This window comes from Hippoglossus stenolepis, chromosome 15, assembly GCF_022539355.2.
Source record: "Hippoglossus stenolepis isolate QCI-W04-F060 chromosome 15, HSTE1.2, whole genome shotgun sequence".
NCBI classification, from domain to species: Eukaryota; Metazoa; Chordata; class Actinopteri; order Pleuronectiformes; family Pleuronectidae; genus Hippoglossus; species Hippoglossus stenolepis.
This window is the reverse complement of record NC_061497.1, coordinates 18,284,772-18,356,860: the sequence shown is the minus strand read 5'-3', so window position 1 is coordinate 18,356,860 and position 72,089 is coordinate 18,284,772. Positions and strand designations below refer to the sequence as shown.

The 72,089-nt window shown below is 40.6% G+C and overlaps 1 protein-coding gene and 1 non-coding gene across 2 annotated transcripts; both read right to left on the bottom strand.

Annotated features, from left to right (window-relative positions):
* Nucleotides 1-29,166: 29,166 nt before the first annotated feature.
* On the bottom strand, nt 29,167-63,889 carry ubl3a (ubiquitin-like 3a). The gene is made up of 5 exons (XM_035178407.2): nt 63,170-63,889; nt 35,751-35,859; nt 34,309-34,395; nt 32,326-32,403; nt 29,167-31,108 (listed from the first exon to the last, which is right to left on the bottom strand). The coding sequence occupies exons 1-5, from the start codon at nt 63,194-63,196 to the stop codon at nt 31,056-31,058; spliced, it is 354 nt and encodes a 117-aa protein (XP_035034298.1). The 5' UTR covers nt 63,197-63,889; the 3' UTR covers nt 29,167-31,055.
* On the bottom strand, nt 42,327-42,399 carry trnat-agu. Its single transcript has one exon. It is a non-coding gene; the product is annotated as a tRNA-Thr (tRNA).
* Nucleotides 63,890-72,089: the final 8,200 nt, after the last annotated feature.

Here is a 72,089-nt window from a genome sequence, read left to right as displayed (position 1 = left end):
CTTTGCTTTATTGAATTTCTTTCTGATCTTTAATAATTTTCTCACAGATTCTTTGATTTCTTGCGTCTGCCCGACATAGATATCGGAGGTTCAAGCGTGGAGAAGCGAGCTCAGGAGACAGGGTTAATGATCGCCCAGGCGTTGAATGAATGTTAACTAACACAATGTTGAAAGCTATGTCAGGATGAAATGTAGATATTTTACTATTGTGGAGATGGGCTGTACACAAGTCTTTAGGCCTTCGCCACAGACGTCAATCCCCACTTTTAACTCAAGCATAGCTGATGAACAGTCGTAGCACAAGATAGACCATCAGAGACAGAGGGAATAAACTCAAATGCTGAATGGACATAAATAAGAGGAATCCAAGTCATGAAATAACATTTGCAAACCAAGCTCAATCCCAACTGCGTAATCCCACAAAATAAACTCCTGAAAATCTCTGAGGCCCAACTAGAAATCTGGTGGAAACAGTCAATCAATACCATGTGAAGAAATGTGAAGCAACAACAAGCATAAAACCTGCTAGTGATTTTCCTGCAGTATTATGTGAGTAACAAATCTGCTATAAGTCTATCGCGGAAAACCACTGGATTGAGAGAACTGCATGGAAAGTGGGTGCTTAACTTAGAAGAACAGGAAGTCGGAATGATCGTTTGTAGAGGATCATTGATAGTTGAACAGAAGACGTCCAGACACTTAACAAACAGAGATTGCAATTTAAGACCGTAAAACCGGAATTAAAGCTTCTGATATACTGAGTTCTCAATTAGAATCAAACATATGCGTCCATAACTGCATTATTTTACAACACACAAGATATACAACACGAAAAGATGTATCCTGCCGCAAGTATTTGATCGTCGCTTATTACGAATAACCAGGCTGACTCAAGTGATGTTCTTCGAGAGCGAGTTGAAAAACTCCATTACAACGAAAATCGAATTGAAGTGAAAAAATCTAAGCTTAGATTCTGTTAATATGTAGATAGAAAAGTAAGCTTAACATCTCCTCTTAAATAGTTGAAAATCAGAACAAGTTTATTTGTGATCATGTTATATCATAGATATTAATCTGAGATCCACAGAGTCTAACATGTACAACAAGCAATAATACTAACTCTTCTCTACTGCTGGCCTATATATCATTCTCCTATTATTATATAACCAATATACAATCAAGCTTATCTATTTTTATATGTACACTCTTCATTTCAATTATTAACTATTCAATTAGTTGCTGTGACATTCATTTTGTTTTCTATATAGATGCAAATAACCATAATAACACACAAGACACAATTACACACAGTTAAGAAACTTATGTAAATGATTAAGGATCTTAAAAGTTGTGAAATCACTCTAACCCTGAACTCTACTAAACCTAATGGAAGCCTCCATATTGTACACGCCACACACCCAAATGGATAATGTGGCATATATTCTCTTGTCAAAAAAATAGATAGGACGGATGAAGTGGAAAAGAGGAAAGAATAATTCAAGGAAAGAAATAGTCTGACAGATTAAAACCAGATGCTCTGGCTCGCTACTATCTCTTCAAATCAAGTTCTTAATACTGAAATGTACAGCACTATATATAATATAGAACTAAAAGTTTAATGAAAATATGAGTCTGTACACATAAGCCTGCAGACATAAAAGATGTATCAATCCTCACTACGCTAAAAACACTGTGGCTAAAATATCCAAGCTGGCACCCTGTTTCCCAGCCCTTGATAATCGGCTGCTTTAAATCTTTCTCGAAATCATCACACAAATCTTAAATTCTATATGCAGAATGCGCCGCGAGAGTATCACTGGTAAATTCAACAAGAGAAGTCATGATGTCAGCAGGCGTGGCGGAGAGGTTTTGGCCATGAACTGGCTTGTTTCAGGAAGTGAAAGTGCTGCGAAAACGCCTATAAAGGCAAACTCTCATTCTATTTTTACTTCTATAAATCAGCCAATGAAGCTAAAATTTTGATCAGAAATTATCTTTATTCTTTAATCATTGATGTAAAAATACATGCATTGAAATCATCCTTCCATCTTAAATGTTCATAAATACTCTCATCCAAACAACACGATATATATATATATAAGAAGAAACAATATGCTAATACTTATTCATAGCCATCTTTAAAAACAAATTTAAGATCGCATGCTCAGAAATCAATGTAAAAAGTCATGCTCGTAATACAATAAAACAAAACGAATGGAAGACAGAATGAAACAATAAAGAACAACATTAAAACTATTAAAAAATAAAATAAGAACTATGAATTACATGTTTTAGAATAATTTGAATTTGTCACTGAATACGGCGGTCAATAAATAAATACAGTTGGCGAAGACTGCGTCTTGGGGGTAGGTTATTTTATTTCTAGCATTCTTTTAAAAATATCACTTGGTCAGAGAGATGAGTATAATAGTATTACAAATTCATGTCACCTTGTTTCTTTCAATTCTCACTCGTGAGCCCAACTATGTCGACAAATGGAACAGGCAGCAATTGTGCACAATGTGCTTTCTTCACTGTCGAGATTTTCTTGAATCTCTCATCCAGTCTGGGAGGCGCATCACACGAGCACTGCGATCTCGGAGTTCAACAACGGAAGGCGTGAACCGGGAACAAGATGTAATCTGTGTTGGGATATTCTCTGAGCATCAAATAGCATTCTTCTCGGAAATGAAAAGTGAATACTTCAAGCGGCTCGATATTTAGAATCTCAGGCGGCCACTTGCCTGAACCGTGGTCAAGCGCAGCTCAGAAGCGCTAACCTATCGACAAGTATCTAAGATAGATATCCAACTCAGAGACAAAGCTGGTAACAATTCGAAACATAATCGCGTGTCTGCATTACAGCCGAACAACCACGCTTGCGTGACAATCACAAAATAACCGCAGTCACTCTGGACCTTGAAATCATTAAAAAAAAGCAATTCTATCAAGTACCCCCAATGCTGACAGAAAACCATCAGCGCTGCTGCTTTCTCGTTACCTGTGGTTACTATGCTCAAGTGTTGCCAGTGGTGGCACAGTCGCTGTGGAAGTCTGGCGTGGTAAGAGAAGCCTGGGATTGAAGGCTGCATGGAGAACAGGTGGCAGAGAACAGAAAGTCAGGGTCGTTATGAAAGGATGTGGTGATGGTTGAATCATTGTCCGGATTATTACAGCGCAGAGCAAGTTACTAAATTCGAATCTGCTCATCGTCGCTATAATGCATGTCACTTCGATTCTCAATTTGAATCCATCTCATCTGCTTCTGATGTTTGCAACGAAGCTTGTCTCTAAACCTGAAAAGTGTGACGCCATTGGCAACTGCCAATATTGATAAATCCACAGCTCATTCTCAGGCTCACTCAGAGACTGCTCTGGTGTCATTCTTCAAAGCAATTAAAACTCAATAGCAAGATGGAAAATAATTGAAAAGTCTATAGATTCTGACCCAGTGTGGATGAAGGAGAGGTGAGCCCGTCTCTGCTCTCCTTCTGATAGCTCAAATAATTTTGTTCATGAGTCCTCTAATTTTACATATCATCAGGTCGTCGCGTCTGAATCTGGAGTCTGCTGTGTGCAGGCTACTCATACAACTATTATACTGCATTTATTATAGTATATAATTCATATATTGTATATTATATTACATTAATGCAGTCAGAGCATCTATTTTTATGTATTTTCACTGTATTTTAGTTTGTGACTGTTTGGTTAGTTTGCTGTGTTTAATTCATTTGTTTTCTATATAGATAATCACAGATATACAATAAACACTAAAGGCACAATTTACACAGTTAAGAGGAAACTTGTATAAATGATTAAGGATCTTAAAAGGAGTTATAAGGTCAACCCGCTGAACACTACCATCTGGCGGGCTCTGCTTATTTATTGCTTTGGTGGATAATGTGCTGCACCTGTTCTCTTGTCAAAGTGAGATGAACTGGATGGGTGAGAGAAGAAGAATGAAATTCCAGAAAAATAGGCGAGCAGGTTCAAACAGGACCTACTAGCTCAAAGCACATGTACACCTACGGGTAAGGATTTCGCAGCGATATACTGAAGTCTTTGCTTTTATATATAATATGGAACACAAAAGTTTAATGAAAGATATGATCTGTACACATCGGCCTCACAGACATGAAGATGTGCATCAAATCCTCCTGCAGCTAAAAAAAGACACTGTCGGCTAAAATATCCCAGAAACTGACTTTGTTCCACGACGACGATGATGAACAGCTTTTGAAGATCTTTCTAATCATCTTGAAATCTCCCATTCCTATATCTAAGTGCACTTCCTGAAGATGCCTCTTTGATACAAATTCCACAATGAAAGAATCATGATGTCGCCGAGGCGGCATAGTTTCATATGAACCTGTATTCAGGAAGAAGAAATTAAATACCCTCTACAAAGAAAGAAAAAAAACTACCTCGAACAGCTCTCATTCTATTTTATACTTTATGAGAATCAGCCAATGCGGAAGCTAAAATTTTGATCAGAAATTATCTTTATTCTTTAATCATTGATGTAAAAAATACATATGTGAAAATCATCTTTTTTTTTCCATCTTAAGTGTTTCATGAAATATTATAAAAAAATTTAAAAGTATGCGATTATATGTATATGTATACAGAGGCAGTAATAACAACAATAAACTTTATTTTCTATGGCGCATTAAGCGAAACGAAGTAAAGTAAATCAAAAAAATCAAATATAAGAGATCATACTCAGCAATACAATAAAACAAAACGATGAGAGGACAGATGAGAACAATAAAAGAACAGCATTTAAAACATTAAGGCTGAGAAATGAAGAACTTCACACGCTACCAGTACATATTTTTTTAGAATAAAACTTGCAGTTGTCACTGTTGTGATATAAATAAGTACAATTTGGCAAGAACTTCTGTCTTTAAATTAGTTATTATTCACTTATTCTTTAAAAATGTCATGATTTTGAAGATAAATAGCAATAGTGTATTCAAATTAACTAGATAAGTCATCATCCAAAACATTAGCCAAGTTTGCTCACTCATTGATTTGACTGTGTGAATATGTGCAGACGGAACTGGCAATTGCGCAGTAAATACTCTGCCTCCCAATTTCTTTCAATCCTATAGGCCTACTCTAGTGCAAATTTCATCTCTAGCTCTTAAAATAAATAAGATTGATTCATGTCTCAAGGAAAACAGAGCTAAGACAATTAGCCAATCTCCACTAGGCCAAGAAAACTCATCTTCTACACAAATGTGACTATCGAATAAAAATGAAATAGCCACTAGCCAACAGAGTAGCTGTCACAGGTCTTCAGCCTCCACTGCCCTGAACAGCAATCACTATAAGGCATAGCTGATGTGCTGGGATCAGTACATAGGAAGAAATGAATATCGAAGAGAACAGAGATGGCTGTTTGGCTCAGATTGGACATGTGGTAAAACTGGAGTGTGCTGTGGGTTATTCAAGCGATACAACCCGCCTGGCGTGAAATACAAATGCTCCTGATCCTCTGTTGGACTGACAGAAGAAGTCTGGTAGAAGGCGATTGCGAATCAAATATCATGTGAACAAGGAAACCATAAGCGCTCTCAACTTTTCTGTTTGTAAGTAAATTTCCCTCAATATGCGCAAATAGCTGATGCTGTAGTGTACTTCGTGAAACCACCAGGTTGAAGACTGCAGAGAAACAGAGTGCACTTGAAAGAACAGGAAGAATCGAGCGGTCATTATGCAGGGATGTGGTGATGGCTTGAACAGGAAGAGCGTCAGGACCCGGCACCAAGCAGAAATTTACTAGACAAGTCATAAAGCCAGAAGTCAAAAACTAAGTATGCTGAAATTCTCGGTGAGATCCCTATGTGCAGCCGCGGCTGCATGCTCCTATGGCGATATCTAAAACACAGAAGATATGCTCTCGCCGGCTGCAGTATTCAATAATCACTTTCATTATGAAATAACAGACGCTCAGGTGATGTTCTCCCAAACAAGATGAAAACTCCATTGTGAAATGGAGATGGTAGAAATGTAGCAGGTTCCTGTTGTGTGAGATGAAGAAGTAAGCTATCTCTCTGCTCTGATAAACTCTCTGAATTTATTCAATCCTCTGTTTATATCATAAGTGATCAGCGTCTAGTACACAAATCTATATATCAACGCTTTAACTAACTGTCATGCTGCATTGTTTGGGCCTGTATTCCATATGGCCTTATATTATATTACATTAATGAGAAATCAGACATCTATCTTGTATTTCACTATATATTTAGATTTATGACTGTTTAGTTAGTTCTTTATATTGAATTATTTGTTTTCTCTGGGCCATCCACAGATGTGCAGCCAGCCTAAAGGCACAATTCCTGAGTTAAGAAACTTGTATAAATGATTAAGGATCTTCTAAAAATTATCGTCAATCTGCCTGAATACAGCAAATACAATGAGGCTCTGTATTTATTTACTTTTACACCCAAATGAATGATATTAACATATATTCTCTTGTCAAAAAATGAATAGACGGGGTGGTGAAAAAAATGAATTCAGGAAAATAGGTGAGCAGGGTCAACAAGACCTAACTCAAAGCACATGCCTAAATCAAATTTCTCTGTGTCTCTAAGTCACCAGCTTATATAATGGAACCTCAGTTAATAAAAGCTCAAATCTTTTACCAGCCTCTGACGCGAGAAAGGTGTACCCATCCAATCCTCCTGCAGCTAAAAACCTATTACAGTAAATATCAAACCACCAGCTTTGTTCACGTGCGATGATAAGGCATGCTTTTTGAAAAATCTTTATCCATTATCTGCAAATCTTGAGATTCCATGCCAGAATCTGCCACTTCCTGAAGTGCCTGCAATAAGTCACAATAAAAGAAAATGTAATTAATAAGCCAAACTGGCAGCGGAGGTTTAATATGAACTTGTGTTCAAGAAAGTGAAGTGCTGAAAAACATAGAACAAAAGCTCATATTCTGCTCCCTTTATGAGAATCCCAATAATCACGAAGAGCTAAAAAGTTGATCAGAAATTATCTTTCTTCTTTAATCATTGATGTAAAAAATACATATGTGAAAATCATCTTTTTCATCTTAAATTTATAAATATAAAATGAAAAATATCTGATATATATAATATATATGGGATGATGATAGAACTTAAACTTTATTTATAACATAACACAAAAGCAAAATTACAAGTGCGTCACAAAATCTAATCTAGTGCAAGAGTTGAAAGAAGATCATACTCAGCAATACAATAAAACAAAACAGATGAAAGAACTAGAATGAAACAATAAAATGAAAATAAGAACTATAGTTACATGTTTTTAGAATAAACTTGCAGTTGTCCACAGTATAAGTATAGCTTCGAAGCTATATTAACAAAAAACTACAATATTCAAATTAGTTATTACAGCTACACTTATTCTTTAAATGTCGCTTGATTTGAAATAAAATATAATAGTATGTTTGAATTCTTATAGAATAATTCATATCCAAAACATTTGTGGATTATGCCACTCATTGATTGTTATGTCAGACATAATGTCCTGAACAGAACAGCAATTATTACTTGATAATCTCTTTCTTTACTTTAATCCCAGATTTCTTTCTGATGTATGAGTACCTCTACAAAGATTCTTTGGTTCTTGCGTCTGAAACATGATGTCGGAGTTCAACGTGGAAAAGCGGAGCTCAGAGACAGTTAATGATCTGGCGTTGGATGAATATTCTTCCGGCTGCCATAAATGTGACTGTTATCGGGATAAGTAGAATGCCTTTGGCCCGGCAGATGAAGGCTGTGCGGGTCTTTAGGCCTTCCTGCATCTGAGCTCACAATGTGATCACTTTGTAAAGCATGGCTGATGGATAGATGCGTGCTGGAGTGAATATCCAGAGGAACCCAGAGGATGAGAGCTGGTAACAGATAGGACATGATAAAACTGGGTGTGCTGTGGGTTTTGCAGGCTTAGGCGTACAACTGGCGTGGTCTAAAGCAAAGCACAGTCACTGCGGACTGACCAGAGATGGTGAGAGGCGGTTGCGTCAGTATCACAAGTGACGACAGAGGAGGCAAACAAAGGCGTGTGAAAAACGCTTGAACCTGTGCTGGTAGTGCCTTTCGATATTGCAGCGGGTAACTGATCGCTATGAGTCTCATATGTTGGAGAAGAACCTGGAGTTGAGAGACTGTGCGAGGGACAAGTGTATGAAAAGAACAGAAGGTCAAGACTGATGCCGTTTGTAGGGGATGTGGTGATGGTTGGAACAGGAAGGGCGTCCGGGACTGGCTTCAGACAGGTTACTGAACAGGTCCGTCAAGGCCAGGTTAAAACTATACTATTATGCTAGGTTCTCAGGTCAGGATCCATAAGCATATTGCAACCATGACTGCAGTGTTTGCCAGCACGGAAAAGATATACACAAAACACAGAAAGATGTAATAATACTTAACATGAGGTATTCCGATAAATCCGCTTATTATGAAATAAGCAGAGGCCTTTAAAAGATGATATTCTTCCCAAAGAGCAGTTGAAAAACTCCATTGTGAAGATGAAGTAGTGAAAAGTACAGCAGGATTTCTGTTGTGAATGAAGGAGGTGAAAACTTGTCTCACTCTTTCTCTGATAAAAGAAAGAAAGCTCAGACAAGTTTTATTCACTGATCCTCTGTTTATATCATAGATGGTCAGCGTCTGGTCCCTGGAGTCTGCTGTATGCAAGCAGGAAAAAACTTCTCAATACAACTATTATACTGCATTTATTATAAAATACTATTATAATTCCTATATTTATATTATATTTGTCTCTAAAATGTTTATCTATTTTTATGTATTTCACTGCTGTTTTGGATTTATGCCGACAGATTTTGGTGTTTAGTTCTGTATTTAATTCATTTTGTTGCCTGTAGATAATCCTTTAGGTATCTAATAACATTAAAAGCTATTCTAGTTAAGAGGAAACTTGTGTAAATGATTACAGAATGCAAAGTTGTAAGTCCCTCACAGCACCTAAAATACCTATAGTAAGACTCTCATATTATTACATACTAAATGAATAATATAACATATTCTCTTACATCCAAAAAATGAATAGATGAGATCGGTGAGAAGAAGAGAAAGAAGACCAATTCAGGGAAAAAGGTGGAGATAGGAATCGCTCAAGGACCTGGCTCAAAAGCACATGTGCCCTAAAATCAAGTTCTGCCATGATATCACCTGAAAGTCTTTAGCACACAGCATATAATATAAGTGATTAACAAAAGAATTATAGTCTCTTACCTTAACCTCCTGGGCTGTAAGTGTGCGTCATCCTCTCCCAGCTAAAAAAGGCTGCTATCATCCATCCCTCCCAAAAACATTTTTATTCCACAGCAGCGGTGATCAGACAGCTTTGAAAAGATCTTTGCTCATCATCTTACCGTCTCGAAGTTTCACATATGGATCTTAACACTTCCTGAAGGTGCCTCGATAAAATTCGCTAAAAAAGAAGTCGCGAAGTGTAATGAAGAACGGCGCTTGGAGGTTTATGCGAACCTATCAGGCTGAGGAGAAAAGTAGAAGATGCTGAGAAAACTGCTATGAACAAAAGCTCGTTCTGTTTGCTTTATGAGAATCAGTAATCGAAAGCCAAGATTGATCAAATTATCTTTGACTAACATCGTGTGTCTCACATCATATGTGAAAATCATCTTTTTCATCGCAAGTATTTCTGTAAATAACTCTCAAAATAATCTCTGATGTAGGAAACGTGTCATGTGCTTTTATATTTCTCTACTTCACATCAAATTACAAGTACGTCAAAATCAAATATAAGAGATCAAGCTCAGCAGCTAATAAAACAAACAGAATGAAGGAACAAGAATGAGCAATAAAGGAAGCACTATATTAACATTAAATAGAAATAAGAACTATGAATTTATCTTTTAAATCAAACTTACAGTTAATACGAAGTACATGAAGTATCAATAATGCAATTAAGCTTTCTGTCTTTGGAAAATGAGTTATTTTCAGCTTACTGCACCTTCTTTCCAAATATCCGCAATTGAAAAATGGCTCCTGTAATTTATATTCGTCTTTCAAAGGCTCCGTCTCTCAAAGCATTTGAGAATTTATCCTCATTTGATTACGGCTAACCAGACATATGTCAGAACAGAACAACAAATTTATTTGCCGATAAGTCTCTTTCTTTAGCACAATCAGTTCTTTCTGATCTTTGTTTTCTCACAGTCTTTGATTTCAGCCTTTGCGTCTTGCAGAACATGAATAATGGATTTCAACACTTAGAAGGAAAAAGAGCTCGGGACAAGTTAATAGTCGGCGTTGGGATGAATATTCCTCCCAAACGTAAATGTGACTAATATCGGGATGAAGTAGATGGCCACTAGTGACAGATGAGCTGTGCAGGTCTTTCGACATACCGCCCCTGAGCCGTGGTACACTACTCTTTTTTATATAGTGGACAGATACGTGCACAAGATAACAAATATCAAAAGAAACAAGAATAAAGAAACAAGTAACGCAAATAGGAACACCCAATAAAACACAAATTATCGATGTCGTTGCAGGCGGAAGCATTACGCTAACCGTGGTCTACAAACGCTCCCTGATCGCCTGGACTGACAGAAGGAGAGTCTGGTGAGAAGGCCGATTACGATCAGTACCACAGTGACGACAGAGAGCCATAAAGAGGCGACAACACAAAGCATCAACCTGTGAGTGATTTTCACTCGGTATTGCAGCGGGTAACTGATCGCTATGAGTCTGTCGTAGGAGAGAGCCACCAGGTTGAGAGACTGCATGGAGAGACAGGTGTAGCAGAGGGCAGGAAGGTGGGCGATCGTTGTGGGGATGTGGTGATGGTTGAACGGAAGAAGAGCGTCCAGGACCTTGACACCCAGAGCAGGGATTGCTGAACGAGTCCGTAAGGCCAGGTTAAACCATGATATGCTGGGTTCTCAATTAGGATCTAAACCTCTTCAATACTTGACTTCACGTGTTTCACTCTGAAAAAACCTCTACTCCTGAAAAAAATGTCGCCCGCGCTTAAGTATCCGATAATCCGCTTATTATAGAAGCAACAGGACCGCTAAAAGTGATGTTCTTCTGAGGCCGGTTGAGAAACTCCAGCTGTGAAAAATGAAGTGAGATGAAAGTGCAACAGGTTCTGTTGTATTGAATGAAAGGAAGTGAGCTTGTCTCCTCTGTCTGATGAAGAAGCCGACAGATTTTATTCGCTGTCCTGTTTTATATCATAGGTAAATCAGCGTCTGGTCCCTGGAGTCTACTTGTGCAAGCAGGAAAAAAACTATAATCTAGCTATTATATGTTTATTATAGTATATCATTCATATATTATATTATATTACAAGTATTTGATCAAACATCTATTTTATGTATTGCTGTATTTTTGGTTTGTGACTGTTGGTTGGTTTGCTGTGTTTAATTCCATTGTTTCATGAATGTCACAGATATATAATAAGCAACAAAGACTGTTACCCACAGTTAAAAGGAAACTTGTAGCAAATGATTGAGATGTGGAATTTATAGAATCCCTCACAACCTGGAATGCTCATAAAATGCAATGAAATATGTTTATTGCCACACACCAAATGGAATAATGTGCTATATATTCTCTTGTCAAAATGAATAGACAGATGGACCAAAAAAGAAGAAAGAGATGATTCTAGGAAGGAGAAAATAGGTGACAGTTCTCAAACCAAATTCTGGCTCAAGCATGTGTGCCTAAATCAGGTTCTGTGATATGCTGAAGTCTTGCTTTGCCTTGTAATGTACAAAGTTTAATAAGAAAAAACTAAATCCTGTGCCATGCGACCCTCAGATATGAAAGATGTGCATCAAATCCTCCTGCTGGCTAAAAGACACTTTGTCATTAAAATATCCCAGAAATGACTTTGTTCACAGCCATGATAATGGTAAGCTTTTGAAGAATCTTAATCATCTTACAAATCTTGAGTTCCACATAACAAAAATCTCACTTATAGATGCCTCTGTCTAAAATTCACAATAAAGAGAATCATGATATGAACAACAGCGAGGTTTATGTAGACTTGTGTTTTAAGAAGGTGAAAGTGTGAAAAACTTTTTCATGGAAAAGACTCATTATTTTTATAGAGAATCAACAATATAAGCATCTAAGATTTAATCTTAAGTGTCTTCTATTTTGATACATTGATTTTACGACCTTTTAGTTATGAAAATCATCTTTTCCAATCTTAAGTGTTTACATGAAAATATATAAAAATTAAAAATACTCTGTGTGTATATATGTATATATATATGCAGGAAGCAGTATTAACGGCAATAAACTTTTGTTTCCTATAGCACATTTAACAGGCAAAGTTGCAGGTAAATCCATAAAAATCGAAATGTAAAAGTCGTAACTCAGCAGCCTAATAAGAACCCAAACAGTCAAAAGAAACTACAAAATGAGCAATAGGGGCTAAGCATTGAAGCATTAAATGGCAATAAGGAACTATGATTACATGTTTGTAAAGATAAGCTTTAAATCTCTATCTTTTAATTACATAAGTATAATCAATCTAGTGACGTGAACCATATCTTTAGTGATTATTTTATTCACAGCATTTCTTACTAAAAAATGTCCCACTCAATTTAGAATAAACTGCCGTGGTATTAAAATTCTGTCTACAGCATTACATGGAGATTCTCAGTCCATTATTTGGCTATATAACAAAACTATAATGTCATGATAAAATATGGTGTGCCCAATGTGCTTTCTTCACTTGTCCAGTTGCTCTGATCTTTAGTAATTTTCTCTGAATTCTTGCGATTTCTTGGCGTCTGGGAACACCAGATAATGGAGTTCAACATAGGGAGAAGAAGCAGGCTCAGGACAATTAATGATCTGGCGTTGAATGATCTTCTTCAAGCTGCATGTATTGTATCAGGATGAAATAGATGGCCCACCTGGCCAATAAGAAAAAATAGACTGCCGAAAGTCTTCAGCCTTCTTTCCCTGAAGGCGCCGTGTTCCCCACCTGCGCCTGTAATGTCTCTAAATGTCCTAAAATGAAATATCGGAGAACCAGGGATGAGCTTGTAGCAGCAGCATGATAGATGGGTGTGATGTCGTTGCAAGTGACATTACTGACTGACACGTGGTCAAAGCAACTCTGCAATCACGGACTGTGGAAAGGAGGTCACGGTAGGAAGACCAGGTTAATCCAATTACCACAGTCGGCGACAAAGAGAGAGAGAGCCATAAAGAGAAGGCGACAACACAACATCAACCTGTAGTAAATTTTCTTCCAGTATTGCAGCTGAGTAACCTGATCGCGATAGGTCTGTCATAGGAAAACCACAATTAAGCTTATGTCGGTACAGGTGCAAGCAGAAGAACAGGTGAGGCAGTCGTTGTAGGGGATATCATTCGTTGGGCAGAAGGCGTCCGGGATTATGGCGCTAAGCAGAGTTACGAACTAGTCGTAAAATAGATTAAAAAGCATGATATACTTTACAGAGTTCTCGAATTCGGATCAAAGCATGTACGGCCATGACACGGTGTTTGCCAGCACGGGAAAGATATGCACCGAAACGCAGAAGGATATAATAATGCTTAACAGGGAGGTATTCGATAAATCAGCATTGTAGAATCAAACTGGGCAGCAAGGTGATGTTCTTCCCGAGAGCCGGTTGAAGCTCATTGTGAGAGGATGGTGAGGTGAAGAGAAGTGCAGCGGTTTATATTGTGTGGATGAAGGAGAAGTAAGCTTGTCTCTCACCTTGATGGAGGCTCAGACCGGTTTATTCTTTGATTATCTGTTTCACTCTCATCGATAGTGCGTCAGGTCCCTGGAGTCACCTCAGCTGTAAGCAGAAGCATGGCTCTATATGCAGCTGTTATGCCATTTGTCCACTCAAATCTCTTAATTCGCCTGTTTGTGCCATATTGCATTGTGCCGGTCAAACATCTATTTTATATCATTCTTATATATTTTAATTTTAACAGCTATTTGGTTGGTTGCTGTATTAAAATTCATTTATTTTCTATATAGATAATCACAGATATGCGAAAATAACTAAAAACACAATTCACCTGGGATAAGAAAAACTTAATAAATGATTAAGGATCTTAGAAGTTATAAGATCCATACAGCATAGATCACTGCCACAAATCTGTGAGGCTCTGTGTTGTTGCTTCCCTGGGTAGGTAATGTGCTATATATTCTCTTAATCCAAGCAAATAATGGGCGGATCAGTGAAAGAAAGAAAGATGATTCAGGGAAAAGTGGTCGAGGCAAGGTTAAGAAACCAGGGACGCACGGCTCAAAGCACGTATCTTTCAATCAAGGTTCTGTGATATAAAGTCTTTAACATATATAATATGGAGACACACAAAGTTTAATGAAAGATATGAGTCTGTCTCCCATCGCCACTCCACAGGCACTTGAAAGATGTTATCAGATCCCTCACAAAAAGCTAAAAAAAAGAACATATCAACTCAAGCCTCAAACAACTTTGTTCTGACGACGATGAACGGCAGAAGAAGATCTTTCTTTCAGTCGTCTTTACCCAAGTCTTGAAGTTTGCATATACCAGAATCTGCGCTGGTGCCTCACGGTAAAATTTGCAATAAAGAAGAAAGTCTTGGTCATTAAACAGACAGCCGGAGGTTTAATATGAACAATGGTGCTGGAAGTGATGCAGAAGGAAAAGCATAAAAGACAGAAGGCTTTCTCGTTCGCTGTTTTCTTTATGAGAATCTAATATGTCTGAGAAGCCAAAGTTTGATCTTAAATTATCTTTCTTCTTTAATCATTGATTTAAATAATACAATTGTGAAAATCATCTTTTTTTTCCATCTTAAGTGTTGCATGAAATATATGAAAAATGAAAAATACTCTGATATATATATATGCGAAGGCGATAATATTTCAATAGCAACTTTATTTCTAGCACGGCACAACAGAACCAGAAGGATTTGCAGATTAACGTCACAAAATCAAATATAAGAGATCATACTCAGCAATACAATGAAACAAAACAGATGAAAGAACTAGAATGAAACAATAAAAGAACAACATTAAAACATTAAAATGAAAATAAGAACTATAGTTACATGTTTGTAGAATAAACTTGCAGTTATCACACAGTACATGAGTATAAATAAATGCAATTTACAACGAACTTCTGTCTTTAAATTAGTTATTTTATTTCACACTTGTTCTTTTAAAAATGTCACTTGATTTGAAGATGAAATATAATAATTATTATAAATTCATATCAAAACATTTGTGGGATTCTCACTCATTGATTTGACTGTAATAGACATATGTCACCGAACAGAACAGCGAGATTTGTTGTAACGATAACACTGCTTGCTGTCAATTCTTTCTGATCTTTGTAGTGCCTGTCACGGATTCTTTTTGATTTCTTGCGTCTGCAGAACATAGATAATCGGGATTTTTGGCTGGGAAAAGATGGAGTCGAGACAAGTGTGAGTCACCTGGTTGAAGGATGAATATTCTGCATAACGTAAATGTGACAATATCTGAGATGAAGTAGATGTACCTGGTGATGATGAGCTGTGCAGGTCTTTAAGGCCTTCACCCGCCCCTGAACCGTGGTCACTTTGCTCAAAGCATAGCTGATGTACAGAATGCGTGCACTCTAGATGAATATCAGAAGAGCTCAAAGGATGAAGCGAACGCTCGAATACCATGTTGGCAATCGGTGTGATGTGGTTGCGGGCAAACTAATGCCTAACTAACCGTGGTCAAAAATAACTCTAATCTGCAGACTGACAGAAGGAGAAGTCTGGTGAGAAAATAGGTACGATCCCGGTACCACAATGACAGAAACCATAAAAGGAGCAACAGAAAAACATGAACTATGGAAGGTAATTTCCACACCAATGTGGCGAATAGCACTGAAGATGCTTTACCAAGGTCTGTCATGAGAGGAGGAAGCCACCCAGAGTTGAAGGCTACAGGTGCTTAGTGTGGCAGAAGAGCAGAAGGTCCAGGCAGTCGTTGTGCAAGAGATGGTGAGTGATTTGGAACAGAAGACGTCCGAACCTTCAGCCTGGGAACTGGGGATACTGAGCAGGTCACGTAAAAGGCCGAGTTAAAAACATGATATACTTTGGAGTTCTCAGATTGGGATCCAAACATATTACGGCCATGACTGCCAGTGTTGCCCTTCCCGGAAAGATATCCTACACAAAACACGAAAGATGTAATGTGCCAACATGAGGTATTCGATAAATCGCTTATTATGAGAATGGCAGGACGCTCAAGGTAATGTTTCTTCAGAGCCGGGTTGGAAAAGCTCCATTGTGAAAGAAGATGGTGGTGAAGAGTGCATGAGTTCTGTTGTGTGGATGAAGGAGGTGAGCTTGTCTCACTCTGCTCTGATGAAGAAGCTCCGACAAGTTTTATTCACTGATCCTCTGTTTATATCATAGATGGTCAGCGTCTGGTCACCAGGTCTGCACAATACAGCAGAAAAACTTCTCAATACAACTATTATGCCAAATTTATTATATTATATAGTCCTACTATATTGTATATTATATTACATTAGTACGGTCAGAGGCATCTATTTACATGTATTTTCTGCTGTTTTTTAGTTGTGACTGTTTTGGTTGATTTTGCTTGTATTTCATTCATTATTTCTATATAGATGATAAAAAGATAACCAACAGCACTAAAGGCACGAATTTGCACAGTTAGAGACTTATTTTTTTATAAATGATTCAGTCTTAAAAGGTTATAAGGTCACCTCTATCTAAATACTACAACATGAAACTCTGTGTTACCTTACTTTACAAATAGATGTCATATATATTCTCTTGTCAAAAAATGAATGGACGGATGGGTGAGAGAGAGAGAAGAGGAATGATTCAGGAAAAGGTAGGCGATTCAAACCAAGAGACCACTGCGGCTCCAAAGCTTGCATGTACCTAGGAAATCAGGTTCACAATATACTGGTCTTTACTTTTATATGTGCTTGGAACACAAGAAATTTAATGAAGATGTAGTCTGCTTACTGTATCAACCTCTGAACGTGAAGATGTGCATCAATCTCCCTCTGCAGCTAAAGACACAGCCGGCTAAAATATCCCAAAACTGACTTTTATTCCCTGACCTTGATGAACAGCTTTTGAAGAATCTTTTCTCAATCAATCACCCACAATCTCTAAACTTCACATATACAGAATCTGCACTTCCTGAAGATGCCTCACAATAAAATTCACAATAAAAGAAATCGCGGTGTCTACGCTTGAAGCGGCGGCAGAGAGTTTCAGCACTGACGTGTTTCCGGGAGAGAAAGTGAAGTGCAGAAGAAAAACACACATAAAGACGGTAGAGCTCTTAGTTTCTGTTTTACTTTGTGAGAATCTAGTAATCTGAGGAAGCCCAAAGTTTAGTCTTAGGTGTTATCTTTTCAAACTTCTTCAATCATTGATTTAAATAATACAATTGTGAAAATCATCTTTTATCTCCAAGTGTGCACCAGGTATAAAATGAAATATCTGATATATATATATGGAAACTGATGTGCTGACCAATAAACTTTATTTCTCAGCACTAACTATAAAGAAGCCAAAGTACAAAGGTGTCACCAGATCCCAGATATAAGAGGTCGTACTCAACAATGTGCAATAAACAAAACAGATGGAAGAACTGGAATGAACAATAGAAAAGAACAAGAACATTAAAATGAAAATAAGAACTATAGTTACATGTTTGTAGAATAGCTTTGCGTTATCACGGTACATGAAAAGTATAAATAAATACAATTTATGTTCTATGTAAATTGAATTATTTTATTTCACCTTGTTCTTTAAAAAGTAATATGATTTGAAGATGAAATAATTATTATAAATTCATATCCAGCACATTAAAATCTCACTCATTGATTTGACTGTAATAGACATAATGTCCGGAACAGAACAGCAATTGTTACTTGATAATAACTTTCTTTACTTTAATCCCAGATTTCTTTCTGATCTTTAATAATTTCTCTGAATTCTTTGATTTTCTGCGTCTTGGGAGGCTGAATGACCGGGGTTTCAACGCTTGGGAGGAAAGGGCGGAGCTCAGAACAAGTTAGCCAATCCTGGCGTAGGATGAATATTCCTCCCAGCGTAAACTCTGTGACTAATATCAGAGTGAAGTAGATGGCCACTGGCGCAGATGGCTTACCTTGCGGGTCTTCAAGCCTTCACCAGCACGAACCGTAGGTCACTTTGCATCATGCTTCAGTGGACGGAGCGTACTGAATGAATATCAGAAGGCAGAGGATGAGAGTTGTGACAGGTGGACGCAGTGAACTGGAGTGTGATATTATTTTCAGGCAGGCATTCCACCCACTGGCGTGTTGCAAACCAGCTCCTGATCTGCGGACTGACAGAGGAGGAAGTCTAAGTCAAAAAGGCGATTCGATCAGTACCACAGTAATGACAGGGAAAGCCATAAAAGGCGACAACAGAAAGCATGAACACAGTGGTGCTGCTGATATGCGGAGTAACCCAGTGGAAACATAGGAGTCTGTCGTGAGAAGGGAGCCACTCGTTGAGGAGACTGCATGGAGGGGCAGGTGCTTGAAGAACAGGAAGTCAGGCAGTCGTTGGGAATGTGGTGATATAAATTGAACTGGAAAGGCGATCCAGGATGCTTGGCGCCACCAAACGGGGTTGCTGAACTTAGATCCGTGAGGCCAGGTTAAAGCTTCTGTAATCTCTTGAGTTCTCAGATTGGGATCCGACATGTCAAACCGACAGCAGTGTTTACTTAGCACTGAAGATATACATAAAGCACCGGAAAGATGTATGTGTAACGCTTAGGGTATTCCATGCACAGATCGTCAAACATTATGAATAAGCGGGAGCGCTCCAAAAGGTGATATTCTTCCCGGCGGGTTAACTCATTATGAAAAGATGGAAAATAAGTGAAGAAGAGTGCAGCGAGTTCTGTTTATTGACCCGGGATGAAGGAGGGCAGGCATATACTCTGTAACTCTGATGAAAAACTCAAACAAGTTTTATTCACTGATCATCTTGTTTAGCCTCATAGATGGTCGCGTCTGAACTGGGTCACCTTTGTATGCAGAAGCGGGAAAAAACTTCTCAATAACCTAAATATACTATATTTATTGGCAGTATATAATTTATATATTGCATGTTATATTCACATTATTACAAATACAGGCACTCTAACACATATGTTTTCTGTATTTAGATTCATAAACTATTCAAGTTAGATTTTATAATACTAATTCGACTTTATTTCTATATAGATAATCACAGATATACAATAAACATTAAAGGCACAATTTACACAGTTAAGAAGAAAATACAATGAGGCTCTGTATTGATGACAGACGGATGGATGGATGAATGGATGGACAGATGGATGGATGGAAGGATATATGGACAAATGGACAAATAGACAAATGGACAAATGGACAAATGGACGAAGGGATGGACGGACAGATGGATGGATGGATGGATGGATGGATGAATGGATGGACGGAAAGATGGATGAATGGACGAATGGACGAATGGACTGATGGATTGACAGATGGATGGACGGACGGAGGGGCGGATGGATGGATCGATGAATGGACGGACAGATGGATGGATGGACGGTTGGGGGGCGGATGGATGGATGGATGGATGGACGGATGGACGGATGGACAGATGGACAGATGGATGGATGGATGGATGGATGGATGGATGGATGGATGGATGGATGGATGGATGGATGGATGGATGGATGGATGCAGTCCTGAAGTCTAAAACTGCCCAGAATAATAACATCTAATGAATGTCAGTCGTGAGGTTAACACAGAGTTTTCAGTCTTCAGACTTCTTCTCTCTGATAGTTTGTGTTGTTTCGTCCTCGTGAGTCAAAAGTTCACTTGACTTTATTCCCTGGTTGGAAGCTGGAGCGTTCCGGCCTAATGAGGCTGTTAATGAGTTGTTTGTCGACTGTGCTGCTGCAGGATGATGACACATCAGAGCAGTGAGGTAAACACTTTGTCCCAAACTGCAGGAGACAGGCAGGAGGGAGCTGAGGGGATTGGGTCAGCTACTTTAGAAAGATGCAAGAATTACACACTGAAGTGAGAAACTTTCCAGCGCCTGACATCTGGATTTCTGCCACAGGAATAAAAATAACAGGACAACTCCTTGTGTTCGATGTTGTTTCTGCAGAAAATATTTCACAAATAAAAATACGTATTCTCGTTTCACAACACAACTGAATTCTGTGCATGAACATATGTGGCAAAGGAGAGAATCATACAATAATTTAACTACTCATGTTCTATGATTCACAACACACAAATACAAACAGAATCACTTTCTGTAACTGGACCGATTCTCAGACAGCGGATTCCTCCGTCAAGGCCCGACAGTCGTCTAATGGAACCACATTTAAATTCACTAGATCCAGATTTTACTTGGATCTGCACCACAAACTCATAGATATTAGTCCCTTTAACATTCCTGATTCTTTATATCTAGGTCCATGAACTATTCCATGAGGAATCAACGGATCTGGATGGCCACCAAACTTCCACCAGGTTTCATGATAAACCGTCCTTTCATTTTTTGTGTAATCCTGCTAACCAACAAACAAACAGACAAATGCAAATGAAAACATAACCTCCTTAGCGGATGTAATAATGTGGGTTAATAACGTTATGTTGATGGAACTGAAACGATGGAACCATGTGGGCACTGCTTCACCCAAACAATGTTCAGTCCACACATGTGCCAGTTATTTAAAATTAAACATTTTAGTTGATTGTTGTCATTCGATTTGTGTTTATTTGCTTTTCTGCATGTTGTGCGTGTTACACCTTTAAAAAAAGGATATGAATTTCATACAGATCATTTGAAATGAGATGATCCTTTATGTTCTGAGGAAAAGAAACGTGTGGGCTCCGGCAGCATTACACATCTGATTACTCCGGTTAACTTATGTTTACTATAAGATATGAGTGTGTTGTTACAATGGCTGTGATGAAGACTATGACAAACATGCTTGGCTTCTGTTGGGCCTTGCTTGAATTTCAATTCAAGATGAACTGCAACATGTGATCTCATATGATTAATTTTTTACATCATAGAAAAATATAATTTGTTCTATAAAAATGTAAAGCTTCAAAAACAAATGAATCAATCAAAAGAAATAATCTTGTTTATATGTACCATCGATCCTTTAATAGTTTAACAGTGATGACTGGATAGAAAATGCTGACATTGTATTATCAAATAAAACTGTGACCTGTGTCAGGTCGGGTCAAAGCAGCAGATAAATGATCTCATTACAAACTCCTGTGTTGGGGAATGTGTTCACTAAATTCCTGAGATTCCTATTAATTAGATTTTCTGAGAGTAACACAATATGGGAACCTTCTCCAGAGACTATTGAAGCCCATCACCTGGAGAATCACCCGTGGGGAGTCACTATTAGGGCTTTGGGGCCAAATGAATGAGATGAGCTCCCTGGGTGTATTACAGGTGTTTGAGATTCTCCCACAGAGACACATTAAAAAGAAATAAGAAAGAGGACAAAGAGGACAGGATGCATCGTCTGCCTCAGGCCTGCGGGACGCAGTTAATTACACTACACATTAGCCTCATGAGGAATCAACCACCTGCTAGTTTGACAACATCATAATGTTTCACACAAAATTCAGTAAACGTGGGAAAAAAACGCTGTTTCTAACCTGAGCTGTTTGTTTGTTTGTCTGTTTGTTTGTCTGTTTGTTTGTTTTGTCTGTTTGTCTTTATGTTTGTTTGTTTGTTTGTCTGTTTGTCTTTATGTTTGTTTGTTTGTTTGTTTTTTTGTCAGTGGGATTACACAGAAACTGTACTGAATGGATTTCCATGACATGTTCAATCATGTTCAATCAATCAACCGATGTAAGAAAACGAAGGATGAATTTCGTTATTATATCTGTTAAAGGAAAGTTGAAAACCCACACTCCTTCCATTTTCATTGTAGAATTTGGTTAAATTAATATATCAGTTTTTACCTCTGCTGAGGCGATTATGTTTCCATCTGCGCTTGTGTCTTTGTTTGTCTTAGTGTTAGTTAGCAGCATTCATAAGGAGTTCTCAACAGATTATCACAAAACTTGGTGGAAGGATGTTGGAATGGGTCGGAGAAGAATCTAGTAAATTTTGGTTTCTTTAACTTTGATTTACCTTGATTTCTCACAGAATGATTCATGGATCTTGATTTAAAAAATTTAGTGGACTAATATTTGAGTGTGAGCAATTTGGTGCAGATTCTGGATTTGATGAGCTGATTTCTGCACTTAAACTAAATAAGTTTGTTGTATTCACATGTACAGTACGTAGTCGCTTCAGATGCACAACTGCTTTCAATGCTATGTTTTTATCTTTTGTGTCTTTCAATCCTTCAGAAAGTGTCTTTGAGTTCCTTGAAAAACAAATAAAACCTGTATTATTATATTGGGAGTAGTGATTTATCTATTACAGTAGTCGCAATTGCAGTAATAGTAGCAATACTATTAAAATACTAGTGGTAGAAGTAGTATGCACAGTATCAGATTTCAGTATTATTTCCTGTCTTTACACTGTATATATATATTAGTTTAATTATTACATTAATTCCTCACGCAAATTTCCACATTGTGGGACTAATAATAATAGTAATACCAGTAATAGCAGTAGTGGTTTAATTGTGACAATAGTAATGGTATTAGATGTTGTTTGCATTATATTTTTGTGTTATATTATGTGTGGAGCCTAAAAGGATCATGTTTGATTTCAGAGTCGACGCTTCCCTCCATCACAAACAGGTCCGTCAACCCTCCTGGAGGTCGACCCCGCGGGAATCAACCTCGCCACAGAGTCACTGCACGTCTCAGCTGTCTCTCAACACCGGAGGCCTCAGGAGAGACGTCATCAGAGAGCGAGACATGTTTGTCTCCTCCCAACAGGCTGTTTCCCACAAGACCACAGTCCTGACTCCAACCAGACTAATCGGTCCTGAGAGCTTTTCCCCTTCAACCCCGAACACACAAATATTTACCACAGAGATGTTGCTGCTTGTCGTCGTTCAAGCACTTTAGTTTGTGAGAGTCTGACAGAAAAGTTTCCACCACAGGGACTTTTCTTACACTTTGTGATGTTTGATTAAGTCGCACTGAAGGAGAAATTGAGCCTGAGAAGAAATTGGGCAAAATTTTTTGTTTTCAATGAATACGTTTTATGACAAATTTATATTTTAGATTTACATCAGACAATTATAAGCCAATTTATTCTTTATCCTTTATTTCTATATAAAGACACTCATGGGCTTGTTCGGCCCTTTTCTAGTGTTTATCCTGATTCCGTTGTTCAGCCATGATCAAATATACTTTTGATTTGCCATCATATAACATGGAAGGTATTATTATAGGAGTATTATTATAGTATTATATTATTACAGTAATCTTGGCATAACAACTTGGTCTTTAGCTTCTTCATTGTGCTGGTCTGACTCAATTAATAATAATAATAATAATAATAATACATTTGATTTATATAGAGCTTTTAAAAGGTACTCAAAGGCACTTAACATGGTAAAGGCAGTGACAATAAAAACAATAACAATAAGGTAACATTATAGCTGTTAAAAGACAGTCATTTTACATCAAAAAACAATTATAATACATGAATAAATCATAGATTAAAAACAGATTAAAAGTCTTGAGTCCATTTTGAAGGAGGTGAGTGAGGGAGAATGTCTGAGGTGTTGGGGGAGAGGGTTCCAGAGGGAGGGGGGGCACAGATGGAGAAGGCCCTGTCCTTCTGACCCCCGTCATCTCTAGACTTCACTGAGGATCTGAGATAAAATACATATTTATTCTAACTCCCCAGATTCTCAATGAAAAGTCAAAACCACTCTGAATGCAGTACTTATCTTTCACCACTGCAAGGTGCTATTTCTCTGATGTATGAAATGTGTCAGCTGCAGTAAAACCTCCACATTCTGGAAATAGTTCATATTCTGACATGGAACAACCTGCAGATGATGTGTTTTTCCCCTAAAAAATATTTTTTTATAACAAATCCATAATAATAAAGTAAATAAATACCATCTAAATAGGGAATAATATATATGTTTTAGAGAGAGCTACATTCTATTTTGGAGCACTGGTCAAAATACCACACTGTATATTTCTACTGGGAATATGAACTAATTCACATTGAACTTATGTTACCTTTGGCTCATATAATATCTTCAAGACCTTAAAAAATTATATTCCACAATAACATTTTCTTTATCATTTATCATTTATCATTTATCGTTGTCGTTATTGTTATCCTGGATAAAAAACTAATAAACACATATGCGTCATTTCATTGTTCTTAAATACTTCTAAAGAAACAGTAAAACAAATATTTGGATTGCAGAAATTGGACAGAAAATAAAATAATGCTGTAATGAGATCATAAAAGGGAACGAGCCCAAATGAGAAATTAAGTGATCTGCAGTTACAAATGAAGCCAAATACCAAGACTTGAAAACACTAGATATATTAAACATTAAACACAAGCTCATCACATAAATATATATGACACTGACACTTTTTAACAAATGGCCTCATATATATCAATGAACTGTAAAAATAAATAAATTTAAATTTGTTTTAAACATAGTATGGCTGTCGTACGTTTGTCATCTAAATCATCCCAATAAAAAATGAACTATGAACATGAACGTAGTTCATTTTCATCTGCATGAACTGAGCTTTGAACTCGGTCTTTTTAAGTGTGAACCTGCACAACACTGGCTGCTGGTCACGCATTTACTTTCAGAAAATGTGAACCAGTTAGTTTGCCTCAGCAACTGGTGAAAAGAAGAATAGCTAAGAGGGCCACATTTAATCGTGTAAAGCAGAGGTCTTCAACAGGGGGTTCGCGACCCCTAGGGGGTCCGCGGAGGTACTGCAGGGGGGTCGAAATGTTTGGTTGATTAGACAATTTTTTCCAGAAATTGAAATGTCTTTAAATACACATTAACATGAATCCAACATATTGTAGCGAACGGATAAATGGAGGCAGAAGACGTTATCTTTCAGTCAGCAATGCACACACTGCAGCGACACACAATAATAAAAACATGAATATATGAAACTGTGTATTATTTGAATAGCTTAGTATTGAATGCACAATAACAGCGTAGCTATGTTTATACATGGCACTAGGCCTAGTTTAATATAAAACACAATTTTATACAATATACACTACCGTTCAAAAGTTTGGGGTCACTTAGAAATTTCCTTATTTTTCAAAGAAAAGCACTGTTTTTTTCAATGAAGATAACATTAAATTAATCAGAAATACACTCTATACATTGTTAATGTGGTAAATGACTATTCTAGGTGGAAACGTCTGGTTTTTAATGAAATATCTACATAGGTGTATACAGGCCCATTTCCAGCAACTATCACTCCAGTGTGCTAATGGTACATTGTGTTTGCTAATCGCCTTAGAAGACTAATGGATGATTAGAAAACCCTTGAAAACCCTTGTGCAATTATGTTAGCACAGCTGAAAACTGTTTTGCTGGTGAGAGAAGCTATAAAACTGGCCTTCCTTTGAGCTAGCTGAGTATCTGGAGCATCACATTTGTGGGTTCGATTATACTTTCAAAATGGCCAGAAAAAGAGAACTTTCATGTGAAACTCGCCAGTCTATTCTTGTTCTTAGAAATGAAGGCTATTCCATGCCAGAAATTGCGAAGAAACTGAAAATTTCCTACAACGGTGTGTACTCTCCTTCAGAGAACAGCACAAACAGGCTCTAACCAGAGTAGAAAGAGAAGTGGAGGCCCCAGTGCACAACTCAGCAAGAAGACAAGTATATTAGAGTCTCTAGTTTGAGAAATAGACGCCTCACAGGTCCTCAACTGGCAGCTTCTTTAAATGGTACCCGGAAACGCCAGTGTCAACGCCTACAGTGAAGAGGCGACTCCGGATGCTGGCCTTCTAGGCAGAGTGGCAAAGAAAAGCCATATCTGAGACTGGCCAATAAAAAGAAAAGATTGATATGGGCAAAGAACACAGACATTGGACAGAGGAAGATTGGAAAAAGTGTTATGGACAGACGAATCAAAGTTTGAGGTGTTTGGATCACAAAGAAGAACATTTGTGAGACGCAGAACAGGTGAAAAGATGCTGGAAGAGTGCCTGACGCCATCTGTCAAGCATGGTGGAGGTAATGTGATGGTCTGGGGCTGCTTTGGTGCTGGTAAAGTGGGAGATTTGTACAAGGTAAAAGGGATTTTAAATAAGGAAGGCTATCACCCATTTTGCAACGCCATGCCATACCCTGTGGACAGCGCTTGATTGGAGCCAATTTCCTCCTACCACAGGACAATGACCCAAAGCACACCTCCAAATTATGCAAGAACTATTTAGGGAAGAAGCAGGCAGCTGGTATGCTGTCTGTAATGGAGTGGCCAGCGCAGTCACCAGATCTCAACCCCATTGAGCTGTTGTGGGAGCAGCTTGACTGTATGATACGCAAGAAGTGCCCTTCAAGCCAATCCAACTTGTGGGAGGTGCTTCAGGAAGCGTGGGGTTAAATTTCTACAGATTACCTCAACAAATTAACAGCTAGAATGCCAAAGGTCTGCAATGCTGGAATTGCTGCAAATGGAGCATTCTTTGACGAAAGCAAAGTTTGAAGAACAAAATTAATATTTCAAATAAAAATCATTATTTCTAACCTTGTCAATGTCTTGACTATATTTTCTATTCATTTTGCAACTCATTTGATAAATAAAAGTGTGAGTTTTCATGGAAAACACGAAATTGTCTGGGTGACCCCAAACTTTTGAAGTTTTGGTCGATTCAAGATTCAAGATTCAAGAGTTTATTGTCATATGCAAAACGATAACATTAAGCAGTCGCTTGCAATGAAATGCTTGGGTCACAGGCTCTCTTATAGCAATGCTCAATCAAAATTTAAAATTTAAAATTTAGTAGTGTATATAGTAGGGGGTCCCTGCTCCATCTCTCCATCAGTTTGGGGGTCCTTGGCCTGAAAAACGTTGATGTCCCCTGGTGTAAAGGTTTGGTTGTTTGTTTGATTTAGAAAAGAAAAGAAAAAAGTTGTATTCAACCATCTTATATTTGCTAAAAAGAAAAGAGCAACGGCCAAGATGCCCCAATTGTTTAGGATAAAGGTTATCTTTTATTTTGATTTAAACAAAAAAAAAATCTAAATAACATCCTATATCTAAGAGACAGCCAATTATAGTGTGTTTTAGTTTGATTTAATTTTATTTTTCAATCTCAATAACACCATTTGGACTAAACAAATGTTAAATGTATATATCCGCCTTCTGTTGTTTATCTTTCCGTTCCCACAACAATATTCTGAGACAATGGGGATTTTTCAGGCATTTTTACGAATGGGGATTAATCATAATTAATCCACAGCTACCCTGTAATTAATCTGATTAAAAACTGTAATCGTTTGACCGCCCCAAAATAAAGTCGATGAGGTGAAGCTGCGTCAAAAATGATCCACATCATACACTATAAACCAGCTGATGCTATGCAGGGGATTCACCAGAAGATGGCGATGTCCTCAAACCTTCAGTCGAGTCCTTCCATGTAGTTTTGCCTGTTGGATAATACATCATTATATTGTTGACAATCCATTTAAACATAAGTGATGAGCACTTAGCTTTATGAAAGGGCTTCTCCACACACGGCCACCATGCTGCTCCTCTTCATGTCCGAGTGTTGTTGTTGAAGTCAGACGTCAGAATCAGGTACATGGAATTATATCAGTTTATTGATGGGTTGGGGTTTGAGACAGTTATTTAAATGAAACCACCTGAGGAGTTCAGAGGGGAAACATCTTAACGGAGATCATCTTTGACCGCTCGATGTTTTTCATGAGGTTGTACAACAACTATGTGTGTTAACTCTTCATCTGGAAAGTGACTTCATCTGTCAGATATACTGTTTGAAGCACAGTGAAACTAAATATTCCATCTCACGTGGAGCAGAAGATTAAAGGAGAACGACACGGAAACAGGAAAACAGGAAAATCAAAACATTACGAGAAGTACAGGAAGTAATCGAGTTAGTATATTAACTATATTAACTATTACAGCTACTTGGCAGTTATTAGTCATTTATGTCACAACATGTTCGTGAGCTGTAAAGATAAGTTCCATCTGAACAGGAAGAAATGCTGCTGACATGTAAATGAATAATAATAATAATAATAATAATAATGTATTCTAGAAGATAATATAACAAAAAATCTGAATAGTGTGTTATTGTCACGTTTGGAGGAAACAGACACAGACTTGACAGAACAAAGTCTTTATTAATAATAATAATAATGCAGTGAGCTGATGGAGTGGGTGGGGGGGGGATCCGTGGAGGAGATGGCAGAGGGGAGGGTCAAGGTTAGTGAGCTGCTGTCGGGCACGATAAACAGGAATCAGGCAAACAGGTTCAGGAACAAGTGTCAGAATGACTCGGTCAAAAAGCTGGATTTCACTGTTTCAACAGACCTTTGCACAGAGAGTCGATCCAACAGAGACTGAAGTTATTATTTATACTGTGAAGAGCTGATGAATCAGAGCAGAGCTGCTGAGTCAGAGCAGGTGGAGAAGGGACAGACCAGACTGAGCTGACAGACGGCGAAGTACATGTTACTTCACTGTAGAAATCAGGACTTTTAATGGAGTAGCAGTGGCACGGTGGAGCAGTGGGTGGCACCACAGCCTCTTAGTTCGAGTCTTTCTGTGTGGGTTTTCTCTGGGTCCCTAATATGAGTGTGACTGGTTGTTGGTCCCTGTATGAGACCTCTTCTCCTCTGGGACTGGCCCCAGCTCCCCCACGGCCCTTTAAGGACAAGTGGTGTAGATGTTATCGTGGTATTTCTACTTTAGGGTAATAATTAAACACTTTAAAATGAAATGTGTTCAGTGTGTGTTTGTGTAAAGTTAAACACAGATTAACCAGTTACAGAGTATGTCTACACAAATACTTCACAGTTCACCTCCATGTTATCGTCAGGGAGTTGAAACTTAGGTTGAGACAAAAGATTCAAACATCAGTTGAAATACAGTTAAGTATCATCTCGAGTATCACGAGTTTCATGATCCAGTATCAGTGAGTCACAGACAAGAGGCGGCGCACTTCAATAATCTTTATTTAGTTTACAGATGTTTATTCCATTTTGAAGTTCGGAGGAGGGACAGGGAGCATTAGTGCTATTTACAATTGGTTTGAAAACATTTATCTCTGTACAGATTTGAACCCTGATCAATATAAACAATATATTTTTTTTTTAAGACCTAGTGCTGTTACAAAGCGATTCTTTCAAAGCAAAGAAGAAAAAAAAGAACACACACACACACACACAAAGAAAAAGGATTACATTAAATTATAAACAAAATGAAAAAAGAAAAAGAAATAAATGAGAAACAGAAGAAAGAAAAGTAAAAATACAGTCGGTCGATGATTAGGGAGGTTTTTTCTGCCGTTTAGCACAAGACGTTGTCAGCGAGTGAACTGGCTAGAAGCGAACCGCATACACAATCATAGACTAAACACCAATGATACTGCATATCAACAAGATCTAGAGTCATCGTGTTCTATATAAGATTCATATTAAATATATTCTACACTTTACCTTTGTCTGGAACGTTACTTCCATTGGAAAAATATAAAATAAAACCGTAAAACTTTTTGTACAATTTTTATTAATCTGATGAGGGAGCACATGCTTCAGTTGTGCAAAATGGATTTATCAATGCAGAGAGAGGGTTAGAGGGAGAGAGAGAGAGAGAGAGAGAGAGAGAGAGAGAGAGAGAGAGAGAGAGGGAACGAAGCAAATTAAGACGAATAAGGAGCAAATTTCATTCAGAGCTAATTTCCCTGCTCGGACAGCAGCTGTCAGAGAGATCCTTCACAACACTGTTAAAAAACGGGAGCGCGACGAGCCTTTCCTTTTAGAGCGGGGGAAACTGACGTGACGTTTAATTCATCACAACACTGGTCGGTCAGTTATATGCACGGACTGTCAAAACACACACGGACGAACGATGAACCCAAAACAAGAGGCCCAACACTGGTTGTTTGGCTATTTGTCTGTTTGTTTAGGCCTTGTTTGGCTAGAAATGCGACCGGCTGGGAGAGAAAGACGTGTTCGCTCTCCACAGCGCTCTGCAGATAAAAAGGACGTTCTCGTTTGTGACCTTTAAGGGCACATGCAGAGGAGGGCAGTATAAAGGACACAAGGTGTGTGTGTGTGTGTGTGTGTGTGTGTGTGTGTGTGTGTGTGTGTGTGTGTGTGTGCGTGTGTGTGTGTGTGTGTGTGTGTGTGTGTGTGTGTGTGTGTGTGTGTGTGTGTGTGTGTGTGTGTGGTTAGTGGTTAAAAATCTCTGCAGTCTGTATGAGAAAACAAGGCCACGCACACAAACTCTGGCACTGCATCACTGTTACAACCAGCTAGAATGAGGAGCCGCATAGAGACTGACTTTGAACAGACCTGCTGAGGATGGCTTGACAATGTGTCCATGTCTGTGCGTGAGTGTGTGTGTGTGTGTGTGTGTCTGTGTGTGAGTGTGAGTGTGAGTGTGTGTGTGTGTGTGTGTGTGTGTGTGTGTGTGTGTGTGTGTGTGTGTGTGTGTGTGTGTGTGTGTGTGTGTGTGTGGCAGAAGGCTTTAAAAGGTGTGCATTAAGAGAGAAAGAAAAAAAACAAACATGCAAATCGAATTCCTTCCTCTAATTTTCCGTTACGACAACAAATCAAGTTACAACGAAGGAATCAACTCTATCGTTTATCTGCTCCTAAGTCTGGATCAGCCTGACTGCACCTGCTGTCTTTCCATGTTACGTGTGAGTGTATGAAAGAGGGAAGAAGAAGAAGAAGAGGAGGAGAGCGTGTGTGTTTGTCTGTGTGCATGTCCGCAGGGTGGACAGACTCCAGGACAGGACAGGGACAAGCTCATTGGGTCCAGAACGTTGAGGGCGAGAGCCGATGAGAGGGGTTAAGAGGGCTGGCAGCGGAGGTGTGTATTTACAGAATGACACAGCAGTTACTCTCCCCGGTCTTCTCTCTGTTCCTCTGACCTGAGAAAACACACACACACACACACACATCGTCAACAACGGGAAACACTGATCCTGCACAGGTACTCAGCTAAATACATATGATGAGGCGTCATTCACTGTGTCCATATTAAGAAAATAAATATCCAAGCACATCTTTTCCTCTCAGTCCAGATGAGAACAACTTTTATCTTTTCCAAAATGGCCTCCGCACTGTGTAATAAACCCCAGGCTTTGTGTTTCAGTGTGGATGAGGTAAACGTGAAATACAACATCCTTCATTTGCCTCTGACTTTCACTGTGACTGCTCATTTTAATTACTAACACGGCTGAATACGCAGCAGAGAGTTTAGCATTAACATCGTGATTTTATCTCAGCAGCTCCGGAAAAAATCTCAGTTTCATATTTGTTCAAAAAATAAAAAATATGTTAATGAGAACAACTAAATTGTGAATTCAGCAGATGTTAGCTGTCAGTTTTATTGTTTTTCTGACAAAATTCTTTTTTTACACTAATAGATTTAACAATTTTCATGAATTTCAAGTGTTATACTTTTGACAGAAGTCATGGACGCAAATTTTTTTCAGACGATTTAACAGTAAAAACACTACATGAAAGACACAGCAGCTTCACTGAGCCGACACTCGAGGTTCAGGCAAATAACGCAGGGTCGTCCCAACATTTGAACTCTGAAGTTTAATTATAATTCACTTCAGATTTACCACCGCCGAACTGTGATAAAGTTTGAAACTGAGGATTTCCAGCTCATAGTCAAGTTTCCCTCTCATCCCTGTCAATCACTTTATATCACTGTAGCCAACATTTAGCAGAAAACACACAAACAGACGCATTGATCTCACCCGTAACAAGATCATGGTTAAAATGGGTGAAATTACTGCAACACCTTGACATTGGCAGTGTCATGTTTCTACTCAGATCTACTCTGAACTCTGTTTGTTAGGTCTAGCGCTCAGCTGACCTCAGCCCCTGTCTCTACATACAATCACTAGAAGGAGACCTGTCCCCTAATATGATTTTTATTGGCTATACATTGTCCACAGTGGACGGTCTCTTGGGGATACATTTAAGGAGAGGCCAATTACTTGCACCAGTGGCTGTTCCCAAAACTGAAGCCATGTGTAGAGATAAATAATGGCTGGGAGCATAGAGCGCTTAAAGTTGTTGAGAGTGTGAAAGGCTTTGTGAAAGGAAGGAAGGGAGACGCAGAGCTGGTTACCTTGGGAATTTGGCTCAGGCAAAGTCTCTCTGGCAACTAAATGCATCACTGTGGTCTTCCCCAAGGGCAGTTTGAGGGCTAACAGGGGAGAAGAGAGAGAGACAGACAGAGTTAGAGGATATTCACTGGGCGACAGTATATCTGTCTGTACACCAGTTTCACCGGACTCTTCAACATGTACAAACAGATTATACAACACTGGAAGGTGTTAACTAGGAAATATAACATTGATAGAACAGTTATAAAGTACTTTTAAGCTGCTACATGTAATAATGACTAGAGCCAGGCTGACAAAGATTTTTTGGGGGGACAATATCGATAAAAAAAATCCAATATACATTAGCGATAATTTCGATGTCATTATCAAACCTGTGTGACATAGAAATGTAATTGAGGCTTGATATTTAACAGTTCAACCATAAACTTTATTATAAATAACTAAAAAGAAAACACAACCAAATATATAGAAACATAGAAAAACAAATCCTTAAATGAAATGTTAACGTAAATTCACATCTTTTATGCATTGTTTATTCTGTAAAATAATAAAACTGATAAACTGGTAGGGCTCTAATAATATGCCGTGGCTGAAGCTACTGAAATATATGACTACAAGATCATTGTGTTCCAGAATAATAATAATAGTACTTGCAGGTAACAAAACCGTCTGAAATGATAAAGGGTGTAAACCTTCCTATAAAAGAATTCTGAACAATTCAAGTAATTTTGCACGAGCTGCTACTCCTGAATATTAAAATGTGTAATTGTCCCCAAGTAGCTTGAAACTATCTCTAACTGTGTAAATGAAATCACGAAGCAAACTCATGAGAGGAAAAACCTAATGAATAACATTTTCACAGCAGTGGAGGATAAACAACTGAAAATGAGAGTAGGAAATATATCATGATGACATAATCATACGTTATTTATGTTGTCCAAATCAATGATCATCAATATCGCACATTAGCAATTTAATTTTACGCAGAGGAAGAGTTTGATCTTGTGTAATTCATAAAACTGGAACGAAGCCATTGCTTTGAAGCCTGTGTTTTTTCATTTATTTTCCATATTGCAACATCAACATCAGAATAAATCCCTGTCAATGATGCAGTATTGATTTCAGACGTACTGAACTGCCGTGTCCTACTTTCAACTCCATCACCACACAGCAGCAATGTAACATTGTCCAACATGATAACTTGTTGTATTTAAATGAAAGAACCTACGCGGACATCTTAACGATCAATTGAACAAAGGATTGACTGTAGTTGATCTTGTGGTTAGCAGCTGCAGTATTTGGATCTTGTTCACTCCCCAAACCTGCTCATCAGTCGTGTGTGTGTGTGTGTGTGTGTGTGTGTGTGTGTGTGTGTGTGTGTGTGTGTGTGTGTGTGTGTGTGTGTGTGTGGCATGTATTTTTGCATTTCAAAACCACTGTGACTTTTGGCTTGAGGATTCTGTGTCAGCGAACACGTTAAACAAACGATAGGGGAATTATGAGATAGATGGCAGTGAGTGTAAAAGGGTTGGGGACAGCCATAACCCCATTAACCACACAAAACTCCAGTCAAATCAAAATTGGGTTAAGTGGATGAAAAAGCCTAAAAGCCAGGGGGAAGTGAAGAGGGCCGGCCTCAAAAGACGACATCCTCCTTTTCTCTGTTCACTTATAGCATTCATTTTCACACCCCCACCCTCTGCGTCTGGTCTTTGTGCTGCCTGAGGTCTACTCGGCTGCCAGTCGTGCCCCTTTCCTGACCACTCTCTTTCGCCTCTTTTTCTGTATTTCCTCTCTCCTCCCTCTCTCCGTCAAAGCCGGCTTGTCCGGAGCACTGAGGTGCCTCTGTTCTGCGGCTCAGGGAAAGAGATGGGAACAGCAAAGAACTTTCCAGCAACACACACGGCCATGATTTAGCATTTATGTCTGTGAGCACATGAGGCAGGAGACGTGGGGAGGGGGGGTTGCTTTCTGTGTTTTCTCACCTCCTAGTGTTACGTTGCCGTGTAGAAAACGTCCCTGGTAGATGAGCCTCAGGATGTTAGGACTGCTGACCTGCTCTTCCTCCCAGTCTGAAAAAAGACACGGACAGATTAAAAGAGAAAAGTCAACAAAATATCATATTTTCTAACTGTCTCCTATTTGTTTTTTCCCTTATTGCAAATTTAGAAAAGGGAACAAGGGTTTTTATTGTTAAGGGGCTTTGACTTGAGCAGATGTGATGACAAGCTTCAACACTCATCCTGTTTTGAGTCTAAGACACAGTGTAGTGAAAAGAAACCACCAACAACTGCATTTAAGATATTTTAAGACGTTCTCAGACTGTATTTTATATTATTACAAGCAGAATGTATAATGTGTGGGCTCTGCGGGACGCACGACAGAATGGGACAGAGACTCGAGAGCGAAAAAAGAAGAAAAGGTGCGGCTTGAGAAGAGCTATAGACAAAAAGTTGAAGGCATTAAATGAGAGAGTGAGAGAAAGAGACAGAGAACAGGGAAGGGGGCAGGTGGGAGTTGCACAGCAGCAGCAGCAGAGTCTGGCCACCAGATGTGTGTCTCCAGCTAAACAGAGGGTGTTGGTGCTGAGCGAGTGCCTGCTCCGGGTCTCACAGGGTTCAGAACTGTTGTCTAGGAGGAGATGTTCAGAACTGTCAGGGCACAAAAGGTTCTGTTCTTTCTTCCCCGTCCTCTGCTCCAGGATAATCCTTCGGTATAATTCATCGTTTTTTGGCTTTACGCAGCCCAGCGCCGTGGGAAAAGGCTGGAGTCTGTTTCAGATTTGAAGGTAGTATAAGGCGTAGCAGCACTTAGGGAGTGGGTGTATTAAAGAAAGGAGGTGGCTGTACTGCGATCCCACATTCCTGTACGCAATGATAATCAGGCAGTAGGGCGGAGTGTGATCTAATTGCCCTACACCAAAGATTTGCACATTCCCACAGTGTTAACTAGACCTATGTGTAAGTAATTAGCAGTGGGGCTGAATGCGGAAATAAAAGCTTATCATCCTTTAGCATTGTTATGAAGAAACATACAAGTCACATAATCTGGTTTTTCGAGTTGTTTACAGCTAAATTGCTTGAAATGACAAACATGTCGGATGCAAACAGGCTGCAGCTGTTCTCCTGCATCAATGTGATAAACAGTGAAAGTTGTTATGTGATGTAATTCAGAATGTGTGAGTGAATATCACAGCATAAATAAACATGGAGACAATACCTTGGTAATCGTGATATAATCGCTGTTCTCTGACTGTACATCTCCAAACACTGACTCAACAGTGACCTGACGCTCTCCTGACTCTCTTGAGTGGGATTCATGACACGACCATGTCACGCCTCCCTACACTGGCTCCCTGTTAAATTTCCTATTGATTTTTAAAATGCATTGCTCCCTTTTTGACCTGGTGTGTGCTCTCTCCACTTACCCATTGGCCAGTTATCGTAGACGTGTTTGGCGATGTCTGAAGCCGACTCATTTGGAGAGAAGAGGAATTCTTTTGTCTTCCCGCTGACTAAAATAAGCCGCAGGTTTATCTGCAACACAGAAAAAAAAAAGACACATAACATTAGGGCTGTATGTGAGAAACATTTTGGACACATACAAACAGCTGTTTAATATGTCATGTTGAACACAGTCGAATCAGGACACACAGAGATTCCTGTAATTTAACAGGAAGCAAGAAAAGGATGAGGACGAGATCAGCCTCCATCTGTCTCTCCAACTTCCTCCTGACTTTTCTCTCATCCCTCTGACTCTGTTTCCTTGTCCATGGTTCCCCTTTCTGTCATTTACTGGTAGTTTGTCCCCCTCTCGGACGTGTCTTTCTAAATAATTTTAACACTTTCTAATTTTAACACAACCAAACTTGACTCACGTTGAGAAACACAGGAATATAAGCAGTGGAAATGTGAAAACTTCCCCAAAACAGCAGCAGTCGTTGGTGACAGCCAAGAATAATAATAAATGACTAAAGGTGTGAGAGTAGTTTCCAGAAAGCCAGACCTCTGTCACCCTTTACCCGAGCAGCACCTCTAGAGTCGCTAGGGAAACTTGCTCAAGGACACTTCAGCATGTCTTAATGAGTTTAAAGGTGCGAATATAGATTATTAACATTTCTGAACCCTACAGAGAGATGAAGGTAACAGTAAACTGTTCAGTGAGGGCTGGAGGGGCTGTGGATTATTCTCACTCACAACATACTGCTACTCCTCACTGCTTTATTATTTTTCCTTTGAGCACATCAACAATGTTCAATCAAGCTGTAAAATTTTAACATCTTTTAAATACCGTGATGTAACGATAGAGAATGACAGCGGCTTGATTAAAGGTCAAACACATCATTACACGCCGCACATTGTTTTAGTATCAACACAATCTGACTCTGTCCAAATTAATCCAGTCAATGAAAACGTCCAAAGTTTAACTACGATCGACTTGACTGAAAAACAAACACAGGAGAGAGGAGAGGCACAGATGTTGCTCGGTGCCGCGTCTCTTTGCCAATCTCTCACCTTCCATCAGCCAAGTACAGGTGTGAAGTGAACGCAGTGAGGTGTTTTGCATTAAGAACCATTCATATGAATATCAATTAAACCGCGCGGCTGGTGAGATGTGTTTTTAAGAGCGTGGTACAGTTAGTTTGCCTTTAAGAGCAAGAGCAAAGGTCTGTGGTGTTTGTGTGTTTGTCTTTGCTTACTGTATTTGTGTGTCTGGCCTGCAGTGTGCGCATGGCACAAGCACGTGTGTGTCATTGTTGGCAGTGTGTCTCCATGTGCAGAGCGTCTGTTGGCCTTCTATACCACCCCCAACTCCACCACCACCAAACCCACTCTGCCGAGCAAGACACACACACATGTGAATACGTACACACACACACGAGCCGGCCGCAGTGATGTAACCAAGCTAACACCAACGGATTGAAACGGAGATCTCTGTAAGCACCTTATCAAATCAGCTTATGGGTTTAAGCATGGGGGAGCCATACAGAGACATATACACACACACATTCATATATATAGATATATATATAGATATATACAACACATACATAGTGAGAATCAAAAAGAAATCGTCATATTTGACCTCGACATTGAACCGACAAACATTGAAGAGTTGAATAGTGTTGAGCTGAAGCTGCAGCAGAATACTGGGCCTTTAAACCCACTGCATGCACACAACACAGCCAGGCTCCTCTAACTAGCAACTGTTGTTTCCTGCTGTGACTCAGACAACTGACTGAGAGCTGCACAGATGAGATAGGGATCAAAATGCAGAAGAAAAGATTCCTGCAGATTGCTGGTGAGTTATTTGCTCAATGGAAAATAAAATACATTCAAACTGTTTTTTAAATAGTTAAATACACCTTTAAGACGAACAACCTGCAGACGGACCCTCTGAATGAGACGGATGAAGACAATTACTGAGGAAGAGACACGCAGAGGAAGACCGTTTGCATAGGCAAGGTCTGTCTCCTTCTTGGTTGAACACCTGGTTGTTACCATGGTGTCACCATGGTGACAGCCAGTGTTGGGTGGCTTAACCTGATAACACCTACAAGATAGCTTTACCACCCCCACCCACCCACCTTCCTCCTTCTCCCTCCTGCCCGTTTTCCACTGTGTCACATCATATTGTCTTCCTCTCCTCACAGCAATCTCTGCATCCCCTCCCTCACCCTGTCTCTTTCACTCCGTCTCTCTCTCCTACTCCGTCAATCCCTCGCTCGGCACAGCAAACAGTGGAGGAATGTACAACAGACACCGAACTAGCCCCAATTAAACGGTGTGAACGCTGTTATCGATCAGCACAACTTTCAATCCCTTTATTTGCTTCTCTCCCTCTTTTCTGTCCTCATTTTGCTGTCTCTGTTCTTTCAGGTCACTTTCTGTTTGGCAGAAAACAAAACAGAAAGTTACATAATGGATGCAGATTCTTCCGTTTTATGTTTAAAGGTTGCCGAATGGTGCGATCAGCAGTAAACGTTACGTGAATCATATGCTGTCGCCTTTGGAGTCACCTGATCCGAACCCAAATACCAGATGGAGACACCAAGCTCTGTCATCATTAAAATACTAAATGAGTAATTATCTTACTTCCCTGCTGCAGAGAGTAAAATATAGACCAGGGTTATTGCAGCTCACTAAAACACTTGCAGGTTGGTTTTACCATGTTGAGCTTTTGCTGTCCGTGTCTCCTCTTTTCTCTCGCTTCGCTCTTTATCCTGACTCTGATTTTAACTGAATCACGGTTTCTCTTGCTCTTTTTTCCTGTCCCTCCCCCCTCTCCCTCAGGGTCACTGTGCCTCCTCCCCGGACTCCCTTTCACAAAGGGACTGGTAATGTGGTTTTACAGCAAGCTGAGGGAAGTATATTCAATTACAATCTATTCTCTGCGACAAATACAACAGCTCCAGGTATGTGTAGAGCGGTGCTTCGTGCATTCATGCATAATAAACACACACATATCTGCAGGCAAACAGCCGCTTAGTCATGCATACACCGAGCATGTCCTTGCTTACAATCCGTCTCAAAAATTCAGCTGCGTGAAGCTTTCAACAGTTCGCAGGGCATGTGGGGAACTGCAAGAAGCAACATAGTGTGTGGTACACTTTCCCAATGTGAGGATGTCAAAGTATTTGTAAGGCTACATCCATACTAGTACGTTTTCAAACTAAAATGATCTCTGTGTGTGGCTCTGAATCTGTTTTTATTACCGTCCATACTAACATGACTGAAAATCATTCAGTCGTGTTAGTATGGACGGTAATTCGCGTGCTGGTGTACACAGGAATTTGTTGACAGGGTGTGCAACGCTACTTGATTATCTACATTCCATTCTACACCTGTAGCCGAGGCTAAGCCAGTTGTTTTCTTCCGGTAGGGGTCATGTGATAAGAGCCTGCCGAATCAGCGAAGGCTACACCGCGACAAAAAAATCGCCAAGCAGTGTCTATGTCATTGTTTCCAAACATCTCCATTTCTGCCAGTCCAAACTAAAACACACCCCAGCATCAGCCAGCAGCACCTCCAAACTTCTCCATTTTAAACTCCACGTCCATAGCAGAGTTCATTCGTTTCAAACTGAAACTTATTAGAATGGATGTAGCCCAACTCCTTTTATCATACTGCTGACACATCCTGGTGCAGCAGTTTCTAGTCCTGGTTATTTAATAATAAAACAAGGCTACTTGTACGTGTGTCTGGCAGCTCCCTGCTCCTCAGGCCTCCACTGCAGACCAGATATTCAGTCACAATAATGTGACCCTGCTGCCAAGTGGTGCCACGGTGTAAACATGTGAAGTAAGCAAACGCTCTTGGCTGCACACTGTTTGCACATGGTGGAGAGAAGGAAATTCAATGCCATCTATAATTATTCCCTCCCTGAGTACCGCTCTCAACTCTTTCTCAAGGCAATAGTGTGTCTGTGTGTGTGTGTGTGTGTGTGTGTGTGTGTGTGTGTGTGTGTGTGTGTGTGTGTGTGTGTGTGTGTGTGTGTGTGTGTGTGTGTGTGTGTGTGTGTGTGTGTGTGTGTGTGTGTGTGTGTGTGTGTGTGTGTTTGCATGTGTATGTTTATGTGTGCTTGTGTTTATAGAGGCATTAAAGAGGACTGCTGCTCTTCAGACCCTGTGCAGCAGTCAACAAATTACAGAGTGGGAAGCCGTCCTGTGGGAATATATTAGAGCAACTTTATATGTAGTCTACACAGTAAGGTTAGCCACTGCTGTCAGAGTGGATTCCTAACTGTATAAATGAATTTAAGAGAGGAGGTGGGTGATTAGTGCGACTGTAGCCCGTCTAAAACAAACCAGCTGGACCCAGCAGCTTTGACTTTGCCCATTAAATCCGGAGAAAATTTGACTGTTAACTCAAGAATTTAACAACACAGCACTTTGACAACACAAATCCCACATGAATTATCAGCCGCTGATTTAATTGTTAATTACTTGTAGGCGCTTTTCTTTCTGGCGCCACATTCCGACTGTCGGATTTAAATGAATATGACCGGCTACAAAATAGGAGACACGCCGTAATGGGCTATTTGTGGCTTGTTTGACAAACTGCGAACAACCTCAAGAAAAAGAGCAGCCTGAGAGACACCCGTCCCATTTTTCTAATTAGTCAAAACTGAATGACAAAAACAGCTTTGCAAGCTCTTGGTGATTTAGCAAATTATACCAATTATTAGCTCCCATTAGCATACAGATTCTGTCAAGGAGCCACTGCCTTCTCTAATTAAAAACACTCTGAAAAGGTTGCGTTTAGAAAATCCCTGCAGATGGTGGAACAACAGGCTGAATGCACGTTTCAGAGGCAGCAGCGGAAAATAAAAATCTTTTGATCTGTCAAAGAGCCTCATTCTGAGTTTGACAAATTGAATACAAAATTATAAATAGTTTTTTGTTTGTGAGTTCCTTCCTGTTTGTGTGCATTCAAACACACACACTCACACACACACAGACGGAGTGGTTACATAACAATAGCTGACTGATAATAGTGCGATACGAGAAACGAAGCCTAAGGCAAGGATTTGTAATCTCAGAGTCACAGTAAGTGCGTCGAACAGGGTTGGGAGCTGTGCAGTGCTGCAATCAGTTTTTCTAAAACTTATTTTTATTATCTATTTTCCTCCCTCAAAATGTGGTCTGTTTAACATTCATTTTAAACCGTGACACATTATGAACTGAAGATAAACAGCAGAGAATACAGGCTGCCTATTTTCAACCTGGGAAAGGAGGACGATCTTCAAAATAAAAGCAGATAGGGTTCAACTGAAGTTACATAGCAACTTCGACAGAACTTGAGAAAGACATAGACATATTTGTCATATTTCTTTATGAGAAAATTCATGACTTTTTTACAAATCATAAAAGCCAATTTTACTTAACAAGATCAGGTAGAAGACAAAAACTTAATTTTAGAACCTTGTGGGTGACACTGTAGCTACGCACAGGAACGTTCATCACAGGGATGACGTGACAAAAACAAAGGACACTTCAAAACAAAGTCACGTTGTGTTTGTAGGTTACCCAAATATAGCTTCGATGTGGGAACGTATAACAATAAGCACATCGCATAAACATCATAGTCAACAGACCTTTCCACTGCAGTAAAGGTCTAGAAATTCACCATTTGGCCTTGACCCAGCTAAAGTTTGTTGATTATTGACTTATCAATCTTTATAGGGCACTTATCTGTGATGGCTTATGTGTCAGGGTTTGTTTTGACCTACTTTACCCACATCTTGCAATTCGTTCCACGAAATAGAGAGAATCGGTAAACAAACCAAAGGTTGAAGACGGATCGTTTTATGTAAGTAAGTCGTGCCCGCCAAACTTTTTATCCTGACACAAATTGTTGTTTTTTTAGCTGTTGTGCAAAGCTCCAGACGCACAATCTGACTGATCAAGATTTATTCCAACTCTGCTCATGGTGCCTACAGTCATGCTCTGCTGGTTGCCATGCCAACACTTGTGGTAGCCGGGGAGCTAGTTAGTCATCTGTGCTGTTTCTTCCTGTTTTTTATGCATGTGCACTACATGAAAGTCGTCTCTGACAATGCTCATGTAATCGTTTCACAAAACAAGCACCAAGCACGCTGTCAAGTGCAGACAAATGTTTAATATTCAGTTCCATCTAAAAGCCTCGAGCAGTGATAAACCTACAGAGAGTTAGTGTCTGAATCTGAAATCCATCTCAGCTTTACAGAGTTGTATTGTGAGTTTCAGCTTAACTGCACTATTCAGAGTTCACTGTCACTGCTTTCATGGCCTTGTTTTTGTCCACAGCTGTTTTCAGAGAACAAGCTCTAAAAACCAACAGTGCACCTCCAGCTCAGCAATGATCAACAGATAGATAAAGTCAGCTACTACCGGGTGAACACAACTAAACGGTTAGCAGAACTATTGAAAGATATCTCTCCCTGGAGATGGTACAGACCAAACAGCTGAAAGATGAGATCATCCTATATTAGTTACACTGCAAGGGAAATTCACCCCCAAAAAAGGCACCGCTGGGATTTGAACCCAGGATCTCCTGTTTACTAGACAGGCGCTTTACCAACTAAGCCACAGCACCGTCCATGCTACAAGGCTCGATGCTTATTCACATTCAGCAGCTTCCTCCTTCATACACCGTAGTTCCTGCGGCGTCTATTCGGGCTCATGTAAGTAGGCCTGAATATCGGTACAGTTTCAAAACACAATTTCAATTGTTGATTTGGAGGAGACCAAACACACAGCTAAAACACAAGATCAAATAATCCTTTATTAGTCCCACCACAAGGACATTTGCCACCTCCCCGAAGGCACTACTAGGGTTTCAACCCAGGATATCCTGTTTACTAGACAAGCCACAGAACCATGGCACCATTAACCAGGTCTGGTGCTGCTACAGTCTCTGCAGTGGCTGCTGAATAAGCATATAATATGTCACGATGGCCCGATGGTGCTTTACAGCGGAAACATGATGATGAGGCTTTAACATTTTAGCGATAGACTCTCTTTTTGAAGCGACATGTGACCATGTTGCCTGTAATCAAATCCCAGAATCACTTCCTCTCCTGTGGTTCCTTGTTACTGCATAAAGAAGAGCAGCCTGGTCAGTGGACATAAAACACAGAGCTTCTCCCTGCTGAACTCTGCTACGGACATTAATCATTAAAGAGAGCGTCCACTGTAAGAGAGATTGTAAGAGCCGACACCGCAGACGTTTCTGCACTCTCTGGTGCCGCTCGTTAACTTCCTGTGGCACGGGCGTTTAATGGCTACATTATAGGTCTAATAGCATTTTCAAATTAAGGTTTCGTTGCTTCAGAAAAGCATCAAACATTCAGCGGCTGATTATCTGCACAAAGAAAAGACACTGTCCACTTAAAATAAAGAGTAGAGACACCGACCAGTGCTCTTATGCAAAGAGTGATTCAATTATTAGAGAAACCCCATTATTTGGCATTGAAAATGTTTGCATATTCTCTTTTTACAATCTCACAGCATTTTAATTTTCTTTTTTCAAAGTTCGACACTAACCCTTTAGGGTCTTGTGACGTTATTTCACTGCTGTCGTTGTAACTCGGATTTTAACACCAATTCTCCTTGTAGCTGCACTTGGTACCATCAGTCACAGTCTCATCACTCAACTGCCCTATCACACGTCAAATCTCTCACCAAGCCCCTGTCCTTTTAAACTGTCATTCAAAAAGACCCATGCTTTGATATGCTGACGTCCTCATCAAAGCCAGAATCCACTCTGCTCCTCTTCCTGCTCCTCTTCCTGCTCCCTCTCCTTCCTGTCACGAGCACGATCAGCTGTTACGACAGTGTGCCAACGGGCGCTGTACCTGACAGCTCGCTGCTTTCCGTCCTCTCTCTTCATCACTGCCTTCTCCTCCGTTCACATGCAGATAACCCTTTAATCCATCAGCTGCTTCTCCTCTCTCCCGAAAAACTGGTAGAGCTCCCTTTCATGCTGTCATCTCCCCTCCCGGTGTCTTCTCTGAAGACTTGCCTCGCTTAACTCGTGCACACATACGCCCATGGCTCCATTTCTCTCCCCTGACAGATGCCAGGTAGGGCGCGTTTGATCACACGTTCCTCGTATCGCTACCTCTCTGTGATCAGAGCTGTCAGGAGAGGCGAACATGGGTTTACCTTGCATGCCAGCCCCCTGCCACTCCCTCTACTCCACGTCTCGCTTCCTCGCATGTCAAAATGGCTGGTGAACATCCCCAGGGCCAAATGAAGGAACGTGCCAAAACTGAAGTCAACTATTGTACATTAACCACGTGCAAACTACACGCTGATGGGATGCAGTGAGTGGAAGCTGAGAGCTCAAACAGAGTTTAATCCAGCATTACTGGGCTACATAATAAAGCGAGAAAGGCGTGAAGATGCTACCATACAATGCAGAGTTAGGTAGAACAGTGAAGAGGTTCAAATCCGCCAATAGCATTTACCCAAAAAGCACTTGTGTCAGCTTTGACCTGTTTGGCTGACCTCATTTTGAGGCTTGCTTCTGTTTTCTACAGCGAAAAACCAGAACAACCGGAAAACCACATTAACTAGTTGCAGTATGCAGCCAAAATAAAGTGTGGCAGCAGTAGAGAGAAGTTAAGATGGGGAATAATGCAACAAACCCTAGAACTCTATGACAGAAGAACAGTTCATAGAGATACCCTTACTCACTTTCTTGCCAAGTGTTAGATGAGAAGGGCGACCTGAGAGCCAAATGTTTACGGTGCCGACCATGGTTACAGCCTTAGATGAGAATATTGATACCACTCTCGTATCTGTTAAGCAGATGGTTAGCTTAGCCTAGCATAAATATGGGATATAACATGTTCAGGAGCTTTATTGGTACTCGAAATAATGAACAGAGCCAGGCTTGGTGTTTCCTGGTTTTTATGCAATGCTAAGCTAAGTTAATCAGAGCTGCGAGTTCAGTGCATGTATGAAAGATTAACTGTTTGCAACTGAAAATAAAGACGAACGGTGCATAATACAAAAATCTGATATTTGTGTATTTTAAGATGTATCAATTTAGCTCTACTGAAGATAGTAGCGTTGTCTTTAAACTCTACTATCGACAGTGCACATTAAGGATTTGTATTACTGTTTCACATGAGGCTTTACTGTACAGTTTTTTAATGCATATAAACTGTGGGCTAGTCTTAACATTTGTTCTTTTATTTTGTAGATATATTCCTTATTTACACTGTTTTACACATGCATGGAAATCTGAGAGAATCAGTTTTTCTGTGCAAATGGAAAAAACCGGTTGACTCTAACCCAATCTATGCACATTATGGGATAAATATAACACAGTCTGCACTCCATGTTTTATTAGCAGCATCAGCTACTGGCTGGCATAATGAAAAACTTTGGTTAATCTAAACTGCCTGTGGTGTATTAGAAGTGAGATTTAAAAACACACCACACTTACTGCCTCACAGTGGTTGAAGGAACAGTGAGTGTGTGTGTGTTTGGATTTAAAAACTGGCCACAGGTATTAAGCCACACACCACTAACCACCATTTTTCAAGACCTACAAAAACATATACACACACACACTGCCAGTTACTGTTAATTAAAGAATGCATTGGCCATGCTCTGCCAGCAGTAAAATTAATTTCCCAAGATTAATTAGTGTCTCTGATTAATGACACAACTTCCCCCCTTACATGTTGCTGCAAGAATGGGACGTATCTCTCCAAATTCAAATTGGCCTGTTATTGGAACCCTGTGTACGAGAGACTGTCAGGACAGATTAAGACGAGCGTCTGGCAGCACCCTGACTCTTCCTGGTCATTTGTCTATAGGATGAACGCCTGCAGACAGTCTACATAAGTAGTTGGGACACTTTTAAAAATTAGAGAAAGATTAAAACGTGGGGGGAGGGAGTTGCGCTTTAAGATTAACATGATTTTCTTCATCCTGACACAGTTTCAGTGTGTCAGTCACAGTTTAGGGTTAAAGCGCCACTGTCCTTATCTCATTAGTGAGAAGAAAACCCCCTTAAATCCATTCAGATGAAACAGGAAACAGCAAAGACAGTGGGACACGAGAACACTACAGAACACACCTAAATAAAGTGTAAGTGACCAACAGACAGGGATTAATCAGTTAGAGGAGAGAAAAAGACAACAAAGCTTTGCAGTGTCCTGTATCACACATCCCCACCAAAGCGCTGATGCTGTACAGACACCCATGATAGTGATGACGGGGTCTGATGCTATAGGGAGGACAGAGGAAATGCTGACACTTCTGGAGGCGAGCCCAGGGGACCGGGGGAGGAAATGAGAGCGAGCGGCGAGAGAATCAAAGAGGATTCAAAGTGGGAACAGCGAAGGTCAGAGAGACAGGCGGCGACAAGAGGAACCGTGAAGGTGAATGAGGCGATGAAATCCACTTAATTCTTCCGATTATCCACCGACTATTTGGTGTTTGACATTAACACAATTTTGCACATAAATTAACGCACAAAGATTTGCGTGCACATTCAAAATGCCTGCTGCTGCTACTGCTCCTGCTGCTGCTGCGGTGGGGCAGCGGTAAGGCAGCTGAGGCTTTGCTTTTGAAGCTGTGGGCCGAGACGTGAAATTGCTCTTGTATGCTTCAATCGATTCTCCTCTCATCCCTCTGTCAGCGTCTAGACTGTCTGTCCCTTTTCTCCCAGTGAAACATGAGGCAAGAGATGAGATAGAGAATGACAAGGTGCTACACGGTGAAATAAAGATGCAACATCATTGGTTGAGCGAAAAGCAGAAGAGAAACAATGCGATAAAGGTAGTGAAGATAATTCAATCACGCTGCTTCTCCAGATACAAACTGTGTGAAGGAAAAGGAAATCAATTATTTGAACTCTTCTCTGGCTGTGGGAAGGGCCGGTATAGGTGATGGTGCTTCCTTTGCTTATATTGGTATTACTTTCCAAATCAAACTGACAATCGCAGTTTCACTTTAGGCAGTGATTGGTCAGCTCTGTGGAGAACACAAAGTAAGCTTGTAAGGTTCTCTTCTTTCAAACCTACCTTTCCGTGTGTCCAACTGAGTGCAACACAAAGAATGCAAAAATGTGCACATATAAATGATATTGTAGCTGTGTCACAATTGAGTTGACACATCATTCAGAAGCTGCATTTGAGGGCAGATTGCGTGAAAGCGGTGTGACTTGAATTTCCAATTTCCAAGGCTCCGACAAATGCGTCCTTCCATCCCCGAGGAACGAAGGATCCTTCCCAGGATTCATTGCGATGCGGTGACAAATCGTTTCTCAAAGAGGTAAATAGGCGCTGGCAAGCAACACTACATCCAGTACTTAAGTATCAGGCTTCAACTCGACCGCATCATTAACGGTTCACATGTTAAAAAACCAAGGGGCATTCATACTTTCTCATCGTGTCCAACTGCAGCTCTGTTGCTAGGTGACGGCAATAAGGGCAGGAGGAAGTGGTGAAACCGATCACAGAAATCCTGACCAAACCATCTCATTTTGGTTCAGCCGCAGTCTACACGGCCCACGAAGACCAACTTTGTGGGTCAAATACACTGTGTGCTCTGAAGGAGGAACTCCTGCTCATTGAACAGCACACTGCAGCTACATGATGTCCTGAGTCAAATATCTACCCCTAACCTAATTTACTAGCAAAATGGATAGTTACAGTACGTGCGTCTGGTGAATGGAGAGAAAGTTGACTTAAAACAGAACTGCTTCAGGGAACAAGAAGAGGCACCAGACATCTGTTCACCTGTTCAGCAAAACAGTTTGTAAATTCAATATTATTTCAAGACAAATATTCACAAGAAAATAAAGAAAGTCAAAGTGTTGATTTAACAAAACCAATAAAGAATTATATTTTGGGGGTTTCCCTTTTCCTTAGTTGTGTGGGTTTTTTGTCCATGTCAAAGTCCTGCTCTGTTACAAAGGCCAAAGTCCGCAAGCGAAGGGAGAAAACTACTCCTGAAACGCCTCATTTGCATCCCTGGCTTTTTATTTCCTTTAAAGAATCAACATCACCGGGTCACGGGGAATCCACCTACCGACGGCTGAAATTGGTCCAGCAGAGCAAACAGCATTGTCCCCGTAGCTACACTGGTGTTGACGGTTGATCAGGAAGCCTCAGGGTAAGAGGGGTGACATTTCCGGCCCACCCTCTAAGCTATTGATCAATCACAAGAGTGGGACCGGCAGCAATTTAAAGTATAAAAGAGATAACACATATTTATTTAAAACTATTCTAATAGACTTAAAATTATAAAGCCGTAAATCTTTAATTGGGCAAGATTTTGCTTTGTTTTCCTCTGGGAGTATTTTAGTTTTCTGTTCTGCCTCCTCGTCTTCATTCTGCCAGTTCAGGAACTCTGCAAAAACCAGCAGAAACTCAAAGGCCAACATGCCACATGCCGGCATGCTGCTGGTGTGAGGGGACCACACAGAGGGTTGATGATCCCTGGTGAAGGCTTTGATGAAAGGACCTCCTGTCCTTCTCCTCCTTCGTCCTCCCATTTGCTCTGCAGCAGCTCTGTCCTCCTCACCCCCGCTCCCCCTCTCAATGCACCCCCGCATCCATCCCAGGGTGTCTCACCAATGTGACTTCCTCCCCATGCTTTCCTGACCCCCAGCTATGTGAAAGCCCTGGAGTCAAATAAAGCGTCTCCATGTTGTTCTCCCCCGCACCCGAGATAACTACCTACTCTGTGGTGACCTCTGTCTCCCCCGTCCTCCCTCCTCTGTCTCTAAACACCGACCACCCCCATCCTCTTTCCTTGGTGGTCTCCCTGGCAGTGTATAGTTGATGCCCTGCAGTCAGGATTAGCTTGATTTATAACCTTTCAGGTTGTCCTTTTCAAGCACAAGCTTTTCCCTGTGTTCATCTACAATAGGAAACTGAAATTTATTTCTTCTTTACAGATGAATTGATTTCAGGCATTTTTACATTTACAGCTTGCCCCTGCGACTTTCAAAGCAAAGTAGAGCTGAAATTATTATTTGATTAACTTTACTCAAGAGAAGCTAAATTTGAATCATTTAAGATATTCGAGAAGCAAAATGCTGCATTACTGGTACCAGTAGGAATTATTCAATTTATTCAGTTTTATTTGATTTGTGTTTTTTGTCACAACATTTTTGTCACAAACCTTTTGATTAAATTTGTCATCATTAGTTTAAATTACGAATCCATAATAAAATCATAAAAAAATCACCTGCAGCTCTAAAATCAATAGTAATTAGCTGACTATTCTCTGTTTGTGCAGGTATTTGCTGTTAAAGGTTTTGATGGAGGAAGATGCATGGAGATCAAAGTAACTCAACATACCTGTAATATAATATTTATTATCAATGTTTAATACTGCTGGTGAAAAAATGTGGCCTCATTTTTTGTTGAGAGTAAATAGAAAGATAAATTACAAAGTGTCTGAGCATGTGTTGCTGTTTGAGTCCAGAAAACGATTATGTCACAGTGCATGGTTGTCGGGTAAATGCGATTCTGCTCCTCAGTTTCTGACACGTTGTTATTGTGGATGTTTTCCTATCACAAACGATAACGGCACAATAAAGCTCATATTAGGGATCCGAAAAACAATAGCTACTCCAGTTTTGTCTTTCCTCAGATGAAATAATGTCAGCTAGAGCATTTCCCTTTCTCCTTCAGAAAAGAGCATTGCCCTGCAGTCACAGCTGACGTGATGCCATGTGTGTGAAGGAGAATAAGTGTGCGTCTACATGTGTGTGTATGAGAAGGGAGGGCAAGCGAGAGAGAGAGAGAGAGAGAGGCACACAGATAGAGACGGCTGCAAACTAAAACGTCCTCTGTGCTGGAATTTACCAGATGGCACTGGACAGAAACAACCAGGGGTATTATTACCACACACATACTCACACACATGAACGTGCGCACACATTGCATTTTCTGGGGCCTATTCGGCAATGAAGCTGCATGCAGAGACAGGAATAGATGCGGGTCTACATGCAAGTGAAATACTGAACATAACAAACACAAACACGTTCTTAAACCAAATTTCCATCTAGAGTCGCCTGGCAGTTTGCACCTAAAATATTCACACACATCAGACACAGTTACAATAGAACAACTAGCACTAAGTTTTGTAAAGCAACATTGTGCAATCCTTCATGATAATGCAACATCCTTTATTGCCACTGTACTTTAAGACTCAGCTCTTACGTTACTTTAAAGGCAATGCGTGGTCTTGTATAAGATTTTGTTGTAGCCATAACTACTAATTGGTCCACACGTTACATGACGGTTCACGACTGCAACACTATGGATTCAGTAATTAGAGCTTGAGACTGCGAAGCCCGCAGAATTCCCTTGTTCTAGCAGTCTGAATGGAAACTAGGCAACGTCATAGATTCACATCAAAGTGAAGGTTTTTACATTATCAACAGACACAAACTGCCGGCTACATCCACTCTACTATGTTTTAGTTTTAAAAGGCATCAGTGTTTTTTTACATTAACGCCTGGTGTCCACACTACTGTTTGTGAACGCCGCTGGACCGGTTTTATTTTGAAAACTGCGGAGCTGTGTTGCAATCTGGATGGATAGAAGACATTTGGAAATGATGATGCAGTCATCCACATTCACTTCCTTAATGGTTCTTGTCAGTCACAACTCATAACACTTTATCGCCCAAGATTTTAAAAAAATGGAACTTTCCCCATTGTGTTTTCTGGTTTTCTGGAACTAAACAACTGACTGTTAACATCAGCACACACATGCCGAGTGTACGTCTAGGGTCATGTGATATATGAGATTAAGAAGTCTGGACGGTTGTCACTTTATTTTTAAAACGGTAAAAAAACATATTAGTGTTTGTGTTTGCAGCATGTAAGGCCTGCATGTCTAGCGGTTTGCTCATTGTTTTGTTGTTTGTTTCTTTCCATTGTCGTCTGCTGGAGATCTGATGTAGCCACTGGTTGTTTGTCTTGTGCGCGACAGGAAAAAGGCAGCCTCGCTGGGGAGACAGAGCAGGAAGCCAGTTACACTGTGGGGGGAGGGGGGGATCTCTGACAAACATTATTCCACACCAAGGCAGAAAAATAATGGATACCGATGATATCATCACATGAGAGGGGGCTGCTGTTTAGGGGCCTGCCAGTTACGTGAACATAATTAAGATGTTTGCCAGGATAAAAAGGTTAAGACCGTTTTTGAAAATGAAGCACACTTTGGCTTCACAGATACGACGCTGTTTATTCAACACTGAGACCTTTAGATTAAACACAAGAAAGGATTACAGTACCCGCTATCTTGCTGCCTTACTGGTTCTTGAGAGCCTTAAATCACACTGTACTATGAACTGTAATTATACTCCGATCAGCTGACTGAGCGAATACGTGCCAAGCTAAATGGAAGTCAGCTAAACTTAGCCAAAATATGCCAGCCTTACTCACGCACAAAGAAGCGAGCTTTCAAACCCACAAGCCTAGATCACTGATACTGATACAGAGCCAGGGAAAGACTGCTGCTTTTGTTAAATATAGTCAAATGATAAAAAAAAATTCAAATTCAATCAAAGGTCAATATCTGATGTCCTCTGCGTAAGTAAGTTCTGCTGCTTCCCCTTAGATAAACCAAAGCTTCCTCATTACATGAAACAGAGGAAAAACTGATGAAAACCCCTAAATCATTCCAGTCCGAGGTCCAATGCTTCATTACTGCTCGTTCATTCTGATAAGAACACACACACACACGTGCACATGAAACACACACATGCACAAACCCTGCTGGGAACATTAGGGACATTCATACAGTGTGCTCCGTAGCGTCCAACATGCACTGACAAATTTGTGCAGGACAGCATGAAGGCCAACTATACCCTCGCCATGCTTGGTATTCACACACACACAGACACACAGATACACTTCCCTTATCATCGCAATATATCTTTAAGTCCTCGGTGATCTCAGTCTCATAAGAGAAGAGAAGCTGCCAAAAAAAGGATAATTGGCTTCTTAACCATCCATCTCCCTGTTACGCTTTCCTCCGATGTCCCGACAACCTCTCAGCAAAATGCATTTCCCACAAATTACTTTTCAAGCTTGCCATTACAGCCCAAAAACTCAAATACTATCAAGTATACAATGCATGTTTGATCATCCTGCTCAACATGAGCTTTTACGCTGCTCCAGCATTAGGATCACAATCACGGTCCAACACACAGGAGTTTCTCTTGGTGTGTTCACAGAGTCGGACGAAATGAGAAAGACTACCTCGGTCTATAGTGTTCACATAGTGGAAAAACCACTAAAACCCATGATATTGAAGCTGGCTTGAGTTACCAGCTGAGGATGAAGGCTTTAGATATGACACACATGTTTTGAGACGGTTACCTAGCAACCGTTGCTCCGCTACAAGTCGGTTGATAGAGTTGCTAAGGAGCCACTTCTTCCGCCATTCTGGTGAATTCTTCGTTAAAAAAACGTCCTCAATATTGTTTCACACAGAAACACATAACTGTTGTGGATAGTGTAACCATCTTATAGTTTTGTTTTATATTATATTGTTTTTTATTATATTATATTGACTCGTGAAGTTGACTCAGCTCCACAGTTTATTTATTTTCATCCAAAATCGTCTCGCAAATATTTAGCTTTCAACAACTTCTATACTAATATGTTCAAGTGTTTCAACTCATTCCAACAGTACATTGTAAAGCTAAAATGACCCCCCAAAAAATGTCAGCTCCTCAAATGTGATGATTCGCTGCTTTTTGTTTGTTTCATAAGACAAAAAAAAATTGAATGTCTTTGGGTTTCAACATTTGAAAGACGAAAAATCAATCGATAAACCACAAAAAGTAGCTGATTATTTGATTATGTAAACAATAATTAATTGGGCCCCCTCTAACAACTATAAGAGAGTCACAGCGTGAAAACCAACCTTGAAAATCTGATATTTTCTCTTTGACAGCCACAGCAGAGTAAAAGTCTGGGTTAAAGGCCTGAAAGTGAGGCCGGCTGATCCTGCTGGAACAGCCGGCTGATGAGGCTTGACCTCTGGAAGACTGCTCTGCGGATCATGTGTGTCACGTCTGGGCCCCTAAGAGTCTCAACACTGACCCTCTAATTCCCTCAGTAAGTATTGTCTGTCTGATGAACTGACTGTCTGCACTGGCACAGGTCGTTCAGATATCTGCACAGACTTAAGCACTGATTTAGAAATGGCAGCCTGTTCCCAAAATGCATCAGGAAGAGGGACTGTCGACTCTTGATGGCTGGCTGCTCTGACGTGCGCGCACACACACACACACACACACACACACACACACACACACACACACACACACACACACACACACACACACACACACACACACACACACACACACACACACACACACACACACACACACACACACACACACACACACACACACACACACACACACACTGAGTCTATGCTGGCAAGGCAAAGCTTTAATATAAATGTCCCCTCGGCTGGAAATTGTTTCCAGTGCAGCTGAAAGACTCCTTTTATTGAGCTAGTCAAACAACCCCCTACTCACACACACACACACACACACACACACACACTCTGTTTCTACTCAATATTTAGACGTACAGAGAAGAGAGTGTGTGTTTTTTTTTCACTTGAGTGCTTTTGTTTTATATCTATTTAAATTATATGGAAAGGAAAATTGCAGCCTTATTCTGCAGCTTTATGCAAAGTTCCCCTTCCCGTAACATCCTTTGAATGCCAATTATAAGACAAGAGACGATATCAAGATGCCAGAGTTCGTCAGTGCAATTAAAGCCTGGTGAAAAACTGAGACGGATACTCTACATGCACTTAGCGCAACGATTGGGAACATTATTAGTGCAGAATTTCCATTAGAAACCTGTTATCTAAAAGGAGCACGAAACTGGAAACTGAGCGACTCACTGTTTGCATTCATGATTTACATGAGTTCACGCTGCTGAATGACAAAAAGTCTGAGTAGAATATTTGATAACACAAATGGTGATGTCACGGCCACACTGCTGCCTCAGTTGACAAGGAAATCAAACAAAGGAGAAAAGGCTAGTGGCAGATTCCAGAAAGAAAACTTTTCTTAGTAAAGTGCAGTAAACTGAGAATTTGTTTGGCTTTTTATCTTATCCCTGACAACTCAGGTTTCTCTTCCTCTTTTCGGTTTCGTAAGTCAGATCACGGCATCCTTTGAATTCTAGAAACATAGGCTACAGCTTTACTAATAAAACAGTATTTTCCACACCAGCGTCTTAGCTCTGTATTTAGAAATGATCTCTGTCCAATCAGGACATTTTCAAGCACTTTTAAAGGCAGCTGTATATTTTTGGGCTATATTTATTGATTTTAACATTATTTTAGCTAAGAAATACTTGCAAACCTGAAAATACATATCACGACAATGCAGGTAGACTGGGCACAGGAAGCAGATTGTCTACTATTCATTTAATACAACGAATGAGGAGCAGCAATGGTGAAAGGTTAGAGCAGAGGTTTCTTTTCTTGGCCCGATGACGAGCTGGAACTGTTACTAACAGTAAGATTTGGCAATGTTTTGAGTCAAGACTGATAAGAGCCAATCAGAAAGCGAAGGCAGGTGACTCTGTCATTTCTACGTTTCCATACGGCGAAACACCGCCAGAGTTTTCAAAGTAAAACCAACAACATATCCAAACTTGTTGATTGTAGGCGCTCAAAAACTCCAGGGAAGAGCAGAGGGCAGGCGGAACCGTAGCAACAGTGTTGTGTTTTCAAATTCAATTGTAGTGATATGGGTGTAACTGTGGAGGACACCAGAGTCATGTTTTTCACATCCTATTTGGGTGTGTGGACTTTTGTATGACCTGTGAAGAAGTGAACATTCAACAATTACACACACATTGTGTGTTTTAGGAGGAAAATAAAATTGTATTCAGATTAAGTATTTCAGCTTCATGTCTGGAGATAAATTCTTTAGGAAATACATAATTTAAGAGTTAAATGTTTATCACTGACTTTTTGCTGGCAGGTCGGTTTTAACAGAAGGACACAAGGGACTTAATGGCACTGTGCTAAACGCCAGAATACAATGGCCTTTGTATGCAGCTCAGTTTGTGCTGGTGTCTGAGGCAAAGGTGAGCCGGAGTGGGTGTTACTCCATTTGCAAAGTAGACAGCAAACACGTCACTCTTAACTGGAAGAACAGGTTTTTCTCGAGCCAGTTTTTCTATGGAATACCATGCATGCGTAGACAAAATACAAACAAACTCACACGTACCTTTGAAAATGGCTGCAGGCGCACAGAGGAAAGTTAGGATTACTTTGTTGTGTTAGCTCCATCTGACAGCTTGCACATTACTCACACTCACACCTACTCATTTATGTCGAGCTCTGACTCTGTAACACTTGGCATCAAAGCTGAATAGTACCCTCACTGTACGTCTGTCCTGAATTGTTATGTGTCTGCCATGTGCCTTGCTGCTGTGGACATGGGGCACATTATGCCACCATCGCTGCTCCTACGACTCCAGACACAACGAGTGCCCATTCACTTTCAAGAGAGATCAGCCAGACCAGAGGTTTCCCCTTGAACTGGGACCATGGGAGCCCCGCCACTCCCCCCCACCCCAACCCCCAAAACAGTGAAGTAGTTCAACACATTCCTCAGCCTGAGCACAGCCATACCTGCCAACAATGACTGCTGAACTGACGGCAGAAAAGAGGGGTAATTTCCAGCAGAATAAGCCCTTATCCCAACATGGTCACACAGACACTTTTTTTTCTAAGGAACCCTCTGGATTACTCAGAGAAATGTTCAGGCTTCTGGCTGTGCTGATCAGAAACGTAAACTAACTTCTGAGGTGACAGGGTCTCACTTCCAAACCACGAGATGAGTGAGAAAACCTAAGAGAAGATTCAGTGTTTGTGCGTATTTAAGTTTGCTTGCTCCAAGGTGAGGAGGTGATCTACATGAGTCCAATAGACATAGTTTAAATGAGGCCTTCAGAGGATTTGATGTGTGGAAGCCTCCAGAAAACAGGAAAACAAGAATTGTGTCACTTTTTTAATCTTTATTTTAGCTCGAGCTAACTTTAAACCAACCCGCATGCTCGGCCTCTGAGCGTCAGCATAACATGCCCGCTGTAAAATGACTTTTTTTTTCACCCCACCACATTCTTCACCCACACCACTTTTCTTTGGTTCACACAACAGCAAAAGAAACCAGGTTTAACTGTATATAAAAACTTTATTGTAGCCTTGCTCTACTATGATTGCAATCCTGGCACAAGCAGGACATATAATGCATGTAAATACTGTGTAGCTTTTACTAGAAGGGTTCTAGGAGAGAGGCTAACACCCTATCTCACTATGTTAAAGACAGTATAAAAAAGATCCCTGGATTCGCGCCCTGACCTGGATCTGCAAAAAACTTTAATGAGATCTTTCTTAGGTCCTGCTCCGCCCCTCGGCAAGATTTTAATGGAAATCCGTTGAGTAGTTTTTGCATAATCTGACAAACGCTGATGAAAACATAACCTCCTTCGCTGAGATGATAAATTGACATTTATTGGCCGCCAGAAATGTGATACAAGCTCAATGAACCCCATTATTTTGTATGACTCCAATATGAAACACGCAGATACAGGTCGCACCATGAATATGTAACTCAGCTGGAGTGGACATGAAAGATGGAGAAGAGAAAGCATGGCGGTTCTGACAGGTATGTACAGTTGGATCTGTGCAACAAACAGGATACACGTGCACAGACACATGCGCCAATGACAAACACACAGCCAAACATAACCAAACAAACAGTTACATAAGCAATCAATGGATGAGAGGCTTTCAATAGGACTTCCGGTTGCTATTGCAGACATACATCAATACAACTAAATTAACGCTTCACAGTCACAGAGGACTGACGACAGCTTTGCTAATATCAGTTACTGGCAATACAAATATCTACCAAATGAACAACCCCACCTACAAACCAGCAGAAATGTCAACGCACAGTCTGGAAACACAACTTTTACTAGGACATATTCAAATCTGTTTTCCATTCATACCAATATAAATAGAACTATTCAGCCTCAGTTGTCGATAGAACCACAATGAAGCCATTTATAAAGTCTGCGTACAGTAATATGATCTGGGCAGACTACAAATAAAGGTTACTGTTTTCCTTGCCTGGTGGATGTAGCATACAGTTTGTCTAAAGGCAATGAGCAACCTTTAATAGTTATTAGTAATATTATTATTAACCCTATGAACAACTGAGTATTCATCATCAGTAAAGCAGCTGCTGTGTTACACAACCTGTGTTTGAATTTTGAGTCGTCGCTTTCCTGAAAGGCTTGAAATGAATGTCGAACACGGCCCCTGCACCTTCAGAACTCCTGTCCAAACTTTGCGTGGCGCTCCGAAGGCCTACATGTGACAATGTCAGAGTCAATACATCAACTCCTGCACCCGGGCGGGATGATGTAATCCTGATCCGTGACTCAGGCCCGCAAAACACATGGCATCGGTAACACACACACTTATTCACCAGCGTGCTTCATCCAACTGGCCCTGTGGGGATTCAATAGTGTTCCCTCTCCCTCCGAATGTGTCAATCAAAGCCCTGTTGGCAGCTCCTGCCCGAGGCTGGAGGACGCACCCGCGGACCCGCTCTCTGTCTCCGGCCACTCGGTGTCACACATGCTGAGCTCAGCTCGAGTGGGAAGAGGGACGGGGACTGCTGTTTTCAGCAGCAAGGATTCCCCACCCATTGTTTATTTCTTCTGTGACCCACACACCACCGACCTCTGACCCCCACCTTTGACTCCTTTGTGTGTGTCTCTGTCAGTGAGTGTGTGTGTGTGTGTGTCTGTGCCCGAAAGGAGACTCTCAACAATGTGGGAATGAACTATAAACTGCTTTTAAAACCACTAAAATTAGACTAAGCCACACACAGAGTAGTGTGTGGCTAGATAACTCGCTTTTACGGGGAAACAAAAATCCAGTATTCTTGATAGAGTTGATAAATAGATACTGAACTAACTACACAATTAATCGCTTTGTTGGATGACAGCAGACACAGGTTTGAGTCCAAACCTACTGATCATTAGAGACGAACAACTTCTCCCACATAGTTAATACGTTCTATCGTACGTCCTGTTCTGGTTTGAGTTAGGGCCATCAGGATCACCATCTCCAACGCAAATTAATTCATACAGAGTAGAGCTGAGGAGCCTCACAGTCATGTTGTTACCACTTTCTGATAATGAAAGATGCTATTGATGTATAGACATATAAAGATCAGGGGAGGAAGTCATGATGAAGAGATTTAACACAACACTGGCGATTTGGAAACAGTTTACATTTCTAAAGCTGGATAAACCGCAGAGCGAGATCTGCTGTTCAGGGAACCAGAAACACATCAAACCTTCCTTCAACCTTTGAAAAGGTACCTGAGGCTACATCCATACAACTACATTTTCAGATAAAAAACGTAGTAGTATGGATGTGGCTTAAGTGTACAGAGCGATAAAGTCTGTGCTCCCAAACTGACAGCTCTGACAGCCGAGCTCGCAAACAAACATTGGTTCAAACCGCAGTGACAGTCGCTTGTGTATATTATTCAGCATTATTATGCGGCACTATTAAACTAATCCCACTTGTAAAGCCCTGTAAGGAAGTGTGAGTCATGTCCTTCTTTCTGTGTCGACCTGGATGTCCTTGTCCCGTCTGCTGTGCCGTGCTGGGACATATCGAGGATGTTTGACATTCACTCCCTGCTCCTTGGGACTCTCACTCCTGTCTGGAGTATATTCATACAGCAGGTTTATATCTGAAATGAGGTGCTTTATTCTCATCTGCTCATTGTTTCAAACACACACACATACCTGCAGTGCACCTTGACCCAGTCCCCACACACACACACACACACACACACACACACACACACACACACACACACACACACACACACACACACACACACACACACACACACACACACACACACACACACACACACACACACACACACACACACACACACACACACACACACACACACACACACACACACACACACACACACACACACACACACACACACACACACACACACAGGCATCCAGACTTCAGATCTGAGCATTTCTCTGTTGCCAGGGGGACCATTTCAACCCTGTCAGCACTTCTGAGATCTGCCTGGGGCGAGGTAATTTGCCCCCTCCCCATCCTTCACTCTGGAGAAAAAAAAATCCCATCCTCCATTCTCGAGGGGCACGACTATTCCTTCTCCTATTCTTTCTCTCAGATTCATTCAGCCACAATGTTTGGCACCAGCAATCTCCTCTCCTCCTACTCCTCACTCCCACTCCATACAGCCTTTTTAAGTGTGTGTGCATACACTTACTCCTCTTTCCGCAGACGGAGAGGGGATGGGGAGGAGGGCTGGCGGTGGCGGTGTGGTTGAAATCATCTGCTGCTGATTTTCAACCACACAGGATGAGTTAAATGCAGATAGCTGATATTTCCTCTGATTTCCTTGGGGAACTTAAGGAGCTAGTTTGATGTATAGACTGAGCAAAACCACAAAGGGAAGCAATTGCTCTGAAGATTTACACAGGCTGAAAACGTCTCACTCATGTGCAGGATTTGACCTTTTATGTTTCCGCTGCAGGCATGATAATAACGTAAGCCTGAAGACAGCCGCTCCGGCTAAGAATAAAATACCATTCAAAACAAGAATGCCTCAGAGTTGGCAGTGGAAATAATATTATTACTTTACCGTCGGAGAAACGAACTTCCTGCCCGACACTGGCATTAAATGATGCGATAATGCTTCCCCCACAGGGAAATACTCGGAGCGCAGATCAGGCTGAGCTGTAAAACCAGCTGGCAGGAGTTCAGCATGTTGCTTCAAGGCAATTCAGCAGGGCGGCTGGAGGCCTGAACCAAACTTGGATAATCTTATGCTACAAGACTAATACACCAGGAAAATACTATTAGGAGGAGTAGTGCGATCAAAACAGAGGATTGAGGGTCGGTATGTATTTATTGAATGTGAATCCAGTTACAAATCTGCCCTTTTGAAAGTCGTTTGTTTGGCGGAGAGTGAAAACAAACATCACTCAGCACAGCAACGAAATCAAATTCACATGTTTTGTGTAAAAAGAGAAAAAAAAGAAGTCTGGATTTGGAGCCTGATTACACAACAAACGTGAGTCTAGCTGTGTCTAGATTTAGGGGGGACATCCTTCGGGGGGTTAGGGTTAGAATAAATTTAAAGGCAATCCCATTTCGAAGGCTCCTTCAAACATGGGTGTCAAACGAGTCCTCCTCTCTTGCCAATCTATCCCAGGATTCAGTGCGCGCCTGTGACGACGCTAAGGAGCTAGCTATGCAGACAGCGGCTCAAAGTCGCTAAGAATGCAATGGTTCAGTCAGGACAAGCTGGTGACTCTATAAAGAAATCCTCCACAGACCAATCTGTATCATTTCAATTCGGTCTTGAAGCGAAGAGTGAATTGGAACATAGCTTTACACCAATTGAAAGTAGGAAATTGACTATCAAAGCGAAACCATGGTCCTTCTGCTGTGTGAAGGCGTTTTAGGGATTTTTCACCACACATTTTGTCACCGATCTGAGCCATTCATTACAGCCCTCCTGACTCATTTAGCTGCTCACCAGGGGGCCGTGCTGCAGCTGCAGAGGTCAAAGGAGCTTAAGTAAAAAGGACGCAAGGAAAATAATTAATAACTTGATTCTACTTCATCCTTCAGAGAATTCAAATTAAATCAATCGCTGACATTGAGCACGTTGCGCTTATTAGAATATAAATAGAACAAAAAGCCTTTGTCTTCATTGTATTGTACAAAATTCAATGAAAATAGGAGTGCTAAATAAAAGTTAAAAAGAACACATTGCCCACAGCATATTACACAGTTAAAACAACAAATATATATCTTTAAAGAACAATAAATATAAATTACCATTATCAGCAACTTGCATCACCCCAGAACAAATTCATTGGTGCACTGCTAGAGGTCACAGAATCTTACGGGTCACAGAATATGGTGAAACCCCATCAGGCCGAGCATTCGGCCTTTAAAAATGTTAAAAAATGCCGGAAATTCTTATTTTGGACGTCAAATGTTGGATGGAAGACATTTGAACACATGCTCCTGCAAATATTACATTGTGTAGCTGTCCTGTTGACTTCTAGATCCAAAGTACTGGAACCCATCACTTGTCAACACAACCATACGACTGTGGGGGAAGTTCATATGATGCCTCACACACTCACACAGATGGTGACATTACACAAGACCTTCTATGAATGTTCTTTAGGAGGAGGATTTATCGACCAGTCATAACAGATCAGAAAAACGAAAGATTCATCTCATGATTATGTACATAATCCATGGAGTTTCCTTGCAATGTGCTATACTTAGATGCTTTAGCTTTGACCGCACCACATATACACACATATGGAGGCCGGCACACCTCCAGCTTCCTCGCTGCATTACATCGCAGCTTCCCGACATCATAATGGACCTACTGTTCAGGGGATCAGCTAAACTCGGACATGCAGGAGTACAGGCACAGCTGGGACAGCTGATCTGTGCTTGGAGGGGCCCATTATGTGGATTATCCTTTCTATACATACACCTGGAGGTATTCTTAGAGCCAACGCACACTGGCAGCCAAGATGACATGAATAAAACTGACAGAGGGGAAATATTACCTCTATACGACTGGGTAAACCGGGCTAAATGAATTTTATATGCCTTTTAATTTGGGGAATAGCTTACCCACGAGAGGCTGACATAAACATTTATGATGAGAGTTCATAAAGGGAAGCACACAAGGAACAAGGAAACAAGTCATATGAGGATAACGTCTCGTCGGGGTAGGCTGGTAAAATAATTCCCGTTGATGGGCAGAGTAAAGGTTGCAGTTCAGCCTCCTGTTTTAAAGCACCACTAGGTGTGACATAATGAGGTGGTAGCAGCACTGCAATTATCAGTCACTGCACACTCGGAGCCAGCAAAGCAGCACCTCGCCTCCTCCTGAACTCCAGTCTCTTTCCCAGCTCTGCTTCCTGTGATGCTGGAGGTTTTCTCTAAATGTCAAACATAAAATACACAGCAGACAAAGCCCCGGTTTGATAAGAGCTCAGCGGACGGATGTGAGAGGAATGCTGGACTTGAATGAAGGGAACTCATGCTGTTGACTTTTGAATAATCAATACCATTTCAACATAGGTGGGAACAAAAAATATGCTTTTCCTTTTTTTGTCATATTTGCATTATTGTCATGAGGTAATTTTAACTTTTCAAATATTTCTTGTGGGGCTGAGTATTAAAACAAGATTAATAATTTCATCAATACCAATATAACAAAGTTCTTCAATATATATCGATATATTGCTTATGAATTGAGTAAACACAGTGAGGAGGTTTACAACATTAATGATCTACTGAATTTGGACAAACTGTGCAACTACACAACTTTAATCTTTATATTGCACATTAGAAAAACTGCCTTGTGTATAATATTTCAATTTTATAGCATGGAGATGGAGTATTCTATTTTTATCATACTTATTCTAAATTATGTTTGTATTCATATTTATGTATATCTTACTTTAGAATTTTCTCATTTGTCAGTTTTGTATTTTCTCTGTGGAGGATCCATGTGTCCCTGTATGTGTCACTGCCCATAAAGACGAGTAGAAAACCACAACCTTCGCAATAACTTAAATATAATGTGACATTTATCATGACAAATATTGAATTATTCTCATCCTATCCACCGTGTGCCTTATGACTGCATACTATGTCGTACTGTGTACCATGTTTTGAGTACTTATTAAGTTGCATACTTATATGTTCTCACTTATATGTTTACACTGGGGATCAGAGAGAAACAGCATTTCAAGGAGTGACAATAAAGTTGACTGACTTTTGACTTTGACTTTGATATTAATATATACTTTATCTTAATCCATTTTTTGTTCCCACTTTGTGAATGTAAATCAATTCCACACAACAACAGCGTGACTCAGAGACATGAATGGAGGCTTGACGATCAATATGATGGATTATTGAGCCTGTTAATAGAGTTTCAGACCATATGGAGCTCAATGGGAGTTAATAACAGTCTATTAAGGATGTATAACATTCATATGCACCAGTTATTTCAGGGTTTGGATCCACAAACTCCACTTTGGGGATCTAAAAGTTCATATTCACTTCCATAACAACCCTGTGGAGAGATCACAGAGGAATAACTCATCCGCTGTATTTACTCAAAACCCCCGTGGGAACAAATTGGATGTCAGCGGTTAAAGTGTTGGGAAAAGTGACGGGAGATGATCTCACCATGTCCGCTGGGGTGCTGCCCGTCATCTCGAAGGTTGACCCGGTCCTCGGAGGGGGTTCACACACTCTCGCGCACGCACACACTCATGCACAAGGACACGAGTATTCCCTGTGTCCTCCTCCTCCCTTGAAACAGCCTCTGGAACCACACGACGTTGATTTGAAAGGAAGGAAACAAAAACACAGAGACTTCTTCTTCTTCTTCTTCTCTCTCTCTCTCTCTCTGTCTCTCTCTGGATCAGTCAGGACGTGCGTCTTCTTCTTCTTCCTCTTCTTCTTCTTATTACTCAATCATGTCGTTTGTCCTCCCACAAATCGGTAAATGCGGACGTACACGAGGGGCGATAGTGGGACAAGCTGCCGACCCGAGGGCCTCCTCCGACCCCAGCGAACACGAAGGATACCCCGCTTCAGGAAAAAGGTGCCTGCGCCATGCGAAACACCCAACACGGCTGGCACATCCGGACACGGACCCTGTTCTCTCTCGGCGGAAAAACAAGGAGCCGAGGTTGCGTTTATATCCGCGTCACCGTCCGCTAGTGGAGTCACACCCGGCCCCCGGCGGTTAAGACTAACGTGTCGGTGCGGCTCTTTAAAACCGGGACTTTGGTTAGCGAGTGTCGCTGAGGCTCCGGACCGCGATGCTGCTCCTCCACCTCCCGTTCAGCTGTCACCCCGCTGCCGCGACACCACCCGCAAGCTAGCTGCCTCACACCGGAACTCCGCCCGCAGCTTCCGGTGGCGTTTTCTTTTTCAAGATAAAATCACTCGTTTTCAATCCAACTTTACTGCAGACACAAAGGTCCATTATCTGATGTGGAATTAAATATAAGTAGAGGACTAGATGGTGAAGGGTGAATTCCCTCATTATCTACTCACCACTATGGAGGGGTGGGTGAAGTGTTTGAGTCCATAAAACCCTTCTGGAGTCTCAGGGGTTCACAGTGTTGCAGCCAAATCCAATACAATTGAAGTTAATGGGGACCGATTCTTCAAACGTAAAAAAAACAACTTAAAAAACACATGAAATGCCTCCATACTGCTCCTGTGGTGTCATCCAAGTGTCCTTCTCTGGAGCCGTGTTTGCGCGTGGATCACAGCGGACATTTAGGCTAAAAACATGGTGTAAATGACGCCGTTTTGAGTCAAACTTGAATGCCGGGGCTTACAGACACTTGGATGACACCACAGAAGCAGTATGGAGTATTTTTTTTTACGTTTGAAGAATTGGTCACCATGTACTTTAATTGGAATGGATTTGGCTGCCACACTGTTTACGCCTGAGACTCCAACAGTGTTTTGTGGACTCAAACACTTCCCACCCACCCCATCCATCGGCACAGCAGTGAGAAGATAATGAGTGCATTTTCCTTTTGGGGTGAACCATCCCTTTTAGCTGTACAACTGCTGAGCTGGATGTAACTTATTCTGAGTTTTCTCAAATTCACAGCAATACTTAAAATGGAACTGTGTACAGTTACATTTTACAGTCATGCATGGAGACAATTAGTCCATTAGAAGCAATCTGCGATCAGTGAAGAAAACGCAACAAGGCTGCTCATCCTTGACCCTCCAATGACTCAATCATTAAATTAGTCAATCATTCTTCGGGATTGCATGTGGTGTCATGAAGAGCGAAGAGTCTAATAATAATGGTGTTTTTTAAGCAATACAGTGCATTGTGGGGAAAAATTACTGGTTTTATAAATATACCATGTGTAAAGTGAGCCTACATACTACATATTCCACATACATGTCAGTTTTATGATATTAGTTCAATGGTTGTGGGGTTATTTATAGCATGCATCCAATACATGTAATATAATATCCTGACCTTGGTGAAGTGCACTGCCTTCAGTGTGTGTGTGTGTGTGTTTGTATGAGTGTGTGTGTGTGGGCCCTGCCTGCCTGTCAGAGGTCGAGATGCCTATCAGCAGCAGGTCTGTCCTCTCCCTGGTGGACTGAGTGAATCCATTGTGGTATCAGGAGTGCCTTTTTCTCTGAGATCTACAGGATTAACGACCTAATCTCCCCACCATAAAGGGAGAGTCTGACGCACACACACACACACACACACACACATACTACACACACGCACACACACACACACACACACACACACAAGCATGTCTGCACAAACACAGTGAGGTGTGAACGTGTTTTTGTTTGGCTGCGTTTTCAAAATTAAGGTCAGTGCATGATTTGCAGCCAGTGAGTCAAGTAGGGCAAGAATTAAGGACTATTGTGATTATCAATTCAACCCTTGAATCTTTTTCTAGATCATTGATAATTGTTTAATGTATAAAATAATAAAAAGACAGAAAGTATAAGGAGCTTTGTGTTTTGTCTGATAAAACAGTCGTAACATAAAAGATAGATTGTTTTTAAAATTCAGTTGAAAATGACGGAAACAACATGAAGGGATCACATGAGACTGGTTGTAAAACGGGTTGTTTATAATGATCCTTTATTGTTTAAATGTGCATCATGACATTGCATGAAACCAGATGCTTGTGTATCATTATCGGACCAAACTTTCTGTGTGGGTGTAAAGCTGGTTCGACAGTGCAGGTCTGTGTAACTTGAGCCAACAGGTCACCTCTACAGTCCCTCAGCTTCACTTTATAGTTTGCTGATCAAATAAAAGTGCTACATTTTGTGTAAAGACAAAACAACTCTAATCCTCTGAAGCCTCTTGACCGTGTGTGTCACTCAGACCACACACAGAAACAGTGTACACATGAAACACCATCCGCGACAAGCAAATAACATTAACTACTTCCTTTGTGCTTCAAATGTCAAAGGGCACGATAAGAGTTTAAACAGCGCACTGTATCCACTTGGTCTTCCTCAACACTTGATCTATTTCAGTTTCCAGTGTCACTACAAGACAGTTGCCACATGCACAGCACACTCGGTGGTTGCAACAGCTCCATATATAAACACTGACGCTCAGCACAGCAGCAATGAACGTCCTGCTGCGTCGCCTCCGCTGTCTCCCCACGTTTTCCACAGATTATTAACATGCACCGTTTGTCTTCATCTATTCTGGGATCCAGCAGCAGACTTTGAGCTCAGACTGTGGCACAAAGGTTGGTGCTGGGAGCCGCCGTTGCATCATAACCCCAGACTGAGAGGACGATTCAGTTTGGTTCTCTCACAGGAGGTGTGAGCAATTATGTCCCCACTGGAACCACAGTGTCTGTCCTCTGGTTCCCTCGTGTCCATATGTCCCTGACTGGGAGCGATCAGTGACTGGAACACGGGATGTCTTGCTTTGAAAGGTAACCTGTGAAATAAGGGTTAACCTGTGAAATAAAAGTGTTGTTGTATCCTGCCATTAAAAACACCACATGTTATTAGTATCAGTGCTCTAAGAATGACAGTGTTTTAAACAGAGCTGTATATTTATATAGTTTGGTCAAAGTACAACGACAGGGCAAAGTGTGTGTTTGTGTGTGTGTGTGTGTACTGCTCTTTGCTTCAACTACCTGCAGGAACAGTCTTATCAATATATTTTAGCTTTCATCAAGACAAGCTTTCATCTGATGTGATAAGAACTATCGAAAATTACAGAAACAATCCTTGGGGGGAAAAGGATTATTTAACGTGTATTTTGACTTTTTAGTTTGGTCCATGGCCCATCTAGTAACATGAAGGAGGCAGTGTTTATGAACTATGCTACAGCCAGCAACCAGGGGGCGATCTAGACCATTCAGCTTCACTTTTGGGGAGCTATGATGTCGTCCATCATGCTAACGCAGCGTTCACACTAGTAAGGACCAAAACAACTTGTTGTCTCTTGTCATTACGTTGACACGTTAACAAATGAGGTCTGAGATTGCTAGAAATTCCACGCTGCATTTGCACAACTAATCTGAGTTTTTTCTCTCAAAGGTGAATGTAGTATTTTTCACATTTCTAATATATCATCATCTATTAACAACCCACTCATGAATGTCATGAGTCCAACTGGTGGGGGCACTGGACAGCAACAGGTAAATCCCCCCAGATTCAACTGTACTCTGGATTTAAAGTGTTCTGTCTTGTCATTGACATGGACCATTCTTTTCTATGACTTAACCTCTGGGCACAATGTTACCAAACCTCAAAGAGCTGCCTTTTATTCTTCGGATCAAGTCCATCTCATTGGTGATAGTCTAAACCCGAGTTGGATTTGGCTCAGGCTTACCAGGAGACACCCTGAGCCTGAGCTTATCTTCATCCAACTGGGCGCTCCTCTAATCTTCCCACCTGTCTAACTAATTCCGTGGTAAATATACCCAGGGATTTGTCCTGAGAGCCCTCTGAGGGACCTTTTGCTGGAGACTAGATCTTAGATACCAGTTACCACATTAGCATTTTGAACCGGTGGTTTGTTGAGCTGAGGCAGCACTCGCACACTTGTCACAGCTGAAACCCTCCTCCCCTTGGCTGTAAAAACAATTTGTCATCATCTCACGTTCTTGCCATCTGTCTGCCACAGACGGGGAATAAAGTGCATGTTTGGTGCTTGTATTTTGTATCTACATGCGCCTGCCGCTGGGAGCTGAGATGCGTATCTGTTCTCTCTGTTTACCTGTGAGTTATTCAGCATTTTATGTCTGCCGCTGTTTGTATGAGCACAATATGTCCCCGAGAGCTGCTGTGCAAGTCTACAGCAAACTGGCTTCTTACATTCTATTCCCTGTTCAACCTGTTCCACTGACAAGCTCACACACCGACATTAATAATACCTGTACATAACACAACACTACCCGTAAGGCTGCGTCTCTGTACTGTACATTTACAGGCATATCAGGTCCTGTCTGTTTGAATTATGTGCTCTCTCTCTCTCTCTCTCTCTCTCTCTCTCTCTCTCTCTCTCTCTCTCTCTCTCTCTCTCTCTCTGTTTATCTCTAGAACTGTTTGATGTATTGTAATGATGTTTGTAGACGTCCGTGTTCCAAAGATGACTCCTATTGGATTTGTTGGTTGCTGTTGTTGATTACACAAGCTTTTCATGGTTTCCAGATGATGAACCATAAAGATAAATTAATGAACCTCCTGCATTTCATTTAGAGCTGACACTGGAGCCAACATTTCTTGAATTAAAACGTGAATTAAAACGTCTCAACAGTATTAATTTAATACGACACAAACTTGACCCAACTCCCCCACAAGATGAATTTTATTAACTTGGTTACTATTATAACTACTTGCACTCCCATACTGCCAAAACAATTTTTTAAACTGCTGCCATACACATCTTATTACATCTTACAACATTGATTTAATACATTTTTAACATCAAATAACAAATTAAAACCATGTTTGGTCCATGTTCCATCTGCTAACATGGAGGTGGCAGGATATATGAGCCACCAGGTGGCAATCAAGATGTTTTGGCTTCACTTTTGGGGAGCCGTCATGTCGTCCATCTTTATTTACAGTCTATGCTTGATACAAGGACGCTGGAATTAGGGGGGTTCAGCACTCACCTGCTGGTGAGGGTCTGTAACTGCAAGGCATAAAAGTCTACTGAACAAACCAATAATTATTTCATAATATTTCATTTAATTTCCGTACGTTCACTGTATTTTCTGATGCCCAAATGCAGAATGTGGCGTATATAATGTTAGGCATGATTTCTAATGAAGAGAAAACCTGTAAAATGCTAAAACTACAAATGTTGCGCTGCTAAACTGTATTTAATATGATGTCATTTTCTCTAATCAAACTCAACTTGGCTTTCAGTGTCCTCAGCTTCCAATACTGGAGAACTCCAACTACTCTAGAAACGTTTATATACATTTAGACTGTCAAGCTTTGTATGTATATCAAGTGAGGATAACCATTGACGAATGCAGCACCATATACTTCTGCCTTTCTGCAGAGACTTACAGAAGGATTTTATAAGAAGACATACGTGACATCAGGAGGGCTTTAAACCTGTAAAATGATGTGATAAAAGACAAGAAAACACAGTAAAAGAAAACTTGAGCAGTCACTGTGACACATCACATGTTTGGAATAACCATCATCATCCTACTTTCCTGAGCTACGCCTGTCATAATCATGTCACATGTCTATTCTTGTGATTTTCCCTGAACCCTGTTTGCTCCAGCAGTAACAGTTAGACATTGCTGGCACTCACCCGTCTGCACACAAACAGACACACACACAGAAGTACACAGTCAGGGCCATGCTCCACCAGGGTGTGAACGCACAGCTGTGTTTTTGGAGCAAGCCACAGGGAGTGCCAACCTCCAAGTACCTGAGTCAGCCTCCGCTTCCCTGTACGCCTTCCCCTCATTAACTCTTCCTCTTTCCATTCCACCCTCTCTCATGGTGACTAGGCAGGTATGAAGTGGAGGCCGAGGCGGGGTTATCAGCAGTGCACAACTGGCATTATGGCTGCCGTGTGGATGTCAGGCAGTTATTAAGGCACAAAATAGCTGTGATTAGATGAGCCCTCTCTGTGTGGAGCTCAAAACAAAAACACTGTGAGGCAGCAACAGTTGTTGCCGTTTCCACTCCCACGATTATCTTTCAGTCTCAGAATATTGTGATACAACAGAAAAGTAGATTCTGTCTGTGTCGTTTACTTCCCTATGTCTTCGTTCAGTGAGCATGTGTCACTCTACCGAGCACATAATAGGATTACCTGGTATTTTTGAAACACTCTGTCGTCAAGCAGACGTTGTTTTTCACCTGGTCACTGGATTGGTGTTTGTTCCAGGATGTTGCTTTGAGTCATAATGGGAGAGTGCCACGTTGTTGTTGTTGTTCTTCAGGTTTCGTGTTTTTTGTGGACAGGACATGGCAGGTTCCTCAACATCGTCTGTTTGGACATGAAAAGAAACAAAGAACATAATCTGCCACGGACTAGAGGGTAAATCTAGTATGTCAACACAAACCACACACACACACACACACACACACACACACACACACACACACACACACCTACAAGAGGACATTAAAGTGACTTACCTTAAAACTTAAGCCTAACCCTCAACCTAACTTAACCTAAACCTAAACCTAAACCTAAACCTAAACCTAACCTAGCCTAACTTAACCTTGACCTTGACCTTGATCTAAACCTACCCTTAAAAAATGTTTTCATCTTAATATTTAATAATTAACTTTATACGGACTTGCTTTTTGTCCACATAAAGAAGACAAGTCCTCATAATGCAAGTGTAAAACTGATTTAGGTCCCCACAACATGAGTAATACCTGGACCCCACACATACTGACGCAGAATCAGTCGTGCACAACAACATGAACGTGTTATTTTAGGGAGCAGCTGTCGACATACAGTGCTTGTAATCTTCTTTTTTTTCCCCTTTGCCTCAAACATCTCTCTGTCTATATTCTGGTTGCTACACGATGAAACAGCAGTGACACAAAAATACAGTTCAACACATACAAGCAATAGTTTTGTGACAAATTGTGTTAAATCTCTTTGAGTAAGACAGTTTGTTGTCTTTTGGGTGTGGTCGCACATGTGTTCCCTCTGCTGTCGGCGCCTCACTTCCTGCTGTGGTTCCCATCAGCTGAAAAGCACTGTCTTACGGTCAAGGGAGGATGTGTCTGTTTGTATACCAACACACTCACGCACACAAACACGCAAACTTGATTAGGCACCAATGGCCAAAAAGTACATGAGTGATTTTGTTTTTTTTTTACTTGATGAAATTACTCCGAGCGAAGAGGAACTCAAATGAAATGATTGCTTCCTTGTGATATTAGAGAGAAAAAAGAGCAGGAAATGATCGGAGCAGTCGAGCTTAATCACTTAAAAAGACAACCTGGGAAATTACTCAACAAGGTGGTTTTAATGCACTCACATAAAATCTTAAATACAACACAGAGTTTAGTCAATATCAGTTTAATTCAAATTGACAAAATAAACAAAATCATTTTATTTTACGAACTACATTTAGTTGATTTGATATAAATAAACTATAAGGTTCACAGAGTATTATTTGATGGAATGTCTTATTGAGGTGTTATTCTTCACCTCTCCAGTGAAACTACATCGCTGCCGTGCCCTTATTTTGGGTGCTCTCTAATATTGACAACTTTTTAAATAATATCCAATCAAGTTCTAAGTTTTAATCAGTTGATGATTTTAGCTGGCAAACCATTCCTGTAATGAATGTGCCAAATCTGTGTCCTAATTCTGCGGAGAAGATAATATAATATAAGCTGCCATATTTTTACTCATAATAACCATCTCTAAATTCATGAGCGGCTCCAAATCCTCAGTCCTCCTCCCAGTGGAAGACAATGGACAGTGAGACAATGGCTTTAGCCTGAGTGAGGACATAGATGGTCAAACTGTGAAGCCCCTAAAATCCTGAGAGATTCTGTTTATTTATCTTATGGATCCTGCTCACATAAGATGTTTGGACCTTGAATGTGATATGTTTTTTAAAAGATTTTACAATGCTTACAATACAGCCAGTGTGCATCAAAATACCCCAATAAAAACTCACATTTTGTGCCTTGCTGTGCTAAAGGGAGATCTTTTCAGTTGGTTGCAATCTGTACCCTCACCACTAGAGGCCACTAAATCCTCCACACTGGTCCTTACAAGAGAAGGGCCACAGCAGATCAATATATTAGAAACTTCTGCATCCTGATGGGACAGAACTCTTCCAGGACGACGCCATGGGATCACCAGCTGGTTTGACCCAAATGAAAATGCTGTGAAACATTTCCTGTGGCCTTCAGATCTCAACCAGTTCTCTCAAACATTATCAAAACAGCAAATGAAGGAATGCTTATGTGTATTTTTTGCTTTATCTTCACTTGTCTGGTTGTCAAATCTTTTTGCTATTTATTATGGGTTAGGGTTAGACAAGATAAATCTATAGAACTTGAACTAAGTAAGTACCTTTTTTACAGTTTATTTTGTGAAATAAAAGTT

Excerpts from the sequence above, each read along its gene's own strand:
- ubl3a (XM_035178407.2), bottom strand. The coding sequence starts at position 63,196 with ATGACGGGCAGCACCCCAGCGGACATG. Across the intron at positions 35,860-63,169 it reads GCAGCACCCCAGCGGACATG|ATAAACCTGCGGCTTATTTT; the intron begins GTGAGATCATCT and ends TCTGTGTTGCAG. Across the intron at positions 31,109-32,325 it reads GCCTGAGCCAAATTCCCAAG|GTCAGAGGAACAGAGAGAAG; the intron begins GTAACCAGCTCT and ends GTGTTTTCTCAG.